Here is a 72,089-nt window from a genome sequence, read left to right on the forward strand (position 1 = left end):
AGTCAATCATGAATGTGAAAGTGTTGCCAGTACAGGATTTTTGTAGTAACTGAATTCCTGATTATATCGTTTAAATGTTTTATTGCATTCATGTTGAGCAGTCGGGGTGGCCAAATCATTTGCTTGAATTGTCCACAATGTTTTTCAACTGAACTGTGAACAATTGTGGCCTTGTGACATGGCACATTATCACCTGCAAAAATTTCATTGTTGTTTGGAAAAATGCGGTTCATTAACGACTACAAATGGTCTCCAAGTCACTGAAAATAACCATTTCATTTCAATGAATTGTTCAGGCCATATTAATATGAGCATTCAGTGAAACAGTTTCTGCAATTAGTTCTTTTGTAGTGTTCCAACATATTTCTCCTGATATTTCAATTATAAATCCTACAGTCATTGTCATGGAGTGTCTTCCATTGTCTTCTGAGTTCACTGTTGTGTTGTTCCTTTAAGTGCCAGTATCGTAATATGAGGAAGTCTTCAAAAATTGCAATAACCATAATTAAAAATAGAACATTCAGTTCATGTGGACGATGGAGGTCAATAAATCTTATGAATTAATTTCTGAGTCAGTCAAATTATGACAAGTTTTTCATTCACAAGAGAAATTACAATGACAGCATATAGGAGATATGAGCAGAATCCAAGTACTGGAATTGTCTAATTTGAAACCCTCATATTGATTGCTTGTACTTCTTGCTAGTTGTTTTTCGCTGCTTCCTTAAGCTGACACTCCCAGAAAGATGTAATGGTGGACAGTTTTTGAGTGTTCATAGTTAAAACAGTGGTTAGCAGAGGTGCAATACTGAGCCATTGCTGATTCATTCAGGTGAAGAAGAAAATATCAGCTGCCTAAGTTCATTTTGCTGTTTTTGTACAGTTTGTGTGGTTTGGCCAATGTATAATATTTATCAAAATGACACAGATCCTTGCTTTTCACTGTAGATTCTCTCTGACCTTCCCAGAGAAGTTTCTGATGTCAGAAAGGTCACCCGTATCGAACTTAACACCTTGATCCTTACTATTTTTAAGAAATGGCTTCTCACACTGGGAAAAAAAAACACTGTATAACTGACAACATCCCTATTTGCTTCTTCTTCCTTGACTCTTGATTACTACTGAGGCATGACTTGCACAGTTTTCTTAATGAGATATGGAGAAACTTCATGCTCATGGTAAACAGTCTTTTAGTCTTCTAGCTCATTTGGAGACTGTCAGCTTCAATCGCAATATGCAACCCGTGAATCTTGGGTCCTAATGACCAATTTTGTATGTAAGGGTTGGTGCTGGATTCTACAGAGAAACAAAATCTAGCTGAACAGTTGTAGACTGGCACACAAGTCCTCTCAAATCCAAATCTATGGGGAATGGTAGACAGTGCAGGCAAATAAACATGGTACGAGAGACCTGTTTCTTAGTGTCATCTGAATGCAAAGCATATGTGGCATTACAAGCCCTTGTAAATATGTGACTAAAGACAATGACACACCAGCTGAGCAAACAATGCTAATTTACCTTTGATGAAGATCTGTAAGCTCCCAGAATGCCTTAGATAAAAAAATACCACAATAATCATTGAAATACTAGTGACTCAAAATAATTTCACAGATATTGCGATACAAGTAAACGGTAAGTGTGGAGGGAAATCCTTATAAGTAAGAATTTTTTGCGAGTTTAAATATGTTATGCACATTTGAATATGATTTTATGGTTAATCATTGCTCTCTTGGATGTAGCCAGCTGACAAGATTAGATCTGAGTAAGGCTTTACAACTTACCTTATTTAGGGGATAAAGGTTGGTCATGGACATTAGCATCAATGGATGTAACACATCCATTCTGAGGATGGAAAGAGGTCAACCAAAGAATCATGTGAGTCCAGATCATCACATTAACCACAAAATTAGCTTACTTGTTCTACACTGTGATAATATGGTAGTGACAGAATACCAGTATTCAATTGGGTATAATCATTGTCAGATTTTTTTTGTCTACTTCATGCTTCTAGGTTTCAACAACACCAAAGTATTGGAGGAATTATGTTGACTAGCAGAGAAGCACCTTGTCCAGTGCCTGCATCTGGAATCAATATGATACCATATAGGAAGCCTTCAATTGAATAGAAGACAAAATGGAAAATAGGAGAGTAATTCATCACTCATTTATCTACAAAACTATAGCTAGTTACTGAGCATTATATGCTTCTTCTATTGGATTAGAGAAATGTTGACACATCATGATTGAAGTCTCTTTTATGATCTTAAATCTAAAATTATCTGTGTTAAGTAATATCAGTAGCCTAGAAATCGCCTTTCACAAATATCTGTTGACTCAATGAACAGGTAATATTTAGAAATTTTGCTAATAACACACAGGAAAGAATTTGTATTTAAATAGATTGTCAATGAAATTCATCAACAGACACCACCAGCAGTTGCCTTTGAAAAATTTAATGTGCGCAGCTCAAGTATCTCCTCTAAAGCAGAAATAAACATTTGTCTGCCTCCATAGCTAATTTTGCAGTACATTTGATATGTGTTGAACTGGTGGCTACTACCTCAGTGGGAGTACTGGAACAGTGTGGACCCAGCTTTGTAATGGCTGCTGGGGTTCTGCTTGAGTTAGAAGTAGTAGCTCCAAGGTCTGGGAAGGTTTCAAAGGCTAGGAGAATGGTATGCTGATCCCATGCCCTCTATATGGTAACTCAGTGACACCTTAGGTAGGGGATGACTTGGCAATTAGTTGGTACTCAATGACCTGACACAGCCAGTAGATGTAGCTTTAGCTTTCGAGAGAAATATTTCCAAGGCATATTAAGAACATGTAGAAATTATCAGAAATAGCTGCTCCTAATCATTCTGGAGTTTCTCATCATCAAAGTCTCGTATGTAGGTTAGCAATAATATGTGCAGAGAATGTGTGCATTCCTTATGCTCCATGCAAGTCTTCACTAAGTTTCAGTTGCATGACAGCTCCTCAAATGGTGTAACTATCACCCAGTAAGATGTTGTTGTAGTGACATGGATGCTATTGCTGTATAATGATCCAAACTGCTTGCCAAAATGTGGTAAGTTGAAATTACACTGTGAATAAAATTACTTTTCACCTCTTTTCAGAAAAAAAAGATTTTTAAGGCTGGATTTGTGCCACTGGGAACTAAATAAGGATTGAAACTTCAAACATGCTTTATTAAAACGAGGAAGTCAGTATAATATATACAGGGACTTGGATTTTGACGTGATTTTAGTGGGCTGACACAGTAGAACGCCTGAGATTGTAGGATTTTATGAGCTCTAGTGAGCTATGTTGCTAGTATGATATGACACATGTGTTGTATCAGCTGCCAATAGAGTAGAACTGGTGGTCTGTGGGTGATAATGTGTGGCAGTTGGTGCAATGAACAGTTGCATTTGGGTAAATGGTTGACACTCAGTGAACGATTGACAGATGTGAGCCATTGAACATTAGTTCTCTTATGGGTGTATAGCTGTTTATAAGTTGGTCTAGGCTACTTAGTCAGGCTTACTGATAATTCAAGAAGGTTATTTTTAAATGTTCTGAACTTCAAAGGATAGTCAGAGTGTCTTCTCCAAAGGAGAAGTATGACAAGGAAAAATCAAAAGTAGCATAGGATGCAGTGTACTGCAACTATGCAGGAGCAGAGTAGAAGAAGCTGTCCTGAAGTAACTGGAACAGAGCAGAGTGAGGGCTCATCAGAATTACTAATGGACAGCAAAGTCAAAATATGAATCAGAACAGGAATCAGACTGAGAAAGCAGACACAGGGTATGAAGATCTATTACAGTTTCATGATAATAACAGTTAAATATCTGATTATTTCCCATGACAAGTTGAATAAAAGTTGAGCTTGTGCATAACCTATTTATTAAAAATTATTGGCTAGCACCATGCTATTCAAACTTGATATTGTCACGGCTGCAAACAGCATAAGTCTTTCTCCTTGTGCTCAGACTCTCTTCAAGTACACACTGCCTGATGTCATGTACACAAGCTATAGAAGTTGCATTCACTATATAATAACAGTGTAACACACATCTGTGACCACATTTTTAACTACTTAATACATCTAAGTGGAGACTGTGAGTCATGTCATCGCAATAACACCCAAAACTTTGAAACAAATAATACGAACAACAAAATTTTTAAAAAGGCAGCCTCTTTCTAGTGTGCAAATAATGATGGAAAAAAAACAAAGTAAATTTTTTTAGAGCTATTCACAGGCACAGGAAACAAAATGTTGTGTACAGTAACAATAATAATAATAATAATAATAAAATAATAATAATAATAATGAAATGGTGAAGGTGTTCAGCTACTAAACTATCATAACAAAAACATTAGTTAAAAGCTAAAACCTGTTTTAAAATATTTACCCTTTTACTATGAAAGGCGTACATCAGCTGGTTAGTATTAGCTGCCTATGAGTAGCTTCATTGTGTGGCCTTCCCTGGATATGAATTCCAACAAACAAACGTTTAATGATCATAATAAATGAAAATGTACCTAAAATCAATTTTAAACAAAAATATAGATCAGTTCTAGAGAATAGTAAAAGTATTTACCCTGTTCCTTTGCATTTGTGTATTTGTAACTGTGAGTATTAACTCATTATGTGCCACTTTTCAGCATTCATAATAATTATACAATGGATAGGAATTCCACCTCAAATAAATACATTTGGCACAAAAAGGTTCACCTTGATAAAGAAAAAGCCTTAAGAAGAGTATGAATTCCAATCATAAAGCACTCATCATGGAAATAACATGTGGAAAAGATAGGCTGATACTGTAAAGATGACACATTGAGATGAAGACAGGTACTACAAAAAGACACTTACACATTTGCTTTTGACCAAAGCCTTCATCAGAAACGGAAAATCACACACACACATACACATTCATTCACACAAGCAAGCAAAATTCATGCACGTATGACCGCCATCTAGAGTATGTCGGTTTCAGCTGCTCAAGGTGGCTGTCATATGTGAATGAGGTGTACTCACTTGGGTGAATGAATGTGTGTGCATGTTTCATTTCCTGATGGAGGCTTTCAGTGAAAGCTAACATGCCTTAAGTATTCACTTGAGTTACATTCTATCCCTAACTTTGTTTTTAGCATCAGTGTCTCCCTTGGTTAATATACTTTTCATTGACTTGGTACTAGTAATATTTTCTGCTTCTTGATTCTTTACATTTTCGTTTATTTCGTCCAACTGGCCATTCATTTTCTCTAAAACTTGCAATATTAAATTCTGGTGATCCATTTTGATTTCAGAGCTATTCACTAATCTTCTCTGAAGATTTACAGTCATTGATGACTTAATTAACGCAATATCCATTTGATTTATTCATTTTGACACTCTTGCTAAACCAAGTTCAAGTTTCAAAAACATACCTCTATACCAGACAGCTCAATTTTTATTGTTTATACTTATCTTGTGGAGTACTGCTGCTTGAAACTAGTGCACCAATTTTGCTGCTGCTGTGTAGTCGATGCTGCCTCTTGTTGTGTTTTCCAGTTGCCTTCCAAGGGCTGTTGCTGCTCAGTGGCACCTCATGGTTGTTATACTGGTGGTTCACCATTGCCAACACAGCTGCAGCACCCAATATCCTTGTAGATCTTCAATGTCCTTTAGCATTCAAACATAATCTTGAATTACTCTTCTGCTGTAACTTCATTCAGTGCCTTAAGTTATAACTTTCATTTTGCCTGTGTTTTTGTCACACAGAAGTTCTTGTACAGTTGTTATGATAATAATAGTTAAATATTTGAATAGCTTTTTATAGTCTAAATAAGAATTTAAATAGCACAGAACAGATTATTAAAACAAATTAACTAGTACAGCTCATATACCAGATTACTTTAATGAATTCTTTATAAATGTAGCAAAGTCTGATGTAGATGGAACAGATTATCACAACAAAGTAAATCCCTTTGGCTCAGGTGAAAACTCAGAAAAATTTACAAAATTCTTAAAAGTTTCTGTGGAGGATGTAGAAAATACTATTCTAACATTAAAAAGCAAAAAATCTGCAGGTTGGGATGGAATACCCATCAAAGTTATTAAAGTGGTGCACAACAGAATTGGAAACCCGCCAGCTCAAATAATAAGTCAATATTTTGAAGAGTGCTGTTTCCCGGAGGTAATAAAATATGCTGAAGTCAAACCACTCTTCAAGAAGGGATCAAAAGAGATCGTGGGAAATTATCATCCTATGTCGATTCTCGCAGTTGTATCTAAAATATTTGAAAAACTTGCTGTTGAACAAATCCAAAACTTCATAGCAAAATATTCTGTTACTCTAAACAACCAATTTGGTTTTCAGTGGGGGAAAACACCACAGATGCAGTAAACAGTTTCATTGAGAAAATAAGTACATCATTAGACAAGAGAAATAACGTGGCAGCAATTTTCTGCGACCTCACAGACGCAATTGATTCTGCAAACCATGCATTGCTTGTTACAAACTTGAAAAATATGGCATTAGCCCGACTTATCAAACTGAAAACAAGGAGATAGCATCTCTTCAAATGGCTCATTTGATTATTCTGACTGGAAAAATATAGCTCAGGGTGTTCCACAATGTTCGATATAAGGTCCAGTCACATTTGTCTTCTATGTTAATGACTTACCATTAAGTATAAGCACCCTATCAATTCTGTTTAGACGGCCGGTGTGGCCATGCGGTTCTAGGCGCTTCAGTCTGGAACCACGTGACCGCTACGGTCGCAGGTTCGAATTCTGCCTCGGGCATGGGTGTGTGAGATGTCCCTAGGTTAGTTAGGTTTGAGTAGTTCTAAGTTCTAGGGGACTGATGACCACAGATGTTAAGTCCCATAGTGCTCAGAGCCATTTTTGAACGAATTCTGTTTGCAGATTATACTTCTGTCTTAGTTGAAGATCATGATTTGGAAAAAATTCCCTAATCTGTGATCAGAACCCTCAGTACCTTAAAAACCTGGTTTCAGGTAAACAGGTTGAATCTAAACATATCTAAGACTCACATGATGCAGATCAAAATCAAACAGTCAAAATGTGAGCAGATTAAGATTGTACACAGGAATCAACGTACAGAGGAAGCTGATTCGGTCAAATTCTTAGCTCTAAATTCAGATAAAAATTTGAACTGGCAGGCACACATTGAATACCTAGCAAACAAAATGAGCAACTTTGCTTCTGCAGTGCAACCAAACCTGTATGTGGTTTTTACGCATTTTTGCACATCCAGTTACTTAAATACGAAGCAGGTACTAACATCCTTCTACAGACACATGGTGCACAAATATCTAGAAAGATGCACATATTCCCTTCTGGAGGGAGTGGTGGTGTCAGGAATGGCATATGTGCACAAATTACAACCAACATTGCCTCAACCCATACCACAGAGCTGACCGCTTAGAATAAGTAGGAAAAGGCAAAAACAAGAAGAAAAAGAAGACGAAGAAAAACATAATTAGGAAATCATTATTCCTACAGCTGCCTCATGATCATTCATACCAATTTCTTGTGGAAATTCTCAATGATGTAAATAGTGCAGTCGATTGTGGGATGATTACAATCTCTTAGCTTGATGAACAATATGAGTGGGTGACATTTTTACTAGTAATCTCAGGTTTTCTCTCAGGCTTCAGTTATGTCTTGTGGTGAATTTACTTTTTGGTAGATGGACCCAATAATAAGTTGCAATGCCTCTGCTGTAACGATCCAAGATGGTGAAACTAGCCCACTTCTGCTAGCAGCCATTAAAACGAAATAGACAATCATTGTATAGTTGTAAAGCTGCCATCTAGGGCATATTCAGATGTACCTGAATTATCTGAATAGAGTTGACTGGCACTCTGCACGAAAGTATCTGAATGATCTGACTAATTTAAATTGGTGCCATGTTCAAATCTATCTGAATGACCTGAATTGTGTAAAGCCAGTCAGTAGTAGCTCAGAGTTTCCATATTGCTCATGCTCAAAAATATCCAATCATTTTGACATGTGTGATCGAAACAATCACTCAGAACTACTATCTTGTTCTTTTAATGTCATGCCCAAAAGTATCTCAATGCGCTTACAAACAAAAGAGCCAATCAGTAACGAATGCATATGATTGTCAAAAGCTAAGTGTGGCAGGTGAAGGTGTAGAGAGCAGCAGGATGTTTCACCAGTGCACACACACACACACACACACACACACACCTGCATAGCATCTGCAAGTCATTGTGCGTATGCAGCCAAAACATGCACTCTCTCACAAAGTAATCCAGGCCTTATGTGTTTTATCAAGAGTCAGACTTTTATGAAAGCTTTGTTTCCTTTTTTCATATGATTTTTGCAATTAGGTGAATCGGTATTCAGTTACTTGTAATTCTGATTTTGGAGAAATTTTCTACTGTAGGTCATGACATGTAATATCCCAGCAGATATGAGAAGCAACAAACCAAAACGTATAAAGTCCGTTGATTCAAATTTTTCAGGAAAAGCGAAAAACTGATATATACTAAACTATTCAATGGAACATAATGCTGATTTCACAGTTAATTCCGTTTTGGGATATCGAATTCGATTCCACATTAATTTTAAAAGCTTGTTTATATTTAATCCATACAAAAGATACAATTGCAGGCTTTCGTTTCTACTGTAATGACTTTCGGTGGCTTTCAGTTTTGATAATAGTTCTACCATATGCTTTCTTTTAGTTTCATACTTTGTAATCTTACGATCAACCCCCCCTGCTTTCTATCTGTTAGTCATCTCCCAGATGCAATTCCTTTTGCAATGTTATTTAATCTTGTTTGTCCAGTACCGAGGCGTTTCCAAAAAAATAAAATTGCAGCACGTACAATAGTTTTCTCACTCCCTGATTTCACCTGCCGTTTACAAAAATCCTTGTTAGCGTGTGATAGTTAGGCTACTTACTTAACTTTCTGAAATAATAATGTTCTTTGTTTAGATTAGCTTGTAGGAACATTAACTGCAAGTATTCCAAAGTCTGTTCGATCATTTCCTGTTTATTATCTGCAGAGATACTCTGCATTAAGAAGAAAAATTAAAATGAAAAATAGGGTAAATCTTTGATATTTCACTGTAACAGCTGCTGGTTTTACTTTGGCATTCTCTCCATGAATACGCCAATGCTTAGGAATGCTTATGTCCAGAAGATACTAACTTCTGGAGGTTCATGTTTTTATTTGGCGTAGCCAACACATTTATTTTGGTTCTACATAGAATGTTTACTGGGATAGAACAACAATTGCAACGACCCTCTCTATGTTGGCAGGGAGTATCGAAATTCATTAAATGAGGATCATTATCACGATTTCTAGGACAAAAAGAATAAGAAAATACTATTTATCATGGCATTATTTACTGATGGATGTTATCGAAACAAATTCCATTTTTCTAGTAAAAAGGAATAAACAGAAGATTTACCTGATTTCAGTTTCCGCTTCTATTGTCATTTCTTCTTCATTCTTTTTCTTGTTCCACGATCTTTATACTCCTCCCCTAGAGTCGCACTTTCCTCTTCTAAATCCGCAGGATGCAGTACACACGAAACACAAAAGAATACTGCTGCTGTGCAGTATTAACAATAATGATTTTGCTAAAACAGTGTCAAACAATACCAGAAGGCAACAATGCTGACTAAAACTTTGAACAGTCAGGCACAAGTCACAAGCATTGACAAAAGTGAAACTCAACAGTAGTGTCAAAGTAAATGAAACAAAAGCAAACTGAAATGTAAATGGTGGACATTATACATCCTGTTTCATTCAATCATGTGGACAATATATGATTTCTTTTCACTGCTCATTTTCAAGATACTTTTTTAGTGTTACAATATACAGATAGACGCAATCTCATTGGTGGGTCATGGGCCGGCCGGTGTGGCCGAGCCGTTCTAGGCGCTTCAGTCTGAAACCGCGCGATCGCTACGGTTCGAATCCTGCCTCGGGCTTGGATCTGAGTGATGTCCTTAGGTTAGTTAAGTTTAAGTAGTTCTAGGGGACTGATGACCTCAGATGTTAAGTTCCATAGTGCTCAGAGCCATTTGAACCATTTTGGTGGGTCATGTACATCTACATCTACGTGATTACTCTGCTATTCACAATAAAGGGCTTGGCATAGGGTTCAGTGAACCACCTTCAAGCTGTCTCTCTAACGTTACACTCTCGAACGACGCGCAGGAAAACCGAGCACTTAAATTTTTCTTTGCGAGCCCTGATTTCTTTTATTGCACCGTGATGATAATTTATCCCTACGTAGGTGGGTGCCAACAGAGTGTTTTCGCTATATGAGGAGAGAACTAGTGATTGAAATTTCATTAGAAGTTGCCGTCGCAACGAAAAACGCCTTTGTTTTAATGATTGCCACTCTAATTCAGGAATAATGTCTGTGGTATTATCTCCCTTATTTCGCGATAATGCGAAACGAGCTCCCCTTCTTTGAACTTTTTCCTTCGATGTTATCCGTCAGTCGCATCTGATGCCGATCTCACACCACACAGCAATACTCTAGAATAGGGAGGACAAGCATGGTATAAGGAGTCTCTTGAGTAGACCTGTTGCATCTTCTAAGTGGTCTGTCAATAAATCGCAGACTTTGGTTTGTTCTACCCACAACATTATCTATATCATCGTTCCAATTTAGGTTATTTGTAATTGTAATCCTTGAGTATTTAATTGAATTTATAGCCTTCAGAGTTGTGTGACTTGTCTCGTAATCGAAATTAAACTGATTACTGTTAGTTCTCATGTGAATAATTTCACACTTTTCTTTATTCAGGGTCAATTGCCACTTTTCACACCATACAGATATCTTATTTAAATCATTTTGCAATTCGGTTTCGTCATCTGATGACTTCAAAAGACGATAAATGACAGCATCATCTGCAAATAATCTAAGACGGCTACTCAGTTAGTCCCCTATGTCGTTAATATAGACCAGGAACAATAGAGGGCCTGTAACACTTCCTTCGGGAACGCCGGATATTACTTGGGCGTTTTACTCAATGACTTTCTGTCTGTTACTACGAACTGTGACCTTTCTGACAGGAAATCATGAATCCAGTCGCACAACTGAGGCGATATTCCATAGACACGCAGTTTGGTTAGAAGACGCTGGTGAGTAACGGTGTCGAAAGCCTTCTGGAAATCTGATAATGTGGAATCAATTTGACATCCCCTGTCGATAGCACTCATTACTTCATGAGTATAAAAAGCTAGCTGTCTTTCACAAGAACGATATTTTTTGAATCCGTGTTAACTATGTGACAATAAAGTGTTTTCTTCGACATAGGCATACTTCATGTTGTTCGAACACAGTATATGTTCCAAATCCCTGCTGCAAATCGACGTTAGTATTACGGGCTTGTAATTCAGCGGGTAACTCCTGCTTCCCTTTTTCGGTATTGGTATGACTTGAGCAATTTTCCAGTCTTTAGGTACGGATCTTTCTGTGAGTGAGAGGGTTGTATATAAACCCTAAATATGGAGCTATTGTATCAGCATACTCTCTAAGGAACCTGACTGGTATACAATCTGGATCGGACGCTTTGACTTTATTAAGTGATTAAAGCTGCTTTGCTACACCGAGGATATCTACTTCTATATTTCTCATATTGGCAGTTATTCTTGATTGGAATTCATGAATATTTACTTCGTCTTCTTTGGTGAAGGAATTTCAGAAAACTGAATTTAATAACTCTGCTTTGGTGGCACAGTCATCAGGGACTTCACCGTTGTTATCGCGCAGTGAAGGTATTGATTGCGTGTTGCCACTGGTGTGCCAGAGTCTCTTTGGGTTTTCTGCCAGATTCCGAGACGGAATTTCGTTGTGGAAATTATTAAAAGCATCGCGCATTGAAGTACACGCTACATTTCGAACTTCTGCAAAACTTTGCCAATTTTTGGAATTTTGCGTTCTATTAAATTTGGCATGCTTTTTCCGTTGCTTCTGCAGCAGCCATTTGACCCGTTTTGTGCACCATGAGGGATCAGTAGCATCACTTATTAATTTATGTGGTATATATCTCTCAACTGTCATCGACATTATCTCTCTGAAATCATTCCACATGTGCTCTACGCTTACATAATCAGATCGGAAGGAGTGAAGACTGTTTCTTAAAAAGGCGTTAAGATCATTTTTATCAGCTTTTTTCAAAATAGATATACCTTGCGTTTGTATTTGATGGCTGTAAATGTTACGATATTCAGCCTAGCAGCAACTGCGTTGTGGTCGCTAATCCCTGTATTCGTCACGATACTCCCTATTTGTCCAGGATTATTTGTAGCTAATAGGTCAAGTATGCTTTCGCAACCATTTACGCTTGGAGTGGGCTCATGAACTAATTGTTCAAAATAATTTTCTGAGAAAGCATTCAGTACAATTCCGGATGACGTTTTATGGCTGCCGCCAGCCTTAAAAGTATAATTTTTCCAGCATATCGAGGTAGATTGAAGTCATCATCAACTATAAATACGACGGGGAGTTGGAAAAAAAGTTTCCTCTGTCGACTGTGGTCAGAGTTGTGTGTGAAAGGGAAAAAAAGCGAGTGAGACATTAAAGATAAGACATATCTTTATTTTTCTACATAATTTCCAATACATTGAAACATTTGTCATACCGCTTTATAAGCTTCAAAAATCCTTCCAGGAAAAAATCAGGGCGTTGCATACGGAAGAAACGTTGAACGGCTTGTTTGACGTCAGCATTGCTGCCAAAGCGCATTCCGCCGAGAGTCTTCTTCGAAGCAGGAAACAGATGGAAGTCACTTGGTGCGCGATCGGGACGGGAAGCCTAACACACACATCACTGTGGTTAGAACCACTCGGAAGTTACGTCAAAATGACGTATACGCAAACGCGTTGCACACTTGTCGACTGATTGAGATCCGTGGTCGAATCGAGTTAGGTGAAATTTTTCGAACCACACTGGAATGTTTCTTAACACGTCGGTACGTGTCTGCTGAATGATGTTGAAACGAGTGTGATCCGCTGATATATGACCGTAATGTGAAAGAGATGTGGCTGTTATCGCATGTACACTGTAGCGGAGAACTGGAAATATATTTATAAATTACGTACAAGTAAATAAATCGTACGCATTGTCACCTTATCGGAATTTACCTGTTTCTTGACCACGCTGTGATTGATCTGCCTATTCCGTCGAGGACCAAATAGGTGGCATAAAAGCTGTGCGTCACGTTTACACCTTAACAATAAATGCAGTATTTCCGTAACACATTCCATAAACCATCGTGTATAACCGTAGAGAGAAGCTAAACATTGCCATTGCTTACTAGAAACAGCATTTGTTGTCGATTACGCAGTTCAGCTGTTACTTGCGTTAAAAAATAGATATGTTTACTACATTATGCCTCACGGGAAGTGAATGCCTTTTGCACTCATCTTAGTTAATTATTAAACAACTTTTCAGAAAAAGCAGCCTTTGTTATACATTTAAGTGGTGGTTGCTTGGCTACATACCTTACAGGACAGCTTCTAATCTTGTTTATTAGTAATGGTTTCTATGGTCATAGAAATGAATCTTGATGATGGAAAAACGGCTTTAAAGGATCATGCAAGAAACCTCCAATGGCAACACAAAATTATTTAAAAAAGTTCTTCCTGTGTTCATTCTACCACAGTCAAATTAGTAAGAATACTTGTGTGTTGTGCTTGAATAATGAAATGCGGTGTCCTCACACAAAAACTGCATATCGATTTAAGAAGAATGGGTAAATGACGTGACTTCACAAGCTAAAAGGCAGTTTGCTACGGAGTTCACAGCTTTCTCAGCAGGAAGAAAGAAGAGTAAATGACAAGCTGTGTTACAAAGTGTATTATCTTAAACCTTTCACATTATTTCCACTTTCCTGGCAATTTAACTTTTACAGCACGGTGCCCGTACGCCATACGGGCGCGGCCACCCTGACGTTGGCGACAGCGCCCGTATACCGTAGCCCTTATTTGGCTCTGTAAGCGCGTTTAGCGCGTCTCCGAAGCAGTTTCGTCAACTAATGTGAAGGTATTTCATTCTTCTTCCGCAAGAGGCAAGCACTTATCGGCCATCTCATCCTGGGAGCGGCTGTGAGCACTGCAAAGACGAAGTTACGTGCAGTTCATTCACAGGTGTTTACGATCGTGAAAATATCGCAGAGTGATTTGACGGAGGCAGAGATCTTAGATATTCTTTATGGGTATGCAGGATGTGAAATTGACGATTCTGACAACGAGGATTCGTACTCTCCAGACGAAAGTACTAGTGATGATTCAGGTAAGTATATGTGTCAGTTGTTCATAAAGTGAAGAGTTCATTGCCGCATTTTGTATTGTGACTAGTGTTCATTACTTCACTTGCATTTAGTACCTTTTAGTACCAATATTAGCATTATTTTCTTTCTATGCAGACAATGGTACAGACCATCAGTCACCATCTGCGGTACCTGGTCGTGTGTGGCTCACTGAGCACAAAGAGCAAGATTGATCGGAACTAGACGTTCAGCCAGCACTGCGGGATCTCCAGGAAGTAGTCGGCGTAGCATCGCATTTTTAAGATGCCGCTGAGGAGCTTCGATATTTTAGTTATTTCTTTGATGACGACCTTATTCGGCTCATCAAAAGTGAAACGAATCTGTACGCTGGAAACGTTATTACGACAATGAAACGCAAAGGTAGCCTGAAAATAAACTCTGTTTGGCATAAGTGGTCTGCAGTAAAATTGCAAGAGATTTACTGGTCTCTCAGTATTATTTTGCATATGTGCTTCGCCAAATTGCCGAAAATCAGTGATTATTGGTCAACAGACCCGTTTCCGCATACAGGATTTGCGAGTAAATTGTTGAGACGCGATCGATTTTGCGCTACATTGTCGATGTTACACTTGAATGACAATGCTACGTTCACTAGCAGAGGCGAAGAAAAGCACGACCCACTTCACAAAGTGAGGCCTTTGTTTGATTTCTTTGTGAATAAAAGCAAATTTAGTTTTCGTCCAGGCATGAATCTGACAATAGATGAGGCAAGTGTCCCTTTCGTGGTAGAAAAATCTTCAGAGCATACATGAAAAACAAACCCAACAAATATGGAATAAAATTGTATGCTCTCTGCGATTCATCAACCGGTTATATGCTAAACTGTGATGCATGTACAGGTTCTGCAGGCAGTGTTGACAATAGTATTCAAAAATGGTTCAAATGGCTCTGAGCACTATGAGACTTAACATCTATGGTCATCAGTCCCCTAGAACTTATAACTACTTAAACCTAACTAACCTATGGAAAGCACACAACACCCAGTCATCACGAGGCAGTGAAAATCCCTGACCCCGCCGGGAATCGAACCCGGGAACCTGGGCATGAGAGACAATAGTATCCAGGGACTTGTAAAAGGGTTGCGTTCACAGTACTTTGGCAAAGGACATTGCATTTATATGGATAGGTACTACACCTGTCCATCTCTTTTGGACATGTTGTGGGAAAATAAAGCTCTTGGAGTGGGAACTGTAATGAAAAACAGGAAAGGTTTGCGACGAATATTCAGAACACTAAAACTAAAAAAAAAATTTGTTTTTCAAACGAAATTCCATCTCTTGTCAGTGAAGTGGAAGTCAGAAAGAGATGTTGTTTATCTTTCCACAAAGCATAAGTCTACCAGCACTAGTATTCAAGTGAGGGCCAAAGGTGGAATAGCAGAAATTGTAAAGTAAGACGTTATTATTGATTACAATAAGAATAAAGCTGGGTTGACAGAGCAGATCAGTTCTCCAGCTATTATCCGTTTGCCCGATAACTTTAAAGTGGTGGTAAAAGCTGTTTTTCCACTTGTTTATCATGTCAACTGTCAACAGTTTTATTTTATGTAAAGAGAACACTAGGAAGAATGTATCCCTAGTAGACGTTATTCATAGAGTGGGGAAGAAATTAGCTGAGAAGGGCGGAAATATTTTTCACCAACCAGCCGCTTCATCCTCACAAATTGAGAGGACATTTGCAAGGCACTTTCCGGAGAAGGTCCCACCCACTGCAAACAAGGTGAATACTACTAGGAATTGCAAATTATGTTCAGACAGGGGTAAGAAAGAGACGGGTAAGCGCATCAGGAAGGAAAACAGATGGTGGTGCAAGGCCTGTGGCATTGGCCTTTGCTCCCACAGTGTTTCCAGGATTTTCACACAAAGGCTAACTACATCTGAACTATTAAAATACTCTAGTTTACAGGTACCTGCAGTTAGACAGCACGGTGATATTTTGTTTTAAATTTAGATACAGTAATAATGGCATTACTCAAGAGAGAGATCACGTAAAACTTTTTTATGCACGACATTTTTATGTTTTCTTTTTTTAATTGTAACACCCATTTGTATTTTATATTGTAAAATACACTCACATTCATGTAAAGCTCTTACTTTTTCCTTTTAAATGATGCAATAACAATATTCCTATCATTTTTCTGTTATTTGTAATTTAATTTCAAACATCCATTAAATATGCCAGTTCACAGCCAAGTGCCGGGTTTAAAGAGGGCAGTGTTGAAAGTGTTAAATATGCACACTTCACAGCTGAATGAAATATTTCATTTTGTATATGAATCCAGTTCATGTAGACTTTCTTCTCATATGGCTGTGACTGTTCAGTTTTTGAAAATTTTACTAACAATTAACAAACGACAGAACACTATGAAGCTTTTCATAAAGCATTCTTACTGTGAGAGCATATAAAAATTTGTTCTGCAGCCTTCCAGTATCATGGTACCTCTACGATTTGCACCACATAATGCAAAGTCACTGTAGATTTGATTCAGATGTTCAAATGGTGTGAAGTGTAAGGTATTTATTGTGCTACTCAGTTTTGATTAAGAGACGGTCTCCAGAAAACACTTGTTTTACTACTGCTTTGCATCTGGTATCCTCTAAATAATGATAAAATAGGATACACTACCGTCTAGCAAGATGACCAGATTTAAAAAGACTGCAGTAACAGCTATGTTACATTAACTGTGGTTAGGAAGACAGGCTACTGTTTACCTTTCAGATAACAGTGAAAGGAAATAGTTTCTGCTGTCATCTGCTAAGTAAGTAGCAGTGTGACTTACTATTGAGATAAAGCCGTGCTTTATTTAAACTTGTTGTTGATGCTGTGATACATACAGGTTCTGCATTTTGAAAATTCCAGTAACACTTCAAATTAAATAAATGAGACGTTAGTAACAAATGCATGTAGTGTTGCAAACTTCTTAAATAGGTACAGTACTTTGTTTCTGTTACTGACAGGTTGAGGTTATCAGGTTTAGATAATAGTGCAATTGACCATCTGAGACCTCTCCCGGCAAATAACTTCAGTAAAATGGAAATGACACCCACTTGTCCGTAAAAAGTAGCATCCATTACAAAATGCTTAAAGTATTCTAGTGAAGTTATTAAAAGAGTGTTCATGTGAGTTGAGATGTGCCTCAAGTTACTTGTGTAATCAATCTCTTATCAGTGAAACATTTTCAGACTGGCTAAAATATATTTAAGTTAAGCCTCTTTACAAGATGGGGATTAAAGAGATACTGTCAAATTTTGGTCATTTTTACTTTTGCTGGCTTCTCCAAAAATGTTTGAAAAGGTTGTGTCTAAGAATCTTCTTAAGCACCCAACTGCAAACAACATATCCAAGTCACAGTTTGGGTTCCTTATGCTTACTGATATAGGGAAGAGTATTTACACATACTGTGGGACTAATTCATAAGATAACAAATTAGATGCTACTGGCATTTTCTGTGATCTGTCAAACGCCTTTGACTATGAATCACAGCTTTCTCTCAAGAGAATTATAATATTGTGATGTCACTGGCAGTTCTGCAAAATGGTTCGAGACTGACCTAACTAGCAGGAAACAAAGACTGTCATTGCAAATACATGCAGACTAAGCACATTGTCTTCATCTGAATGGAAAGAAATTACATGTGATGCTCCTCAAGGTACCATCTTGAATCTGTTGTTTATTCCTGTCTACAGTAAAGACCTCTTGTCTGTTAAACTGCCAGATGCTAAGTTTGTTTTTTTGGCATATGACACAAACAATGCAATAAATAGCAAGTCAAGTACAGGTTTAGAAATGGCTACTAATCAAATTTTCGCTGTCATTAAACTTTTAAAAGGCCCACTATGTGCAGATAAGAACCTGTAAAATATTTGTTCCCAACATGTGTATAATGTATGAAGACATGCAAGTAGAAGCGGTTGACAGTGTTAAATGTATGGTGTTACAACTCAATAATAAATTCAGTTTGGAAGGGGTGTGCCACAAAATTGCTGAAGCAATTCACAAGTTTGTATTTGCGATGTGAATGATGTCAGATGCAAGAGATATAAATACAAGAAACTTTCATACTTTGTTTGCTTTTATATTTTGAGGTACCTCGTCAGACTGAGCAAAAACATTTAGACTGCAGAAGCATGTAATAATATTAGATCAGATTTACTTTCATTCCAATTGATCCGTAGTGAGGAGGCGCTCCACGAAGTAGAACATTTCAGAAAAACAATAATACATGACAAATATTTACAACTGAAACAAATAAGCTGAGGTACCTTCACAGGTCCCAAGTGGAATTATCGTCATATTTTTTTAATGAACACTATATGAAAGAATCATTTTACAAACACTCATTTACTAAGGTCGCATTAATGCACTGAATTTAAAAAATGTTTTTTTTATTTATAAGGTAATAAACGTATTATAGAACTACTACAATACTTATTTACAATGAACACTTTACTGCACTGAAATGGTGCAGAAGTTAGATTGTACTTATATACAGGGTGGTCGGAAATTCCCGTTACAAACTTCTAGGACATGTAGAAGGTAGTGAGTACAGAACATTTTGAATAGGAACCCATGTCCGGAATCGTATCGTTTCCGTTCTACGACAGTTTCAATTCAGATGTGTACCTCGTCAACGTCTGCTTAGGGCAAGAGAAACGTTTCAAAGCTCCCTGTCCTGGTATGCAAGAGGGTAGACACGATGACGTGTTCTACGTGAAACGATCCCCAGATGTCACTTAATGTGCGCTTTGCTGTGACAGCAAGTCAATACCTGTGCGTCACTGATAGAGGAACATGGTGCAGTACGCGTATGCGGAATACACAGACATGCTCCTTGTGTAAGGCGAAGCTGGATGTAACGGAAGACCTGCAAGTCAGCTGTATCACGAACGTTTTCCGCAGTGTCACACGGCATCGCATAAACTGTTTGCCCATGTTACACAACGGCTACGAGAAACGGGTACCTTTCCCGTGAAGAGGCAGGACTGTGGTGTTCCACGGCGACGCCGCACTCCCGAATTTGAAGAAGGTGTGCTGCGTTGCATTGAAGATAGCCCGTCAACGAGGCCACGGACAATTGCGCGTGCAATGGCTGTTAGTCACAGTACCATCTAGGGCGTCCTGCATGAGCAACAATTACATCCGTACCACTTACAAAGAGTACACGCTTTGGGTTCAGCAGACTTTCCACAACACGTTGCCTTCGGCACATGGTTCCTGCACCGTTGCATGGACGCGCCCGTGTTTCCACGTTGAGTTCTCTTCACAGATGAATGTAGGTTCACAAGGGATTGTGTTCTGAATGCTCGAAAAAGCGATGTCTGGGCGGACGAAAACCCACATGCCATGCATGCTCAGATATTTCAAGACAGGTTTGGAATTAACGTGTGGGCAGGTATTCTGGACGGTAATGTCATTGGACCATACGTCCTTCCATCCAAGCTCACTGGTCCTGCATACTTAGTCTTCTTTTGACACGTAATGGACCCGTACTTGGAAGCTGAGCCATTGAATGTCTGTCAGGAATGTCCGCCAGGAAATGTGGTTTCAGCATGAAGGAGCACCACCTCACTTTTCACTGGCTGTCCGGAGACATCTTAACAGACGATATGGTGAAAGGTGGGTAGACCGTGGTGGTCCAAACGCGTGGCCACCACGATCGCCTGATTTAACCCCTATGGAGTACTTCTTGTGGAGTCAAACGAAGAGCCTAATTTATGAGACACCTGTAGAGACAGAGGAAGATCTGCTAGCACGAGTTCTGGCCGCTGCACAAGACATTGAAGAGACACCAGGTGGGATGGAGAGAGTGTATCAGAACATGCTTCAGAGGTACAATGTGTGTAAGAACGTTGATGGTTGCGACATAGAGCCGCTGTTGTAATGCATGGCTACAATGCGGCTGGAGCCGTAGATGCTGGGTTCTTGTTGTCGACTAATGTAAACCATTGGTGTAAGTTGTAATACAAATGCGTAAGTAATAACGGAACGAGTCAGTATTCGTTTCAAATAGATTGTAACAATTGTACTGGGTCACGCCCAAGTACATTCCTAACGTGGGTGTGGATGAGATAATCATCTGCATTGAAACTGTTGTAGAATGGAAACGATATGTTTCCAGACATGGGTTCCTATTCATAATGGGTTCGTATTCAAAATCTTATGTACTCAGTAGCCTCTACATGTCCCATAAGTCATCAGTGGAGTACAAGAAGTTGGCCACCAATAAATCGTTTAGGCTTCTCTTAAACTGAAATTCATCGGTTAAGCTTTTTATGGCTCCTGGCAAGTTGCTGAAAAATGTGTGTTCCTGAAAAATGGACACCATTTTGTACAAGAGTAAGTGACTTTAAATCCTTGTGAAGATTATTCTTATTTCTGATATTGATTCCATTAACTGAGCTGTTGGTTTAAAAAAGTGATATATTTTTAATGACAAGTTTCATTAAGGAAAAAATATTTTGGGAAGCAGTAGTTAGTATCCCTAGTTCCCTAAACAAGCTTCCGCAGGATGGTCTTGCGTTCACACCACATATAATTCTTATTGCACTCTTTTGTGCATGGAAAACTTTAGCTTGGCTTTATGAATTACCACAAAAAATAATTCCATGTGACGTTAGGAATGAAAGCAAGCATTGTATGCCAGCTTTTTCATTTTTATGTCCCCTGTGTTTGACACCATTCACACTGCAAATAGAGATTTGTTAAGATGCTTCAGCAGTTCTGTGGTATGCTCCTCCCAGTTCAATTTATTTTCAAGCTGTAATACCAAGAATTTAACACTGTCCATATCTATCTGCTTGTCATCGTATGTTAGGCATATACTTGTGGGACACACTTTACAAGCTCTAAACTGAATATAGTGTAATGTTTCAAAGTTTAGTGACGAGGAATTGACTAGGAATCAGTGATTAATGTCCACAAATATCTTATTAGCCGATCTTTCTAAGACTTCACTTGATGTCTGTATCATTGGCAAACAAACAAACTTGACATCTGGTAATGTTAGTGATGAAAGATCATTGATATACACAAGGAAAAGTAAAGGCCCTGAGATGGAACATTGTGGGACTCCACATGTAATTTGTTCACAGTTGGATGATGCCTGATAGCTTAATACATCTCTCTTTCATAATAACACCCTTTGTTTCCTGCCAGAGTTAAGATTTGTACCATTTTGCATCATTTCCTGTAACACCAAAATATTCTAATTTACTTAAAAGGATACTGTAATTTACACAGTCAAATGCCTTTGACATATCACAGTATATTAGTTTCCTCACTTGTGGTGTAAATTCCAGATAATCATGTAGAAACATGATCAAGGAAGTGGGTATTCTAACCAATGCTTCTCAGTATTTTTATCGCTTAAAGAAATTTGTTGCAAATAATGTGTGTGTATCTCCAAACAATAGCTCAGCACATAGTAAAATACTAGGAACAATAAGACCTGAATTGCTGACCTTGGTCCAAACAGGGGTCCAGTTTACAGGAACACTCATTTTCAATAATTTGCCAGCAACTTTTCAAAACTTTGTTTCAGAAACAGCACAGTTTAAACAGTTTGAAAGATTTTTAGGCAGGCAGCTCCTACTCTATAGATGAGTATCTTAACAGGGACTATTAGACCAGCTTAAGTAAAATTGTCTTAAATTTGGTTTTACAGCAGTTGGTCACAACAGTCTAGATTAGGTGTTTTGTGTATGATGAACTTATTAAAAGTGCATAACTGTTTCAATCTGAGTGTATTAATTCTGTAAATATCGCAGTTCCAGTTTACTGTAATGTATGCACATACCTTGACAGTCTCCTGATGAATGACCAGGGAAGTGTTATATTCATATGTTCTTTGTTTTTTATGTTATCCTTTGACATATTCCACATCCATAAGAACTGTCCCATTTTTGGGTCTATAGAATAAGAACTGAATCTAATGTAGTGAAATCCATCCGAGAATGTTAAACATGGCTACAGTTATCAGCATAGATGTGTAGCCATATCAGTTGCTAAGATGAGTACTTAAAGATACCACTTGTATTTATTGTGGGTTTATTATGTTGCTCGTAGCTGTGTACACCCAATTCAGTTGATAAGTAACTCCTATGGCTATAATTTAGACATAAAATATTGTCAGCGTAGAACAATTGTCATATCGATTAGCTCAGTGAATGCTACTTTTATGTCAGGTCTTTCTTTCCTCTGTTGAATCTTCGAATTATGTGTAATGAACTGGCAAGAACTACAGACAGTGTCATAATAGACCGCCAAGCATTTTAAATGGATGTTGAATCATTTGAACTTGAAGATGACACTGACGAGTAAAAAACTTTTGTTGAATTTGTATACCATTACTTTAATATTTTCATTCCCCTCAAAAGATTAGTAATACGGATCACAGTAAGGACTGTACACAAAATTCCTGTTGCACAGGAACAATATCCCTTGTCTCTTATCTTGCATACCACATGCAATACTTTGATTTGGCTGTCTGAAGGATCTCTACAAATGAGAGGGAATGTCTACTTCAGGTGCATTGTTTGGGTGCAGGTCTTTCATCACCACATGGAATTAGTCTCTTAGTCCATCTCCCACCTAGTCTTCATCTGTCTCCTATAATATATTCAAATTAATTTCTCTCACTATAGTAATCAGGTGAAGTAAGAGCTCATACTCCAACTCTACTGTTTTGCATGAAATTTATATACAATCTAATGCACCTTAGCATGAAGGTAAGTTAAACACTTTCCATTCTTCCTGCTACAATGAAAATATTCAGAAAGATGATGTACAATCGGAATGCCTTGACACAATGTGTATGTTTTTGGAAAATGGTGCATAAACGAAGGTAGTTACTTACCAGTGCTTTGTGCATTTAATAAAGCATTTTCTGCTCTGGTCATATAACACTAAGGGTTTTAGTTAGTCTATTACACTTACTGGTACCTGTTACACAAACTGGATTCACGACCAAGGCACTTGCAGTGAGGTATCCAGTGGCACCCTTTATACTTTTGGGGAACCCTGCCTCCTTTTCACTAGTTTGTAAATGACTTTTCTTAATCTTCCTTAATGTGGCTACTATTTGGAGTAACAGATCTGTTCTTCCATGGTATTCCCAGAAATGACAGGGTGAAGTTGAAATAAGGTTGTGATACGTAAGGAATATAAGTCACATATGGTACATATGTGGATCGCAAGTGTTTTGTAACAGAAGCCTCTCTACGAAATTTAATAAATCTAAAAGGAAAACTTAGCAGCACAGGGCAAAATTACATGACATCAAGGCTGAGAGGTTCCTTCATTGCATGTGAAACATACCTTGAAGAATATGCTTTGCTCGTGCTAAACTAAATCAGTTAAAAGGTTCAAGGTTTTTACTGAGGCATCACCATTATGTACTACTACTACTGAATGCAGGCTGTTTTGTCAGCTTTGGTGAATAATTGTCAGTAAAAACCTTACTAATTTATATGAAGCTGGTATCTGTATAGATATCACTGGTGATCTTGCAGCTCTCGAAGAATGAAATTATAATGAAATCCAGACCTTTAGCTGATTATAGGCATTGATAATTAGTTATCTGCTGTACACAATTTCTGATCTGTTATTGCCTCATTTCCCATGAAATGATAATATCTTATAGCCACAAATCAGGTCACCAAGCTATGAGATTATTATAGAGAAACAAAAAAAGATTCAATCTATTTTATAGGGCATTTACATATGATTACACCTTACCAGTATCAACATTAGAAATATAACATGAACATAAATCCATCTTCTGCACAGAAAATAATAAGCTCAAATGGTTAATTCAAAATTTAACTTACTTGACACGGAATAGCTTTCAAAAATTGAAATAGTCATCAGTGAAGCACTAAACATTTTTAAGTGTTGACACATGGATTGCAATCCAACGTAATGCGTTACAAATACTCAGTTCAAGAATGGAAAACATTTTTCGAACCACAGTTTTACTTGACTTGGCTCATACTGGAAGGAAATCCTAGGTTTACCACCTGACAGTGGATCAATACTGTGTCTATGGCAATATCCTCCACAATCACCAACTGAGGAACTGTTTACAGTTTGTAGAGAAAATTTGAAAACGGTTTCTCATATCAATCAGGAAACTCATTTCTAAAGCAGCTACTTTAACAGTCTCAAAGATAGCTGAAAGACTCTCTCTGACTCTCTCTTTGCTTCTTAAGCCAATCAACACACACACACATTCTAATTAAAGTTTGTAAAGAAAATACGAATTCAGGTGCACAATGGAATGACATCATATAGCTAGTAAGTGGGCTCTAGACACATTTATTGATAATTTCACTGGGTAGAACAAATACTACATTTTACCCACTGAAAAAAATTTATGGTCACACATCTTGGACCTTGTGATGTACAAATAAAACATTGTTTGACGAGGCTAGATTGCAGAATCAGGTTGATGAGTGGCACAAGGAATCAAGCAATCACATGATTTATTACAGACATGGTACAAATGCCAGTGGAGGAGTGAAACCATTACATTTTTATATCAGAGCTGTTAGCAAAATGATCTTTTGAAAAAGTACAAGGATAGTTGTTTGTTATTTGCAACATACAAAACAACAACAACATATGATATGCCTTTATTTTTTTATAGTTGTAAACGAGCTATTTGGTTTTGTTTTACATTCAGGTTGAAAACCGGAGATCCAGTCATGAAATGCTAGCCATTTTTAAGGATCGGAATAATGATTGGAAACCCATTTACAGGGTTACTGATTTTTCATAGTCAGAGATAAATGGAAATGATTGTATGGCATTATTGGCCGAGAGGCCCCATTCAGGGAGTTTGGCCGCCAATGCAATTGAACAAGCATTTCCTCAGACAAAAGTTTACTTGTGCCTTTTCTGTCAGAAACAGGCTTGAGGAAGATGGCTGAATATATACCAAATGACATGAAGAGACTCCTGACCATGTGGCAAGAAATTTGAAAATCATCAACAGAGAATTAACAGATGATACAGAAGAGATAATGAGGCTTCTCAGAGAAACAAAAATGCATCACCATGTGTTTGACAGCAGTGGCTATCAGTTCATGAAAAGAGGGTGGAAGCTTATGAGGACAAGGGCAATTTTGACACCATTGACATTACAAATGGGGCTGAAGCCATGAGCAAGATTTTAAACGTTTTTTCCTAAAATGGAATACAGACAGGACCTTGAAGAGGGTTACTAAGGATATAAGAGATAGATTTCTTCCGAGCCTAATTAGAATGTACTGTCTGCAGAATACTGCCATCAAATCATAACAGAGATGTTCCATTGTTTTTGCATTGAAAAAATCAAGTTTGTGAAACATGTCATGCAGTGATATCCATCAGCAAAAGTTGAGTTAACTGCAAGATTAGTGAATGTGAGGTTGGACGGTTTGTCTTGTATGGAGAGTACAATGTTCAGAGACTGTAAATATGTTGTAAGCTTTGCTCTACCAAACTGCATGGGTGAAAATTTTCAGATATATAAATACGCATGCAAGCATTTCTGTACAATCTTTATTTCTTCTCCAGAATGGGGTTTTGATAAAATACCAAAAATCTGCAGGAATAGGCCACAAATCTGTCTTCATGATATGTGCGGGTTTGACTTCAGAACTGTCTCTGCAGTAATTTCACGTGAAGACAGTAGCAATGAGGATACAGTTGAGGAAACAAATATAGAGCATCACAATGATACCTTAACCATTTCTTTGCAGCAATTTGAAGTGAGGGAGTTTTGTAAACAAGTTTTTAATCTCACATACAACTATACCAACAGTGAAACATTATGCAAATTATTGAATCACTCAGGAACTGTGTGCAAGATTTGCAGTTAGCAAACCCTGAAGCTTGTGGTATCCCCACAGCTGTGCCATCTAATTCCCAACAATAATATTAAGTAGGTTTGCCGTTAATTTTACAGGGCCTGGCATAAAGACCGCTCTCATTGTAATGTTCATGTATTTGTGCCTTAATAAATAATTAACTACCAAAGAATAGATCACGTGGAGGTCATAGCATTCCATTTGAAGGTCAAACAATAAGATCTATCTAAAATACAAATAAGGGAGATCTTTATGCCAAGTTCTGTAAGTAAACTTTATCGCACATGTGACTTTTTAAGTAGCAGTAGTGAAAAATACTTCTCTGTGGAAAGTCAATAAGGTAGTTGTTTGACCCTGATTTGTATTTCCTTTACCCAAGTAACGATGTATACTTCTCATTACAAGAGATTCTAGGATTGCTGAGAAACTGTTCAAAAATTACAATCAAGTTGCAAACATTTATGTCCAACAACAAATGACAAATTGATACACAAGTGAAACACTAAATGCATTGTTTTCCTTCAGCAACACTATCAATCTTCCAAGTTATCCCTGTAATAGAACAGCCTTGATGCAATCTGGTGTGAATTTTCCCATGGATTGACTGCCCAGAAATCCATCATAACTGAAGCTAACAAATAAATTAACAACATAAAGACCAGGTAACAGTCATGTAACATGATACACATGAAGTTTGCAAGGCACAATTCCAAAATTGAATACTCTTCTTTTGGTGCCTGATGACATTGCTCACCAGCTGCAATGCTCAGAACTATCTTATAACTGAATCTAATAAACATTACTGGTATTCCAGTAACAGCATCTGCTTCTGTGTGTCGTATCTGCAGTAACTCTGTAAAGTTATTAAGAACATTAGAACCACGAAGGCAGATATCTAATATGCATGTAACTGATACACATTACGCTTGCAATGCGATTAAAAGAGCTGAATTCTTACCTAATTTGGTCCCCAATGACTTGGCTGACCAGATACTATATCAAGGAAACTCTATACTCTTCTGCCGGAGTTATTGGGCCATCTCACATGTTAATTAACAGAGCAGTCTTTATATTTTCCTCTGCTTCATGTGAATCACTAGACATGTATTGAAGCAAGTGCATTCTTACTTGGAAAATAAATGCAACATCTTACCTACATCAGTTATATGACGTTTTAATGGCGCTTTAAGATACATCTATTTTCTTTTTTACGCCTTTTCAAATCTCAAAATTGTGCCATACTTGAATGCCCTAACTTTAAAGTTAAAATCTTTCACTTCATATTTTAAAAATTCGTTCTACACTATCATCTTGTCTAGTTCCTGAGAAAAATCTTATCTGATGAACAATGAAAAATCCAGGATGGACTGTAACAATATTATGAAAAGGGTAGTTGTTGCTACTCACCAAATAGTGAAGATGCTGGGTTGCACAAAAGCACACCAGAAAGACTGTTGGAACATTATCTTTTGGGCAACAAGGCCCTTTTCAAAAGTGTATGTGTGCACGCACAAACACACAAGTGTAGCAATTACGCTTTTTATAATTTTTTATCTACCGCTACTTTGAAATTCAAATGTGCAACAAAGTTTAAAATCAGACTAACATTAAGACCTCATAGCACTCCATCTTGAGGATCAGAAATCACAGAGCTTATTTGTATTTTACATACACAAAGAGCTATGTAAAATACAAATAAACTGTCATTTCTTACCCTTCAAATGGAAAGTTACAATGTGTTTAAGACAGATCATGTATCGTTTCTGGCATCTTTCTTCTCTATTGTTTGGAACTTGATGGCACTGCTAATAGGAGACCAACAACTTCAGGGTTTACTAATTGCAAATCTTGCACACAGTTGCTGAGTGATTTTTTAATGTTTCACTGTTGCTACAGTTGTATGTACACAGCTCCCTTGTTGCAAACTGCTGCAAAAGAATATTTGGGGTTTCAACGAGACCAACTATAATTGCCTTCATACGAAATTACTGAAGAGCCACTTCTGAAGCAAACGTCATACATTGCATCGAGACAGATTAATGGGCTATTCTTGTAACTTTCTGGCATTTTATCCAAATTCCATTCTGGGTAAAAAATAAATATTGCACAGAACTGCTTGGATGGGTATTTATATCTCAGACAATCTTCCCATGTGCAATCTGGTATATCAAAGTTCACGAAATAATTACAATTTTTGGGCATTGCACTCTCCACATAAAATAAACTGTCCGATCTCCTACTCACTGATCTTTCACAAGCTCATTTCCTTTTTATGCAGAAACAGTGGAAGATCTTTATTATATAATTTCACAACAGAATTCTGCAGACGGCACCTTCTTATTAGGCTTGCAAGATGCTGATTTATTATTACCTTAGTAACGCCCATTAAAGTGCTGTCTGCATTGAGTATTAGGAAAAAATGTTTTACGACCGTGTTCATGGCTTCAACTCCATTTGTAGCGTCATTGGTTGCAAATCTAGTCTTGCCCTCATACGCATTCACTCATATTCCATATACTGATAGCCATTACTGTTTAAAGTATGGCCAGGCACGCTTGTTTCTCTGCGAAACCTCATGCGTTCGCAACTCTTCTACACGATTCTAAATTCTCTCTGTTGGTGATTCTGAAATTTCTTGCCGTATATCGAGAAATGTCTTCATGTCGTTTGGTGTAGATTATCTTCATTTTTAAACATCTTCCCCAATCAGTAACCCAATAGAGGGGATTCCAATGCTTGTTCCAGTCCTTGAAAATGTCTAGCGTTCATGAATGGATCTTGCATTTTCAACCTGAATAATAGAATAAAAAAGCGACAACCATATAGCCCACATTACTCTTCACAGCTATAAAAAATAAATGAATATCATATGTTTCGTATGTTGCATCTAACAAACAACAATCCCCATACTTTTTCAACAGATCTCTCTGCTAACACCTCTGGTAGCAAAAAGTAATGGTTTCCCTTCTCCATTGGCACCTGTACAATGTCTATAGTAAATCATGCGATTACTCAATTCCTTGTGCCACTCATCAACCTGATTCTGCAGTCAAGTCCCGTCAAACAATACTTTATTTGTACCATACAGGGTCTGATAAATGTGACTGTAAATCATTTTCTCCGTGGTATGGAAGGTAGTTTTCAGTTCACCTACAGGGTGTTTCAAAAATGACCGGTATATTTGAAACGGCAATAAAAACTAAACGAGCAGCGATAGAAATACACCGTTTGTTGCAATATGCTTGGGACAACAGTACATTTTCAGGCGGACAAATTTTCGAAATTACAGTAGTTCCAATTTTCAACAACAGATGGCGCTGCGGTCAGGGAAACTCTATAGTACGATATGTTCCACATATCCACTATGCGTAGCAATAATACGGCGTAGTCTCTGAATGAAATTACCCGAAACCTTTGACAAAGTGTCTGGCGGAATGGCTTCACATGCAGATGAGATGTACTGCTTCAGCTGTTCAATTGTTTCTGGATTCTGGCGGTACACCTGGTCTTTCAAGTGTCCCCACAGAAAGAAGTCACAGGGGTTCATGTCTGGCGAATAGGGAGGCCAATCCACGCCGCCTCCTGTATGTTTCGGATAGCCCAAAGCAATCACACGATCATCGAAATATTCATTCACGAAATTAAAGACGTCGGCCGTGCGATGTGGCCGGGCACCATCTTGCATAAACCACGAGGTGTTCGCAGTGTCGTCTAAGGCAGTTTGTACCGCCACAAATTCACGAAGAATGTCCAGATAGCGTGATGCAGTAATCGTTTCGGATCTGAAAAATGGTCCAATGATTTCTTTGGAAGAAATGGCGGCCCAGACCAGTACTTTTTGAGGATGCAGGGACGATGGGACTGCAACATGGGGCTTTTCGGTTCCCCATATGCGCCAGTTCTGTTTATTGACGAAGCCGTCCAGGTAAAAATAAGCTTCGTCAGTAAGCCAAATGCTGCCCACATGCATATCGCCGTCATCAATATTTGAAACGGCAATAAAAACTAAACGAGCAGCGATAGAAATACACCGTTTGTTGCAATATGCTTGGGACAACAGTACATTTTCAGGCGGACAAACTTTCGAAATTACAGTAGTTCCAATTTTCAACAACAAATGGCGCTGCGGTCTGGGAAACTCTATAGTACGATATTTTCCACATATCCACCATGCGTAGCAATAATATGGCGTAGTCTCTGAATGAAATTACCCGAAACCTTTGACAACGTGTCTGGCGGAATGGGTTATTCGTTAGTGAATGTCTCTTGTGCAGCAATGGTAGCGGCGCTGAGGGGTTGCCGCGTTTGAATTTTGTATGGATAGAGGTGTAAACTCTGGTGCATGAGACGATACGTGGACGTTGCCGTCATTTGGACCGCAGCTGCAACACGGCGAACGGAAACCCGGGGCCGCTGTTGGATCACCTGCTGCACTAGCTGCGCGTTGCCATCTGTGGTTGCCGTACGCGGTCGCCCTACCTTTCCAGCATGTTCATCCGTCACGTTCCCAGTCCGTTGAAATTTTTCAAACAGATCCTTTATTGTATCGCTTTTCGGTCCTTTGGTTACATTAAACCTCCGTTGAAAACTTCGTCTTGTTGCAACAACACTGTGTTCTAGGCGGTGGAATTCCATCACCAGAAAAATCCTCTGTTCTGTGGTCTACAGCACACTTGCATGTTGTGAACAGCACATGCTTACAGCAGAAAGACGACGTACAGAATGGCACACCCACAGACTGTGTTGTCTTCTATATCTTTCACATCGCTTGCAGCGCCATCTGTTGTTCAAAATTGTAACTACTGTAATTTCGAAAGTTTGTCTGCCTGAAAATGTACTGTTGTCCCAAGCATATTGCATCAAATGGTGTATTTCTATCGCTGCTCGTTTAGTTTTTATTGCCGTTTCAAATATACAGGGCATTTTTGAAACACCCTCTAGTATGTGTGTCCCAGTGAAATTGTTTTCAACAAATCTATCTAGAGCCAACTTAATGAATTAGAGATGTCGTTCCATTGAGTACTAAATGTTTTATTTCCTTTAGAAGTGAAGGATGTATGTACCCACTTGCTAATTAGCTGGGCATGGCAATGCTAAATCCTTATGTAGTCTTGCAAGAACCTGTAAGACAAAAATGTAGCAATTACTTAATTAAGAGCACTAAAAAAATTTTTTAAGTATACTGTTAACTGATCATGCAAAATTTTCTCCAAGCCAAACCCAGATTGGATACTCACTTTTGCCATGTTATCCCTCAGTTCAGTTACCGACTGCATAATGCAGTCGGGATACACCGTCGTACATTTCATGTTTAAAGTAGCTGGGCAATTGCTTTTCCATGTATCCATGATCCTCAATCTCTTCCGAGGAGTCACATGGTCTTCCCAAAGAGGGTAAAGAACTACTATAAAATTTATTTAATAGACTTTCCCTATAACAAACTTATTTTACGGAAAGTAGGTATATCTTAACACAGCACGATATCACCAAGTGCTCAGGTACACCAGACTCTTTACCTTTATAATATTTTGGCCTGGAAACACAGTGCCTGAACCGTATACACACTCACACAACAGCAAATGCAGAACCAGAAAAGGGGATTGGGTCATGTCCTTGCATTTGCTTACAGAAATATTTTGTCTTACTTGGAACAGTTGATAGTATATTTCTCACAGACAAAAACACATATAATGTTATTGTTAAATAATTAACATGTTATTGTTAATTAACTTAATTCAATAAAAGGAAACATTGAATGAAGCTCACATGTATTGTCAAATAGAAAGTTATGAACTGATGGAAGCTGATTGTCTATATATTTTACTTAGTGCTGGAGCAAAATTTTGCTGGATGTCACACCTATTGTATCTAGAAAAGAAATGGAATTATCTGCCATGTCAAATGAGGATACCATACTGCTTTTGGGCAAGTGAAGTGGTTTTTTGTGACTCCAATAAATGTGGAATTAATATTCTTTGTGAACATAGGAGATTGAAGAACAGTAAATCTATTTACTGTAAATGTGGATTTACAAAAAAATAAACTTATCTAGGAAGACAATTATGCTAGACATGCCCTGTCAATAGGTTCCATGAGCTGACTACTGTTTTACACATAAACACCCCAATTATCGAAAACCATAGAAACCATTTCAACATGAACACTGCGGTATAGCTTCATTAAAATTATTTGTTAGTTGGCATCTGTCACTTGTTACTACAGTATTGGCACAATGGCTGCTGCCAAATTGTAGACAACAAACAGAGAGGGTCACTCAGCAAGTGCTGTTCAATTTAATCTTGATGTTAAAAAAAAAAAACGTAGGTTAAGCTCAGTAGAGGCAGAGCACAGGTTGGGATTATGAAAGGATGGGAGACGTATACATGTAACTCTGCGCAGAGTTGCAAGTGGCCATTGTGAAATGGCAGGAATACGACATGCTCTTCCAACAACTGGTTTTGGAGTGACCAATGGCACAACTGTGGCAGATATGACTTTTACAGCCCTGAATTTAAACTCATTTGATAACCTCATGATGCGCAATATATCCTAGAAAATGGCTGTCAGCATTCTACAGAAGAACTGTAATCATGTTCCCTTTGTTCACAACAATTAATACATATAATGCCATGTGGCCACAGGCAGTCACAGCAGAGCCTCACACCTAATGCCATCACCTGGCCTAGCTTGATGGTGAAACATCCAACACTAAGCATGAGGCAGGAAACTAGCTGAAGCTATTCTCTAAGCGAAGTTAAGACAAAAGAATTCTGTTTCAGTGCTAAAAGCAAACTAATTTCTTCTTTTCATTAATTATGGCACCTGAAACTACCCTCACACAAGCTGCATGAACTGCCAACTTACCAACTGATGAGCAGTCCTGGTTTGCACTTAGCTACGGGTTACAAGTGACAAGTTGATTCCAAATGAGAAAAGAATGATATGAAGAAGAAATATAAGGAAATAAAAAGTGAATACAATGTCAAAAACGACAACGAGTAAGAAATAAAATTGCATTCAAACATATTAAATGAATAAAAATAATGAAGTAATTTTAATAGGATTTTGATACAAAAAAATATCAAAGAATCTGACATGACTCAAATCCACATCCTCACATGCATCAGGAGTGTTCCGTTACACTATGCCACCACTTTACATTGCACTCATATAAGATTATTTGATCCCAACGATCCTGCCTTGAACCAGATCAGCCTTTTGCAATATGTTGACGCTAAAGCTAGTTCTAGAAACATAAAGATATTGTTCAGCTAGGTAGCTATGCCTGCTGTCTTAAGATGTTGTGTAAGGCTGATCTGGTTCACGGCAGCAAATGATTGCATGGTGTTCAAACACACCAAGAAAGTCAGACAAGAAAATGGAAATGGATTGATCACCTATTGCGGCAGTCTGGAAATGGCGAATAGAGATAGTTTGGACATGACATATTGAGTACTGTGATTGGAGGAAACCAACTCCGACGGGAATTGTCAACCAACAAATAATTTTAATCAGACTATTATCGAACGCAAGTGTGCAAAAATTACTGCATGTATGGATGTGAAAATCGATAACAAATGACAAATAACTCAACAACATAGAGGAAAATAATTAATACAATTCTGCTTTGCATATCACACAAGCTATTAACAATAACAAAAGAGTCAATTCCATCAACTGTTAAAGCAACTTAGAGAGAAATGTCTAATTAAAGTATATATACTATCAATAATTCCATCAAACTAAGTTCTTCCTTCAAGTATACATATACGAAATAAAACGGCAAACCACAGAAATTAATTAATGCAGCAGTTCACTTACTTTTCATAAGATCTGAAGATGGCTCTTTAAAATGACTACTCCTCACACAGTATGAAAACCCCCACAGTTTTCAACTGATCGAGAAGTATTTTCACCTGAGAATAAAGTAAGCAGCAGCGTAAACGGAGAGTAACTACACTGAAGGTTAACTGAAAAAAAATGAACAGGGAAATTTTAGTCTTCACAAAATTCAGTTATCGCATGTGATGTTTATGACAGCAAAAGTAAGTAAGTGTTATGTTATTAACCATTGATGAGTTAACAAGGTTTGGAGTTAAATTGTTTGCTCTTTTGCTTTTATTCTATTGTTATTCACTGACCGTGATTTATGTTACTGCTGACTTCAATTAAAATTGTGATCACAAAATGTTCTTTCTCTTGTGATTATGATGATGAAAAATATTTTCCAAGTGCACATTAAGTTAAGTGACCTAGTTTTGGGGTTAATTGCTCAGTGCTTCAGTTAACCACATTACAAGCATGCCTTCCCTTATGTCAACAAAAGCTTTATTAAGCATAATATTTATGCATACTATGGACTGCAGGTTTTACATACAAAGAATAAGACAATCACCAATCATAATTATCCAGTAGAACTGATGAAAGCTGGAACTGGTTAATACGTCCATGAAAAAGTATTTGTAGAAATTACAAAAAGATTTTTCTCCTAGAATTGAAAATATCAGTTTCAGGCTGTCAAACTCATAACAAAAGTGGAAGAAAGACCTCTGACTACATTACTTCTCAATACAACATATATTAAGCTTAATCACGAAACCTGCATGCATCTTGGCACATTAATTTGCAGAAGGATGGAAATCTTCAACAAAGAGAACATGAGACGACGAACTGTTCACAAAATTCATGAAACTTCCATTACATACATGAGACACTCCCATTAAGGACCACAACTTATTCTGCACACTTATCAAATGGAAAAAAAAACAATAGCATAATTTTCATACTCGGCCACATCATAGAAGCCATAAGCTACAACTTATTGTCTTAAGTTATTGTATGATAAAGAAAATTATGCAATGACATGCAAAAATTAATAACAATCTGGGCTGGTTAACACAGAATTCCTACTAGTCATCACCAACAGAAATAAAATAGCACTTTAATTTGCCATCTATTTCTACTATTGGTGTTCCTGACAAGGTTATAGATCCAGACCTCAACATTCCTCCTCCTAAATAAGTCAACACCAGCCGGTAGGAGAACTGAGATAACATCTCCAGAAGGCATTTTGCCTCATGCCAAGTCCTATGTTGCAAGAGGAAAAACTAAGAAAAATAAATCAATGATGTAATTACACACTCCCATCAACATGTCAAGTAAAAGTCAGATTAATAGAAGAAATTAAAATAAAATCAAGCAGGGCAATATGAAAAAAGTGTAGATGTGAAAGAACACCTCTAAGAGAATTTTAACTTAGAGGGCTTCAAAGTGTCTTAAGGTTCTATACTCTATGAGGACCCATACTCACCAATGAGCATTTCTAAAGATTAAGACAGCTCCCACTATCATCAAAATTCCAGTGTGGTGCAGAGAAAATTTTGGAACCTGATGGACTTAGCTACAGATATGATACAATAATCCCAATACAGTTCCAACATTATCCACACATACTTAAGCAGCCTCCTAAACAAAAAAATGTTCAAATGTGTGTCAAATCTTACGGGACTTTGAATTCAGTACCTCAATGAAAGTCAGCTCAGTTCCAGCACAAAGAAAACAGCAGTAATGGATTTGTGCAATTATGCACTGGAACTGATACTGCAGTTAGAAAGAACTACATAAAATTCCTGGGAAATTCAGGATACAATTATGTGGAATACGGATGCCCACACTCTGGCAATACCATTGGTAGCAAATATATGTGCTTTTTATTTTCCTTTTGCACAACAGTTCCCAGGACCTGAGTCCCATTTTCATGTGTGTGTCTCTTCTAAATTATGCCATTTACTAGAGGTATATTTGTGTGAGCTGCTGCTATGTTCAGTTTCTTTTACTGTAATACATAGATGAACACAGAAACGGCGAATTTTGGAACAAAGTTAACATTAACTTCCTAAATAGCGATAATTAATTACAATATTCTACCTGAATATATTACACTGAAGGTAACTTAACAATGGAGCAATTCAGCACCTCACATCGAAAACAAAGAAAAAACTGCATAATGCACCAAAAAAAACCCTAAAAAATTGGAACCAGATCGCGGAAAGCGACATATAATAGTTATCAAAATGAAAACTGAACGGGCAGCAGGAAAAAGTTATTTTCTAAAGTTCCTAATGTCTCTACAGGGGCACACTTTTGCCAAGCCAATTCTAACATAAAATTATTATTACCTCCTCCAACGAATTACAATAGCCTGAAATCAGGCCATCCTCTGAAATCTTTCAGAGTGTCGTGGAAGATGGTTTCATACACCCGACACATTTCGTTCGCTAGATAGCACGCAATCAAGCGTGATACACGGTCAGTATAGAAGCGAAATTAATGAAGTGTGAAGAACACAGCAGACGCTTTGCGCGCTAACTCGATTCGACCACAGATCTCGATCAATCGACAAGTGTGCAAAGCGTTTGCGTATACTTCATTTTAACGTCACTTCCGAGTGGTTCTGGACCACTATGATGTGTGTGTTAGGCTTCCCGATACGGACTGTAAGGCGGATGGTGTAGGCGCTCCCAACCAAGAGTTGCAACATGGTTTGGCGTGCTGTCGCCGTGTGTGGTCTCGCATTGTCATCCAACAGCAGAACGCCAGATCTGAGAAGGCCAGGCCGCTTTTTCCGAATAACCTCTTTCAATTCCGACAGAGTGGCACAGTACTGCGCAGCATTGACGGTTGTATCCTCCAGAAAGTCCATCGGCAAATCTCCTTTGGCGCCCCAGAAAACGGTGAGTAGCCCTTTACCTGCAAATGGAGTACTTTTGAAGTTCTATCGGACAGGTGATGACGGATGTTTCCACTCTATGGAAGCGGCCTTCGATTAGGGTGCGTAGTAGTGGACCAGCGTTTCATCCCCCGTCACAATCCGAAACCGAAGATCATTGCCATCTGCTTGATCGCAGTCGACCTCTACCCAATGGTGTATCAGTGTCTTGCACGAGCGCATTCAACTGCCATGTTGTCTTTCGCCCATATCACACAATTATGCCCACAGTCGAAAGTGGAAACTTATTTTCCAACTGCCTCTTCTATATGAGTAGGCTACCTATCTGAAATGAGACTCAAGTTTTCTTTGAACTGTTCAGCAACTATATCTTTTGAGCCGGGGAGTCTCGGTAAAACGATCCAATAAATAGTTCAGTCCGATTGTCAAGTATAGCCTCTACTCGTATTATTTCGCAGGAACCATCTACTTTAGTTCCGTTACAAAGTAAACTACTTCCGGCCAATAAACACTCCACCACCAACAATATATAATCTATCCTTCCTGAACACTGTTAGATCATTTGAAAAAATTTCGACTGAACTTATTTCCGGCTTTAGCCAGCTTTCTGTGCCCATAACTACGATATCTGATCAAAAGTATCCGGACTCCCCCAAAGACATACGCTTTTCACATTAGTTGCAATGTGCTGCCACCTACTGCCAGGTACTCTATTTCAGCGACCTAAGTAGTCGTTAGACATAGTGAGAGAGCAGAAAGAGGCACTCCGCGAAACTCACAGACTTCGAATGTGGTCAGATTATTGGGTGTCACTTGTGTCATACGTCTGCATGCGAGATTTCCACGCTCCTAAACATCCCTAGGTCTACTGTTTCCGATGTGACAGTGAAGGGGAAACGTGAAGCGTCATGTAGGGCACAAAAGCATACAGACCAACCTCATCTGTTGACTGACAGAGACCGCCGACAGTACAAATGGTTCAAATGGCTCTAAGCACTATGGCACTTAACGTCTGAGGTTATCAGTCCCCCAGACTTAGAACTACTTAAACCTAACTAAACTAAGGACACACTCATGCCTGAGGCAGGATTCGGACCTGCGACCGTAGCAGCAGCGCGATTCCGCACTGAAGCGCCTAGAACTGCTCAGTCACAATGGCCAGCCCCAGGACAGGTGAAGAGGGTCGTAATGTGTAATAGGCAGACAGCTATCCAGACCATCACACAGAAATTCCAAACTGCATCAGGATCCACTGCAAGTACTATGACAGTTAGGCAGCAGGTGAGAATACTAGGATTTAATGGCCACGCTGCTGCTCATAAGCCACACGTCATGCTGGTAAATACCAAACGACGCCTCGTTTGGTGTAAGGAGCATAAACATTGGACGATTGAAAAACGTTCTGTGGAGTGGCGAATCACGGTACACAGTGTGGCAATCCGATGGCAGTATGTGGGTATGGCGAATGCCCACAGTGACTGTTATCTACCAGCGTGTGCAGTGCCAATAGTAAAATTTGAATGTGGTAGTGTTATGGTGTGGTCGTGTTTTTCATAGAGGAGGATGCTCTCCTTGTTGTTTTGCGTGGCACTATCACAACACAGGCCTGCATTGATGTTTTAAGCACCTTCTGGCTTCCCACTGTTGAAGAGCAATTTGGGGATGGCGATTGCATCTTACAACAAGATCGAGCATTTGTTCGTAATTCACGGCCTGTGGCGGAGTGGTTACATGACAATAACATCCCTTTAATGCACTGGCCTGCACAGAGTCCTGACCTGAATCCTACAGATCACCTTTGGGATGTTTTGGAACACAGACTTCGTGCTAGGCCTCACCGACCAACATTGGTACCACTCTTCAGTGCAGCACTCCATAAAGAATGGGCTGTCGTTTCCCAAGAAACCTTCCAGCACCTGATTGAACTTATGACTGCAAGAGTGGAAGCTGTCATCAAGGCTAAGGGTGAGACAACACCACATTGAATCCCAACATTATCGACAGAGGGCGCTACAAGTCCTTTTCCGCCAGGTGTCTGGATACTTTTGATCACATAGTGTATTAAGTTTTACAGTTTTCTGTAATTCTGCCTTAAATGCATCATGTTTGAGGAGTACGCAGGAAATGTTGGAAGCTCAAGAGGAAGAAATTGCTCAGTAATTCGCCTTGCAGTTTCATTCTTTTTTTAATGTTTAGGGTAATTATCCTTTCTGTCATCATTATTTTAAAATTTGTAATCTATCAAAGAATTAAAGCAAATATGAAAAATAAATCCTGAAGCTTTGTCTTTTTCTAGTAAATATTGCTCTTAAAGATACTGTATATGCTTGACATTATTCCATTCTGTAGGTGATTTAGTTTGATATGGAAACAGAAGTAACAAACTTCAAATTACCATGATTACTTTAGTAGAGCATGTTGTACAGTGTTGTATACGTGGATGAGATGCTTTGAATTGTAGTGCATAAGATTAAAAGATGGTAAGATCGTTTTGCCAAAAATGGTAATCTGAATTAATGAGCTACTAGAGCGATCGTAGTATTTGGAAGTTTCTGTCTTCTGTTTCATCCTGAAGATGTATCAATTACATATGTGCTAGTAACACTTTAAATAATGCTACAAATGGCTGGTTTTATGGGTCTGATGTTTTTTTAACTGACTGGCCCTCAAAGTATTAATCATCTTACCCTTAAGAATTCTATTGAATCACTCCACAACTGGAGCTTTCAAAATAGGAATAGATGAGTAGTGATTAATCTTACGTTCCTGCGTTAGCTCCTTGAAATGAGTGCTGTAAACTCACTCACCTAAGCTATGTAAGTTGATTTGTAAATTATTCGGAATCCCACTACTTCTGCAGTATATTCCTCTAAGTAGAGACCAATTACTGTTGATAGCTATTTATAGCTCAAATTATATTTGAAATATACAATTAGGTCACATAAATCAGACTAATGAAGGCTGTCAATTCATTTCAAGGAAACTGCTCTCATTACACAAATTTTGTGTGCTGGGTGATGTAGTTATCCACCTATTTCAGATTTCCGATTGTATTGAAGGGAGCAACAAAGGCACGATCTTATTTCAGATACAAAGGTGTGAACTTTTTGTACTGAGACATCAGCAACAAAAATGTTCTATGAATTATTACAGAGTAGAATAACCAAACAAACAAGTAAGAATATTCTGTATATAAATTTGGTTATAAAAACATTATAACATGATGATGTTCTTTTCTTTGCTGAATAACACAGTCCTTTATGCTCATTAGTGCCAAATGGGAATTCTTTCAAATGGCAATTACATCTCCGTTAACCAAACAACTTCACATTTAACTGAGCAGTCACTGGCTCATATTTGCCAAGACACATTTTCAGTATTAGTGCATGAAGTGAGGGCCATCTGCTGCCCTAAGTATTATACACATCACATTCCACCAACAAAGCCTTAACTCCAGTTTCTCCAAACCTTTTGTGAACACACATGACTCTTGTGGTATAACCGAGTGTAATCTGTTCACAGCTGCCTCCAATGACTCATCAGCCAACCCAATAATGTAGTGGTGGTGGTTTCCAATTAACCATTTTGCTGAAGTTATATCTAGCTCATACTATGGTGTTGTGCAATGTAGGATGACATTGCCAGAAGCATTCACACTATTATGACCACTATAGAACATCAAAAAGCAAATTTCTTTGTGGTAAACTAATTTTCTGTGGTGCAGAATGCTTGGCAATCAAAGAAAATGGTGTACATATATCTGGAAAAGAAAACATAGGAACGAACTATCTCACACAACTAAAAATCCCCCTCTGAAACTTGAGAGCCTGAGAGGTGTGTCTCATACCTAGAGTAAGATATCGGCCTTCTGCAGTGTGCGCACGACTGTGGTAAAGAGAGATTGATTGGTCTCCCATTTCTCTTCTTGTGTGCAACAGATGAATGTTGCTGGAAGTGGGTGACTAATTTTGTTGTTAAGATGGAATTACAGAAACTAGCTGCAAAGCGGACATTGATTGAAATTAATGGGGGAAGTTTAAAACTGATGCTGAACTAAGATTCAAACCCAGGTCTTCTACTTACTAGGCGCATGCTATTACCACAAATGTATCCTAACAGAGGGATCATTGCAACTACACAGACTATCCTAGAATGCCTCCTGTCAAATCAAAATTCTCAACTTACTCACACAATACTAATGTACAATACTTCAATGTGAATTCTGCTCCATTTTTACTCTGATTGACATTGAAGTGAGTTGTGTGGTGTAATCTACCTCCCCTCCCACACATCACCATAAAATTTCTCTGCCTCTGCAAAAGTTTTGAAAGCTTTAAGAGGTGTAATACATACAAAAGAAAAACCTTTTACTTTCCTTCATTTTCTATTGTTGTTGGCTGCAGTTCTCGCATCTAGGGGAACACGCCTGAGGCTGAAATATTAATTTTGAGGGTTCCAGTTGAGCTGAATTATTGATAAAATTGTTTCTGTTGCTACAACTTCCTTTTATTTTCTCTCATTCTTCCATATCACCCTGACTTTACAATCTTCATTTTCGTGAAACAAACAATTACAGTGATATTGACAAAATTGAAAAACAAGTGTGTTTCCATCAGAGGCATTCCCACTACTATTAACTCATTCGGCAAAACTAACTTGACAAAAGAAGAAGCATCACCAAGTTACATCATTATTTTGTAAATGGGTCCTGAAATATTCTGAAAGAAGTGTAATTTCAACTGTACGTACAGAGAACTAACAGATTAACTTCTTGTTATATATTTTGGCCTGAAATATAACACCTTGTATACAAATTTATATGAAATTCCTTTTGTGAAACAGCTGACCAAATTTTAACCTATTAAAGATTCGGAAATACTTTTTTTTGGTATCGCCTATTTCTGTAAAGAAAGGTGATGTTAAAAGAGGGTGTCCCATTACATTATCCCCCTCACAAAATTTGGAAACAGTGTGTTTACCATATTTTGTAACAGACTACAAGGTTTGCCAAAAGGTGTACAAAACGATGCCAAAGATAGAAATAGATGTATAAAGGTATCTGATACATAACATATTACAGAAAAAAAAGAAAAATACCTATTATTCAAATCAGCATCTATACATAAATCAATTCATAAAACAGATGTAGCTGACAGATGCTCGAGTACATCACCCAGCAACTATGACCTCTTTTAAGTCAATTGATCCAGCAGGATACAGCCATACAGCAGTGTGGCGAGTGGATCCACCCACATTGTTCAATTTCCTCCTTAGAGTTCTCATCATGCGCTCCAAAAGATAAGCAACTTCCTGTCTAGCATCCACATAAAATACTGAAACACTGTTTTTTTGTACTAAATATGCTGTTCAATACCTATTTCACATCACACCAGATATGCTCTCCCTATTAATTTTTCTATGTCAGTTATATAGGGTTTATGTGAAGTGTGATTAAAAAGTGTTCACATATGAAACATTAATAATCAGTGTTCAAAACAATACAAAGGAAATGAACCAACAGGGTGATACACACAGATATACTAAGATATTATTCCTGATTTTTACAGTACAAATTATGAACATTGTACTATTTCAAAACTGCAAAGGATCTACTCATATAATCTCACTGTATAGTGAGGGCTTTCCTCGTAAATATGGTTCTGTGAGAGATATTGTGAAGCCTCTTTCTACCTCTAGTGTTGTGGCCGTGTATTTCTTTATTAGGTCTTTTGTTACTGTTTACTGCCATAATGATTCTCTTAAATATATACAGGCTATGAACTGTTAGTATTTTAAATTCTTTAAACAAATTTCTATAGAATTCCCAGGCACATTTCTTTCCCATACTCCTACATCCTTTCCTCTGTAAGATAAGTACTCTTTTCTTATTACCATTACTGCTGGATCCCTATGGCTTAGATGAGATTCAAATAGTGCAAAAGTATATTTCCCTCACAGCAGTAATGTTACAAAAAGGTGTCAGTTTTCTGAAGACATATATGGCAGTAGATAGGGTATCCAAATAACATTTAAATGACCAAAATGGCTCTCAGCACTATGGGACTTAACATCTAAGGTCATCAGTCCCCTAGAGCTCAGAACTACTTAAACCTAACTAACCTAAGGACATCACACACGTCCATGCCCTAGGCAGGATTTGAACCTGCGGCTGAAGCAGTTGCGTGGTTCCAGACTGAAGTGCTGCCACAGCCGGCATTTAAATGATCAGACCAATTTAACTCTGCATCAAGTCTCAGGCTAAGAAACTTGGTCAAGTATTCTTTTTTAATGTAATCATTGACCATTAAAATTTACATGAGTTTTTTGCCTCCCAAGATGAAATTCAATAGTGACTGATTTATTTGTATTTAATTTTAGTGTTTTTACTTTAAAATACTGCAGCATTATGCCTGGTGCAATATTAGGTTCCATTTCAAGTTGTGAATAGCTAGAATTATGGCATATTAATATGGTATCATCCGCACATAAGATAACTGTAGCAGAGTTTGTTATAGACTGAATAACATTAACACAAATAATAAAAAGAAGTGGTCCCAATATAGACACCTGTGGGATGCCGAAATTAATGTTTGTGCTGTCTGATTTGTATGCACCCTCATTAATACTAATAGAAACAAATTGCTTCCTATTTTTCAAACAGGATGTCTTCAGATTATGGGCTGTGCCTTGAATGCCATAGTTCCACAGTCTGTCCAGCAATATGATCATATCAACACAGTCAAATTATTTTTGTAAGTCTAGATAGATGCCACATACATGTTGTTTACTGTCTATTGCTTGGGTGACTTTTTTGATTAAGCTGGATGCTGCTGTAGTGGTGGGTGCCACTTGACAAACAAATACTGCCCCTTAGAAATTACCTCTTTGGTTATGATGATCTTCCCGATTGTTTTGTGCATTACTTTCTCAAATATTTTGAATATCATTGGAACAACAGATATGGATCAATAGTTTTCTACTAGACTCTTGTTTCCTTTTTTAAAAATAGGCACAACTCGAGCAATTTTCAACTTATCTCAATATAAAGCATCTTCCATTAGAGAGTTGATAATTGCTGGTGAAGACATACATTTGTTAAGAGTGTCCAGATGAAGACCATCATATCCTGCTGCATGGGAATTCTTGAAGCTACTCACTGTTTTAATTCTTTCGTCTTCACTTGTTGGTGTCAAGAATATACTTGCTGACACTGGTGTTCCTTTGTATTTGTATTTGTGATTTTTAAGCTGATTGTTTATGCTGGAGTCAGCAGAGGCAAAATAATTGTTAAACAGATCTGCTACCTTATTCTGATCAGCTTCTGTTGTACCACTTATCAGCAAGTGATATTCTGTTGTATGTTTCCCTGAGTTACCTGTTTATCTATTTCTCAATTTACTAGCGACCATGACGTTTTGAAAATATTATTTGAGTTTTGAATGACACTGTTTTTCGGAATTTAGGAGGTCTGCATTGTATTTCTGATACGTTTTGAACTCTTCATTTAATTTTTTATTGTTCAAGTCAATTAACGTAGCATACTCACACCATCTTAGTTTTCTCTAGCCTCAGTGACTGAACGTGATATCGAGTTCTGGGTCACAGTAGGGACTGAATTCTCTTTTTTATTAATGCACTGGCTTGGTTGAGAACGTAGTATAACTCGCTTCAGAATTTACCATAACCGTAATGTGTTGTCAGAATATTGTTCCAATCTATATTACTTAACATGTCAATCAAATAAGTTATATTTTGGTCTGTATTCATCCTCTTTTTCCTTTATTGATATCTACTTCCTTATTCTCTTCAGTGATGACTTCTCTCTTCTTGTCATTAATGTTTTCTTTCATCCTTTCTTGATGTCTTTTAGGTAAAATGTTATTTTTATGTTATCTTTGTTGTTAAAGAACATTTTTTCCTTATGAGTTGTCCTCTTGCAGTGAAGGAAAACCTTGGAAGGTTTCATTTTTGAATTCCAAACTTCATTTTTGTTTTTGAAGTGGCACTCCTCTTCTTTGTGAAAATTTTCTTCCATAGAAAACAATGTTCTTTCTTCATATATTATTTGAATTCTCTTGCTGTGCACATCCACCAAAATCGTTAAAATTAGATAATATCTTTTATTTTTGTTGAAATGAACACAAAAGGCTTACTATCCTCTGGATAATTGTTCGTCTTCTCTTACGAGCCATCCTGTTACATTTTCTCTGCTCTATTCACTCACCACTGACTTATGAATCTCATGTTAAAGAAAACTATATGAATTTGTCTAGCAAAATAGACCGTATCTTGAATTTGAGCATGGTGTCTGATGTCTTTCTGGACTGGAGATGATTTAATGCAAATATTATATTCTATAGAGCACCTATGTTATTCACCATGTCCTTAGTTTTATGATGTTTTAAACAATAAAATTCTTGACACAACTGCTGCATTCTTGAAGTGTCTATATTTCATATTGCTTTAACTTTACTGTACGTAGCCTTCTCACTTTCACAACACAACATATGTGAAATTACCGTTTTGTCTATTGAGCCCGTTGTAACTTTCCTGTCCCTAGCATTCTTTCATTCCTATTTAAATGTTAGATTTATTATTGAATGGAAATGTCAGTTAAGTAACACTAAATCATAATTGTTTTCTTAAAATAACTTTTTTCTGATTTTAATAACTAATAACCTGAAACTACAAGGTGTACAACTTTGCTTCTGCTGTTTGCTGAGAGTTGGCGACAACAGCAAGGCCATGTCCTACGTGAGTGACAGAAGTGATTGACAGCTTTAGGTGACAAAACACAACCACACGTGTAGTTACAGAAGCGTCCTACATGAGCGACATCTGTGTTGCTGCCTGTCTCTCGCTGCAACTGCCGATGTTTTAATTCAAACATGTTTTAATCTTGTTGTTGCAGCACACGCGACAGTCAGCAACAGCCACGTGTCTTCTCGGCAAAGCAGTGGAGCGGAAGCGATGGCAGCTATGAGTTACTTAACATGCGATTTTAAGAAAATTATTCAGTGAAAAAATTTGATTCTTCGGCAACCTACAGGTTGATTTCTTCAAACGATAAATGTCAATGTATTTTCGTTATTCGCCATAGTTACTGTGCTGCACGAAATTTGGTAGAGGAAGGAGGGGAATTACATATATGTGGATAATCCCATGCAGGGTGATTTACGCAGTTTGAATGGCGCAAGCTGTTCCCAGTTGGTGCTACACCCTGCCGGTAGGAGTAACAACTACTATATGGCTTACACCAGCCATTTTTCAGTGGCATTGTTGGAGCAGTAAAGTATTGTTTATTTTTGGCGTGTATCATGTAATTTTGGTCAGCTGTATTTTGCAGGTTAAGTGCTGCTATAAGTTGCTTTAATATACTTCTTGCATATCAACTACTAACCCTAGATGAAACCTTTAATTTAATTGTAGATTTGTCCCGCTATTTGAATTAGGTGCTGAGTTATGCTTAGATTAGTCATCAAACTTACAGTGGGGTAATGCCATGCAGCTATTGAAGTGCATGGTATTCCCCCTTGCAGGTTATATTTTCAAAACTAACGAGTTTTTTTTTCTTTTTTTAATTTCAGGTAGGTAGATATTATAAAAGAAAAACCCAGAAAGCAAAATGGATGCAAGAGGAACTTTGTAAGGCTCTTGATACCATCAAATCTGGAAGAAAAATAAAAGAAGTGTCAAGAACTTTCAGGATTCATGAAGCCACTCTGCAAATGAGAATGAACATTTAAATACCGAGGGTCCAAAACTTGGGAGAAACCCAACATTTTCGACAGAACAGAAAAATGAGATTAGGGATCATATTATAGGAATGGCCAAGCTGTTCTATGGCATTACATGCATCCAGCTGGAAAGATTGCATTTGAGTATGCAGAGGCTAACAACATTGCAAACAATTTTGATAAGTCATATAAGTTAGCTGGAAAGGATTGACTAGCTCTATTTTTAAAAAGAAACCCAAGTATTAGCATGAGAAAACCTGAAGCAACTAGCATTAACAGAATACAGACATTTAATGAAGAAGAGATTAATGCATATTTTAAAAACTTAGAACATGTCTTTGAAAAATATAAATTTAAAGAGGGGTGAGTGTTCAAAGCTGATGAAACGGTCATAAATACTGTACAAAAACCCGAGAGAATTTTGGCTCCTAAAAGTGTTAAGCAAATAGGTGGGCCACGTCTTGGGAAAAGTGGAAAAACGTGACTGTGATACGTTGTTCCAGTGCTGCTGGTACCTACATCCCCCCTATGTTTATCCCCAGGAAGAGGATGTGAAATCTCTTAAGTAAAGGTTGGCCAGTTGGAGCAATATATGGTTGTTCCATCAATGGCTGGTCCAATGAGTCATTATTTTTCGAATGGATCCAACATTTTCAGAACAATGTAAAATCAATTATTGTTGACCCTGTGTTGCTGATTTTAGATAATCACAGCAGGCACATTTCACTTGATATTTTTTTAATTTTTTAAAAAACTTTCTATTGTCATGGTAAACATACCTCCACACACTTCACACAAGCTTCAACCACTAGATGTTATATTCTTTTCTTCTTTGAAATCAGCCTTCAATCGTGAATGTGACATGTATATGAAGTCACATGTGTATCAAAAAAATTACACCATATGAGTTAGCAGAACTTTTTAATAAGGCATATATAAAGGTCGCTACTATGGACAAAGGGCAGTCAGGGTTTAAGGTAAGTGGGATTTGCCCTTTCAATACAAACAAATTTCAGCATGACGATTTACAACAATGTGAGATCTTCAGAGATGTTTTCCTTGATCTTCAGCAGAAGATGTTCCACTTCTAGTAGGCCTAGAAGAGGTCACAACAACATCAACTAAAAGTGCATGGGTCAAGCAAGTTAGTGTATTTGATGTATCTCCTGTTTCAAAACAAAAACTAGTTCTTCCTAAGATGAAACAAGCCATGGGAAATCCTATAGGAATGTCAGTGATCGTTACAGCAGCTCAAGAGAAGAACAAACTGATAACGGAGTTATCAATAGAGAAACAAAAAGAAGCCATGAAAAAGAAAGCTAAAGGAAATAAGAAAAGAAATCTGAAGGGTAAAGCAGATAAGAACAGAAATCTGCAGCTCAAAAAAGTCTCGAAGAAGAAACAGACATTATATAAGAAGACACACCGCCTAGAAAGTGAAAGTAGCAGCGGGGATGACCTAAATCTGCACTTGCAGAACATTTGTGATGAAATGGATGATATTGATCCATTGGCGATTTCAGAGGATGTCTGTTTAGTTTTTAGAGAGTTTGGGAAAGATGGAGAACTATGGTACCGATGTATTACTTGTAGCAGATGGAGTCATGAAGAGTATAGTGGCTGGAACACTCCAAAAGGTTACAAGTACGATCTTTGATGTATGAGAAAATGAACTCTTTTCACATCAATAAAAATGTAAAAAACGAAAATTATAAGAGATGTTTGTAGAATTACATTCTTTCGTTCTTAAATATACTGTTTACTATTTGTAGTAACTAATAAGCAAATAAAAATAGCAAGTATTGTACATTTTTATGGTTTGTTTGTTTCACATGTTATTACCCAATACTTTGCGTGTTACTAGCCTAAGGGGTGGGGAATACCACGCATTTGCACATTTTTTTATTTTAATGTTCAAAATTAAGGTACTGTTTATAACTATTTACAGACGACTGTAATATGTGGAGAAATGTCCATTGTATGGTATGTACTTATTTTCGTAGGTTTTAATGATGTAACGAATGGTTCACACAGTTTTTCCTTAGGTGTGTGTATTTCCCCCATTCTCCCCTACATGGCTGCACGAAATTTTTAAGAATTTGCTGAGGTAAAGTCACACTGTGTAGACTTTCCATATAGTTCATTTAAGACCATACAATATTGCGTATGAAATGTAACCAATATATATCAATTGTTTTTAAAGTTGAGACCGGAATGATATCTCTCTTCATTCTTGAGATATTGGTTGTTATATCTGCAGACGGGGCGCTCGCGCCGCGTCCGAACCTTTCCTGCGCTTCAGGTAGTAAAAAATTGTCGTATCTCATAAAAGATTCAAGATATAGAAACGACGAATTTTGGAAATTACAGTACTCAAAAAGGACTAGTGGTCGTAAAAATCGTCGTATCTCATAAAAGATTCAAGATATCGAAACGACGAATTTTGGAAATGACAGCAATCAGAATGGACTACTTTCTCATATGATTAACACTCGAAACGTTTTTGTAAACGCGTGAGCAGAGCGAAAACAAGACTCCCTATAACTTACACATGAGGTTTTGTCTCCATTTTCATAGCCAAACAAAGGGAGAGGAACAGGTAAACAGGACATCAAAGTGACCAGCATGAGGTCTAGTTTGGCATGAAAATATTTAACTGCTTGAAAGTAATTAGGGTAATAAACGAAAACTTATTTAATAAGTTGAGGAAAAATTGAAATATTTCATGAAAAGCTGCTCCCACGCTATATAAATGGAGTGTCAAGTATTTCATCTGTTCAAGATCTAGCTTTTTTGCACCTAAAAACATATATTTGTGCGGTATTTAAATGTCAAAAAGGCTTCCTTCGAATCATGTACGTTAGGAAGGCAAGCAATGAGTCATTAAGATCATGCTTTCGGAATAAAACTTAGAACTGAAAAATGAAAGAAATCAGTCAAATATTTTATGAAATGATTTGTGTAAAAGAAATAAGTAAATCAGAGAAACATTCTACGTACCTTTGACTGATGCTCGAAACCATGAACAGAAAATGAGGTGCACTAAACATTTCCCTAATGTTTTATTTCACACTTTTAGACAAATCATTACACAAAATTGTAAGGTTTACTTTTACAGACTAATTAGAGTAATTTAAAGGCTTGGCCTTAACATTGACTGTTGATGAATTACGTTCGAAACATCAAATATCTGTAAAATTTCATGGTTCATTGTAATTTATTAGGAATTAAATGTGTGTGATATACTGGGATAGGTGTGAAGATAAAGCTCTTTGGCAAGACCTTAAAATATGTTTAGCGATGCAGGGTAAGCAGTATACATAAAACTTAGTGTAGAGAATTGTAACTGAGTCAGTACAAATATAAGAATGGGGGGGGGGGGGGGGAAATCGAACAGAGGACCGTTCCCTAACACGTTATCACCAACTTACGCACTAACCCTACACCATACCTAGCTATTGGTCAGTATTATCAATCTGTGTACTTATACTTGTATTTAGGATAGTTAGTCATGTAGTAGTCATTCCTCCGCATTTATTGGACGGTTAAAAGTTCTTGATCAAGTAAAAAACATTCGTATTTAATTTATTGATGAGATAGTCGAATGCTCCTCTGCTCATTCACACGTAATCGAAGAATTTGTCTGGTGATCTTTGCAGTTAAAGATATTTATAAAATTTTCCATGGAAATTCCTCCCTTTGTAAGTTTCATGCACGGCATTCCTTTTCGCTTCATTTTCTTAAGTAAACGTAATTCTGTAGCCTTACTCTCCCACTACAGAATTCTACAGTTTAGGGACACCGTTTTATAGAAAAAGCTGATTGGTTCTAAGCAGCCATCTTGTATCGCGACATGGTCGCTCGCATGCAGGACACCCAAGCTTTTCACCAGATGCTGCTGCTTTTCGTTGGAGTGTCGCATATCAAGAAGTCGCTCGCTTCTGTCGCTCACATAGAACACGGCCTAAGTAGCGGTCGAAAGAAACAGATTGCAGACAAAGAAACAGATTGCAGACGTCATGCAGTTAGCTTGGACCTTGGTCAACACAACCTCATTCAAACATTAGTCGATTTGTGCCTGCATCATAGAGTTATTCTTGATTGAAAATGTCAGTTTATGAGCCTAATTCTCGTCATTTGCGGGAGGTGTTACTGTTTTGTTTCAATATGAAGAAAACAGCAGCTGAGCCCCAACGAATGGTTTCAACTACGTATAGTAAGGACGCTGTTAGTGAAAGAACGTGTCGTGAGTGGTTTCAACGCTTCAAGAACGGTGATTTAACGTCATACACTAGCATAGTGGTGGAAGAGAGAATGTTTTAAAGATGCAGAATTGGAGACATTGCTGAGTGAAGACTCGCATCAGACTCAAGAAGAATTGGCATGATTAGTGGGACTGACACAGCAAGCCATTTCAAACCGTCTCAAGGCTATGGGCATGATTCAGAAAGAAGGAACTTGGGTCCCGGTGAACGGCGTTTGTGTTTGTGAACTGTTGCTTCGGAGGCCAAAACGGAAGAGATTTCTGAATCGCATTGTGACTGGGGACGGAAAATGGGTTAATTATTACAACCCTAAACGCAAAGTATCAGGGGGATATCCCGACCATGCTTCCACGTCAACAGGCAAACCGAATATTCAAGGTTCCAAGATCATGCTCTGCATTTGGTGGGACCAGCTCTGCGTTGTGTACTATGAGGTGTTAAAACCAAGTGAAACAATCACAGGTGCTCGTTATCGAACGCAATTAATGCATTTGAGCAGAGCATTAAAAGACAAATGGTCGCAATACAGTGAGAGGCACGATAAAGTGATTTTGCAGTATGGCAACACTCGACCCCAAGTTGAAAAATAGGTGGAAACGTACTTGGAAACGTTAAATGGGAAGTACTACCCAACCCGTATTCTCCTGACACTGCTCCCTCTGACTATCACCTGTTTAAATCAATGGCGCATGGCCTTGCTGACCAACACCTCCGATCTCATGAAGAAGTCACAAATTGGATCGATTCGTGGATCGCTTCAAAAGATGTACAATTTTTACGACATTGGATTCGTACACTGCCTGAAAGATAGGAGAAAGTGGTGACCAGCGATGGAAAGAACTTTGAATGATACATGTTTAGCCAATTCGTTTAATTAAAGACTCAAATGTTGGGAAAAAACGGCAGAAGCAAAGTTCTACACCATGTAATTTAAAAAAATTTATACACATAAGCAAAATGCTCTGTGTGTGTGTGTGTGTGTGTGTGTGTGTGTGTGTGTGTGTGGGTGTGCGTGTAGAAATCAGTAATAATGTAATAAAAAAAGTGTGACATTTTCTTTTCACTTTTTGTATCAAATTTTAATTTTTTTGTGAATATTGGAGTTTACCAGCAATTAGTATTTAGAGTAAAGAGATGTGTTTTTACTAACAAAATATGGAGTAATGTTGGTTAATAAACATTTTGACTGGATGATAAATAAATTAAATGAAAGAAGAACATACTGCCTGTGAGTATGAAACTAGTAACACTGGAGTTATGAGACTTACATGCTAAGCACGCAGTTATTGCTGATGGATTTAATACAGTTCAATTTTTTACCAATTGTTGGCAATTTTCTTCTATTCGAAAATGATTTTCTTGAGTTTTTGAGAATTTCTTTAGGAAACTGATGACTGGGTACTGATCATCAAATCCTAAAAGTGAGAAGCAAATTGAAGAGAACCATTCCATAAAGTCACTTCATAATTGTTATACAGATAAATTGTGTACAGAGTGTAGTGTCTCTTTGTATGGCACACTTGTCATTACAGCAACTAATTGCAAGTTAGTGTTAAGGAAGAGAAGCAAGTAATGGATTTCCTTGTTGTTAAATATGCTCATAGAACAGTAGTCTTGCTGACAGCGAAGTTTTGCTTTTGATGGAGGCTTTATCTTCCTAACATGGTGGTAACATTCATTTTAAATTGCATCTCTTGTAGGCATAAGCACAAATGCCTTCCCTATACTAATAATTTCAGCTCATCCACTTGTGTCCTGATGCCATTCATATTACATTGGAGTATGGGAACCAGATGGTTAATAATTTTTGTATGTTCCCATCTTATCTTGCTGCTGGTATTTCAGACACATGGCAATTGATGTTCCCAAGCAGAGATTGGTTGTTTCTCTCCAACAAGCTACACATTCCCTTGTTTCTCTGGTGGGTCAAATTTAGACTCATTACACAAAACAAGCATGGAAACCTGTGATGATTTCTTGATTTTCTCTTCCATGTTTTTATTTATGAATATAGCATTTATCTTTTAGTGGTCACAATAGTGGTGGTTAGCAATTTGACATTCTGCTGTAATTTGTGGCAATCTTTCTTGTGGTGTAGCCTCCTTTTTTTGTACCATCAGTACTCTATGTGGCTGACCTGCTTGTTACTAGAGTGGAAGTTATGATTCATCTGAAGCTATACTTGAAGGTTTTAAGCTTCTGAATTGCCTATGATCACAGAGTTCTGGAGCTTGTACACTGGAATAGTTGACGCAGTTGTCTTGATGTCGAATCCTTCTTCTTTCCTTTTAAAGTTGTTTTGCGTATTTTTAATTTCTATTGTCTCTCTCCCTACATCACAGCATAGCTATGGTTGCACCTTGATAAACCTATTGTACTAGAGAAAGCTGTTTAGCTGTTGCCAGTCTCCAGTGACAAGTTCACGTGGAACTTACTGCTAAATAAAGTAAACATAGCTGACTTTTTGGGAGTACAAGTCCGAGAACACAAATTGGCTAAGTCCATGGCCTCAAGCAGCAGTTGGATGACATCAGAACCCAACTGTTGTGCAGTTATATATAAACAGTTTGGCTTTCTGAGCTTGTTGGTGTTTGAAACTACTGACTGTATCTTTATAGTTTCTGATGATGTCTCCAATATTGAGAGGCAAAATGTTAGGTGCACGAACACACCTTAGAATATGGCCTAATGCCCATATGCCTGCAGTATATAAGAAATTCTACATCTACATCTACACCTACCTACATATTCCACAAGCCACAGTATGGTGGAGGATACCATGTGCTACTACTAGTCATTTCCTTTCCTGTTCCACTTGCAAGTAGAGTGAGGGAAAAACAGCTGTCCATGTTCTTCCCTATGAGGTATAATCCCTCTACTTTCATCTTCATTAACCTGATTCAGTATGTACGTTAGTAGCAGCAGAATCATTCCAGTTAACATCGAATGTTGGTTCTTTAAATTTTCTCAATAGCGTTAAAGAATGTGACATTTCAGTCAGTGATTCTAATTTAAGGTCTCAAAGCATCTCATTAATATTTGTGTGTTGTTCAAATCTAATGGTAAGAAACCTAGCAGCTTACCTTTGAAATGCTTCAACATCTTCCTTTAATACGACCTGGTGTAGATCCCAAACACCCGAGAAGTACCCACCAATTGGTTGCACTACTGTCTTGCATGCAGTCTCCTTTACAGAAGAACCACACTCTTAAAAAATTCTCCCAGTAAACTGAAGTCAACCATTTGCCTTTCCTACTACAATCCTTACATGCTCATTCGCTTTCATACTGGTTTGCAGTGTTATGACTAGATATTTAATCAATGTGACAGTGTCAAGAAGCACACTACTAATACTGTACTCTAACATTATTGGTTTTTGTTTTTCCTACTCATCTGCATTAACTTCCATTCTTCAACATTTAGAACTAGGTGCCATTCATCACATCAACTTGAAATTTTGTCTAAGTCATCTTGTATCCTCCTACAGTCACTCTAAGGTGACACGTCCCATCAGAAGCAAACAGCTGCAGATTTCTGCTTGCCTTGTCCAACAAATCACTTATTTGTATATAAAATAACAGCAGTCCTATCACACTTCCCTGGTGCCACACCTGACGATATGCATGTCTTGAACACATGCTGTTGAGGATAACATACTGGGTCCTGCTGTTTAAGAAGTTTTCAAGGCACTCACATACCTGGGAATCTCGTACCTTCACCAACAGTCAGCAGAATGGCATCACGTCAGATGCTTTACAGAAATCTAGGAATATGGAATTCACCTGTTGCTCTTCACCTATGGGTCACAGGATTCGATGTGAGAAAAGAGAAAGCTGTGTTTCACATGAGTGATACTTTCTAAAACTATGTTGATTTGTGGACAGAAGCTTTCCCCTCCCATGGAAATTCATTACGTTCAAACTGAGAATATGTTTAAGGATTCTGCAGCAGATGAATGTTAATGATATTGGTATCTAATATTGTGAGTCTGTTCTGTTCACCTTCTTATATACAGGAGCCACCTGCACTTTTTTCCAGTCACTTGGGACTTTGTGCTGGGTAAGAGGTTAACAATAAATGCAAGCTAACTAAAGAGTCAATGCTGTAGAGTACTCTTTGTTGAACCAGTACTCTTTGTTGAACCAAACTGGGATTCCATCAGGACCTGCAACATATTTGCTTTCAACTCTTTCAGTTATTTCTGTACACCATAGGTGCTCATTACTATATCCTCTCTATCTCATGGGTCTGATGACCTCACTATTGGGTCCCCTTCCACGCATCTGCCCCCACCACCAACGTCATGGGATGATCAAATGAGTGTGTTTCTGTGATTCTCCTGCGTGAATGATTTTTAAATGTGCAATTTAAAACTTCAACTTTACTTCTGCTGTCTTCTGCAGCCACACCATTCTGGTCAATGACTGACTGGATTGAAGGCTTAGGTCCCCTTAATAATATTATGTAGAACCAGAATTTTCTTTGGCTGCTCGGCTAGCTCTATTGGTAATGTATGATGGTCTTAGTTGTTGTAAGCTTTGCGTATCAGTCTTTTTACAGACGATCAAGTTTGTATTAACATTTACCTGTCATCATTTGCGTGTATTGTTTTGAATTGAGAGTGCAACAACGTTTTCTTCCTCAGCAATTTCCGAATTTCATTGTTAAACCATGGTGGATCTTTTCCATCTTTACTCCACTTACATGGGACAGAGTATGATATACAATCCATTAAAACTTTCCTCATAATTCCTCTACATCCATTGTACTGGAACTAAATTATGCCAATTCATTGTCTAGGTGGGATGTTAACAATCCGCTATTTCTAGCAGAAATACTCTTATAGCCTTCTTGTCTGATTTATCAACCTTAGTAACCAAAATCATTATCATGACATCATAATTACTAATCCCCATCTCTATCTGCCTCATCATTATTCTTAATCTCATCACAAGGGACCACACCTTTACTCGAGTTAAGGAAATTGTGACTTTTCGCTACAACTTGACTTCCTTAAACTTTGCTGCATTCAGTAATCTGTGTAGCTATGGCTATTTCAGTAGGTAGTGGCCTCAGAACCAGTTTAAGGCCAAGCAACACAAAAAAAATGGTTCAAAATGGCTCTAAGCACTATGGGACTTGACATCTGAGGTCATCAGTCCCCTAGACTTAGAACTACTTAAACCTAACTAACCTAGGGACACCACACACAACCATGCCCGAGGCAGGATTTGAACCTGCATCTGTAGCAGGCATGAGGTTCTGGACTGAAGCATCAAGAACCACTCGGCCACAGCAACCGGCTAAGCAACACAAACTGTTGCTTCGGTGACAAGCTGAGAGGGACAATAGAGGCACTACAGCTGTAAGATTTCTACATGGGACATATCACAATTAGTTGCAGCTGCTTAGGGAACCTACTTGAGAGGAGCACCAGGGTCACGCAAGTGGAAGATTTTATACATTGCATATCAAAATTATTAATGAAACCTGTCACAGGTGAAAGTGTGTAAGAAACGGTATTCCATTTGAGTCTGTAGAAATATTCTCGGCACTGCGTGGTTATGCAGGAGCAGTTGAATTTAGCATAACTAAACTGCTAATTGTTGTTGTTTATAGGTCCCCTAACTCTGACTTCAGAGCATTTCTACTTAAGCCTCAGAGGGTTCTGGTTTCACTTTATAGGAAGTATCAAAATTTGGATATATGTGGTGAGTTCAGTACTAATTTTGTGTGTGATTGTGCAAGAAAAAAGGATGTTGGAAGATCTCTTAAATTCATATGATCTGATGCAGTGTGTTTTTTCCAAACAGGGTGCAAAGGAACAGTAGCACAGCCATAGACAAAACTTTTAAAAACTTAGTTTCGCCAGGAAATCATATAACTCTCTTGAAAAATGCCTTTCTGAGCCTGACGTTTGAAATACTTCTCTGTGAATCTGACAAGCTGGAGATTGAGTCAGTAATTAAATCGCTGAAGACTATGGACTCTCAAGGATATGATGGAGTACCTAGCAGAATATTTAAGTACTGTACTGCATGTGTTAGCCTTGTACTTAGCCATACTTGTAACTTTTTTTTTTTTTGGATGGTCAGTTTTGTGAACGATTAAAGTACTCAGTAGTACAGTCCCTTTGTAAAAATGGAGAAAAGGATAATATGGACAATTTTAGACCTATATCTATGCCATCAGTGTTTGCTAAACCTATGGAAAATGCTGTATATGTAATGATAATTGTTCATTTTATTTCATATAATTTGCCATCAAATGTACAGTTCACTTTTAGAAATGGTTTAACAACTGAAAATGCCATTTTCTCTTTTCTCTGTGAGGTACTAGATTGGTTAAACAGAAGGTTTTGATTGCTAGGCATATTTTTTGATATAACTAAGGCGTTTGATTCTGTTGATCACAAAATATTTGTCCAGAAGTTGGACCATTATGGTATTCGGGGAGTAGCTCAAAATTGGTTCACCTCTTATGTTAACAACAGACAGCAAGAAATCACTATCCACAGTGATGAGAATGGCTGTGATGTGGGGTCTGAATGGGGTACAGTCAAATAGGGGCTGCCCCAGGGATCAGTGCTGGGGCCTATCCTGTTCCTTATGTATATAAATGATATGCCCTGTAGTATTACAGGTGATCCTAAAATATTTTTGTTTGCTGATGACACTAGCTTGGCAGTAAAGAAGAATGTTGTGTGCAACACTGGCACTGTTTCGAATAGTGCAATTCATGGTACAAGTCCATGGCTTCCAGAAAATAAATTAATGCTAATTCACAGTAAGCCTCAGTTTTTACATTTTTTAACACACAATTCAACAAAACCAGACTTTTTAATTTCACAGAATGGGCATATGATTAGTGAATCTGAACAGTTCAAATTTCTTGGTGTTCAGATAGATAGTAAACTGTCATGGAAAGCTCACATTCAGAATGTTGTTCAAAGACTTAATGCTGCCATTTTTACTACTCGAACAGTATCTGAAGTAAGTGATAGTTAGACACAAAAAGTGGTCTATTTTAGTTATTTTCATTCGCTTATGACATATGGTGTTACATTTTGGGGTAACTCTCCACATTCTCAAAGCGTATTTTTGGCTCAGAAACGAGTGAGAGGTTTGGGGAATAAGTGGTGTAAGTTCATGAACCTCTTGTCATCCCCTGTTCACTAGTCGGGGGACCAGCTTATGCCCAAGAATTAGACTCTATCACTCAGTTAATACCAGACAGAAATCAAATCCGCATTGGGACCGCAATTCCTTGACTGTTGTGTAGAAAGGTGTACAGTATACTGTTGCACCCATTTTCAATAAGCTACAACATAAATTCAAAAATCTTAGGAACAATCCATGTGATTTCAAATGAAAACTGAAGAGTTTCCACATGTGACACTTCTGATATTCTGGTGAGGAACTGATTCCTGTAGTACATTGTTCACTATGTTTTCATAAACTTATGGCATATCTTTTTTGGGTCCATAAACATTTTATTTTATCTGTTGTAACTTTTATGTTGTAAATTCATGCACTGACACGTTCCAAGACCTTGGAGATTTACTCCTCCATTTGGTCCTACAGAACTATATGTGTAAAAATAAATAAATAAATTGTGAATGGAGGGCAGTAGGGATGCTAAATGTGTGAAAGTTCTTGAATTCATCCTGTGCACAATTCCCAAGTTGGTTTGCTGGTTTTACGATTGTAGTTATTCATTTTCGTGTTGACTATGACTGTGAATCTTTCTTCTAAGGCTGCCTGAATTGTAGCCTCACTGCTGCTACATGTGTTTGTGAATATTTTTTCCATGCTAGTACAGAGCAACAGAAAGAGATTAGCGTATAGCATGCAGCATACAGTCTCACTTCTACATTACTGCTTACTGACTACCCATTTCACATGCCAAGCATGCATTATCAAGTATCCTAGAAGAATCCAATGTCTAAGCTTATTGACAATGTACAGATCCTACAGTAAGTCTACTTAGATAACTGACTTAGTAAAATAGTTACAAATAACAATGAAGCAACCACATCACCACAGAGATTGTGTAAGGAGACATTAGAAAGAGCTAGATGGTGTAGACAAAGAATGTACAATTATAGTTGTTATAACATGTATATTATGATCAAATAGCAACTAAGACAATAAAGTAAATCAGCTAATTAGCAAAAAAGAGATTACTGTCCACTTCTGTATTGTTGAAAGGTACTCCTTGTCTTGCACTGATGTAAGAATAGTGACCTCCACTTGCAGGTGACTTCCCATACATGCTTATTTGCATACAGCATGCGCAGACACTCAGAGACAGACTGACTGCACGTCCCTCATGTTCCACCATTTTGAGCTACTCCTGTGGCATTTTATTTGTGACTCATGTTTGTGCATTGAACCTGAAGGACTACTTATTATTTTTCACTACAGTGGGGTCAGAAAGATGGATTAAAACAGTTTATTTTGCAGTCATCCAGTTCCTTGAGTAGTGACTCAGGTTTTGTCTTTTTGCAAGCAAAAATTCCCAGCTTTTCTAACACATCAAGTAATTTATCTTTTCCTACTCTGTGCAGAACTTTTATACTGTGTTGTCTACTCACACTATCAAGGCTTAGGTTTCAGAGACTGGTAATTTATGATAATTTTGGTAATAGTATACTTCTGGTACTCCTTGTACTACATTTTAAAGTTACTTCCGGTTTGTCCAATGTATAACACGTATAATGAAATTTTCACTCTGCAGCAGAGTGTATGCTGATATGAAACATTATGGCAGATTAAAACTGTATGCCTGAAGGAGACTCGAACTCGGGTCCTTTGCCTTCTGTGGGCAAGTGCTCTACCATCTAAGCTTTCCAGCCATGACCCATGTCCCATCCTCACAGCTTTACTTCCACCAGTACCTTGTCTCCTACCTTTTTTACCTTTTTAACTTTCAACATGTTCCCTATTATACACTATACACACCTGTTGGTTGAAATGGGTAATCAATTCTTCTTTTCATAACATTCTGTAAGCCAGTGCCTAATATATCTGTTGTGAAGAAGAACCTTTGCATTCATGTTCCTAAAGAGTTTTGCTACCTTATTATGTACTTTACATTTACAGGACCACTTTAAATATTTGTCTTTTACTCCATTTTCTCTTTGCTTTTAGAGTTGTGCTGCAGTCAATCTGTCACACAGTTTACATATTTTCATCTGTTTGCAGTTGTTAGTGACCACCACCTGTTTAAGTATCTGAAATACCTTATGACATATCAAATTCGAAATTATGTTGACATCTTTCTCATGATCGGTTACCAATTTTCATATCAGTGATGGTTGGACTTCTTGTAATGGTCAAATCTAAAACATTTTTAATATTTTCAGTTTCATATTCTGCTTTGAAGCACATTTTTGGAAATAGTCCTAATTTTTGCGTCTTTCATTGGAAACTTGGTGATTGGATAGTGCCTGTAATTCCCATGTTCACGAAGGATCACCAGACATAATTGTATACTTATATCACTGATATAAGTGTGTTGTAGATTTGTGTTTTATGCTCCATTAAAATCAAAATAAATTCCACAGGCAGAGATCTTATGAAATTCAGCACACACTGTTCATTCTTGAGATCCAAAATGTCATGGACAAAGGTGCTCAGGTTGTTTCCACATTCTTTGATGCCAGGAAGACATAAGATACAGTCCCAATTTGCTACTTACCAGTTAGTGAAAAAATAAGCTTCCTGAGTGTCAGACTAAATTTGTGACTGTATTTAAGCATTCCTTGCTGAAAGTACTCAACTCACCGTTTTAAAGAAATAACATTGACAAATGTAAATGTAGTTTCAGGAGCACCCCAATAGGGTATGGCAGGGCCAGTACTGTTCTAATAAACTGACCATTAATTATCTAGTTGACACTGCTGATGGCTCCATGACATCATTGACGGATGACAGTGTTGTCTGTTGGATGGCTGCAACCCATGGTGAGTGTAACAAAATGGAGGAAGACCTGCAGCTGGTAGAGGGACTGGTTGCTGAACCCGGAAATAAGTAAGTATAACATATTGCCCATGAATACATGAAGAGATCCACTACTGTTTGATTATGTGGTTGGTAACAAATCACAGGAAATTATAACTACTATAAAATACCTAGGAGTAACCATATAGAGAACCTCAAGTGGAATGACCACATAAAACAAACTGTAGGAAAACAGAGGTCCGGATAAGATTCATTAGCTGAATCTTAAGGAAATGTAATACAGTATAAACTCAATAGCATGAACTGGTTATCATAAAAAATGTTGCCCCCAACAGAAATACATTGTTTTTATGGGAGGTTTTATTGGTTAATAGCAATTCTGGTTAAGATAATTTACAAACAATTTTTAAGTACCTAGTGTAATTAAATTTAATTGTAAGACTAATTTCTGATGTTACAGTATTTGTAATTGTTAATTTTTTTCTGGATTGAATGTAAGGAATTAAACTACAAAGCTAACTACCCATTGTTGTCTTGTTTATAACATTTTGTAGTTGGCAGCTACGATTATCACCTCAACAATCACTGTGTACAGTACATTTAAATAAACTCATTAATGTGTGAATAAACATTTACAAAAGTATTTAGTGCCAGGTGTTCTTTTTTCATAAACAAATGGAGTTAGAATACAGAATAAAAATCAGAAAATAGTAACACGTGCAACATTGCAAAGAGGAAACAGGGAGCTCTAACTGTACTGGTAAAATCTGAGATTCTAGGTGAAGTGAACTGTGATACACAGAAAACAGAAATTGCAGAGCAGTTTGGAATTTCCCAATCTACTTTATTTACGATAATTCATAATTGAGAAAAATTGATTAATGAAGCTCCATCAGGTTCCTGAAACAAATCTAAATGATTTATGTGGCCCTTTGTACAAGGACATCAAGACGTTAGTGCTAGTATGGTTCAATCATATGCATGCACCAAACATATCTTTAAGTGGCCCTGTGATGTAATCAAAAGAAAATAAGATTGCCAAAATATATTCATCATACTTCAGTAGTTCTGCTGGTTGGTTGTATTGGTTCCTAAACAGACATTCAGTTTCATCTGTACAAGTTTTTGGTGAAGCAGATAAAGTTGATGAAGAAAGTGAGAACAGCTGATTGCATGAATTTGGTTGAGTGAGGAGAAGCTATGCCTCATGTGATATGTTCAATATGGATGAAATTGGACTTTTCTACAAACGTTTTTCAAATCACACACTCGATATAAAATCTACATCTACATCTACATCCATATCGATACTCCGCAAGCAACCTGACGGTGTGTGACGGACGGTACTTTGAGTACCTCTATCAGTTCTCCCTTCCATTCCAGTTTCGTATTGTTTGTGGAAAGAAATATTGTCGGTATGCCTCTGTGTGGGCTCTTATCTCTCTGATTATATCCTCATGGTCTCTTCGTGAGATATACATAGGAGGGAGCAATATACTGCTTGACTCCTCGGTGAAGATATGGTCTCAAAACTTCAACAGAAGCCCGTACCAAGCTACTGAGCATCTCTCTTACAGAGTCTTCCACTGGAGTTCATCTATCATCTCCGTAATGCTTTCATGATTACTAAATGATACTGTAATGAAGCGTGATCCTATGTTAAGTGCTAAGTTTTATGGTGGATCACTCAGCAAACAACATTTAACTGTTGCCCCTGGATGTAATGTGGATGGCAATGAGAAGTTTTATCCCTGGAATATCAATAATTCTGAGAAACCATATTGTTTTAAAACGTAAATATGGATATTTTACCTTACATCTTTCACCATAAGAAAGCTTGGATCAACAGTACATCATATCACAAGAGGCTTCTTCATCTCAACAGTCAAATGGTTTCTGAAAGCAGATGTGTTCTTCTTATACTGGACAGATATACTGCCCATAATGTACAGGATCTGAACCTAACCAACATAAAGGTTCAGTTTTCTCCACCAGATGCAACAAGGCACAAGTCAGCCCATGGACCAAGGCATCATTTCTCTCAGGAAGAGAGGTTATCACATGAGATTTGTAAGAGCTGCAGTTTGTGCTGTAATTTGCTTGATGCAGTAACAGCAATCACAGCAACCTGAAACTCTACTTCAGCACATCATATACAGAAAGGCTCTAACAGAGCATGGAGACATAGCAAAACTAAAGATATCCTTAAGTTAGATGATGCTATTTCACCTGATGAATGGACAGTTCTGCAAGATGTTGTGAATCCAGGGATTAGTTTTGGGAAATTCGTTAGTGCACACAACATTGTTGCTGTATGCATTTCAGTGGAATCTGATGTGCCAAATGCTGTGACTGAGGTGCAACAAGGATCATCAGATGGAAGTGGGGAAGAGGAGAATACAGATACCATCCCACCCACCCATCAGGAGATGTGTACACTCTTGGACAGTTTGGAATGATTTGCTTCAACATCTGACATCACTGCTGGGTTTATGGACACTATAGTTACAATTGGTTGTGAAATTACAAGATATTTTTGTTCCTGTTGACATCAGTGAACCATGCTTGAATTTTTTTCAAGAAGATACTGTAATTTTTGAGTGGTTGTACTTTTACAATCACTTAATGGTGTTACATGTCTACAGTAATATAATGTGACTGATAATATAGTGTATTACACACTACTGTACTACAGTATATGCATACATATTAAAATCTGTGTTTTTCACTTAATACAACTTTTGAAACAAACCCTTCATTTTTTGATCCTTCGAAATTCATGATAATGAGCTTATACTATACTTCCATGAAAGAAGTGCCATACATTTTACTTGTCTGGCAGATTTTTGAGTACTGCTCATCAGTCTAGGATCTTAATAGGTTAGATGAATAGAAGAGAATAGAAATTCACATGGAGAGTAGTTTGCTCTATCTTAAGTAGTTTTTATCATCTTAGTTTGTTTAATTGGTGCAAGAGTGTTACAGAGATGCTCGACAAAGTACAGTGGCAAATGCTACAAGCCAGGCATTGTGAATCACAGAGAGGTTTACTGTTGAATTTCTGACAGTGTGCACTCCAAGAAAAACAGGAAAACATATTTTTTCCTTTGATATTTGTATTGCAGAGTTATTACACCAAGACAATTATATAACTTACAGCTTGTATAGAAACATAACTACAAAAATTGTGTAGAAATGAGAGGAAATAGAGAGGTACCAAAAGTACCCACTGCTACACACCATAATGTGGTTTATGAAGTATAGATGTAAATGTAGATAATCTATATTTCTGTATGTGATGAGTTTATGAGTACTAGTCCTAACATTCATCATGACACTCTCGAAATTGCTAGAATGATGGGGTTTGATGAATTGCTTGCCCTTGCTGCTGCAAGATCTGATTGAACATTTGCTGCTATTGTTGGTTCTTCTGTAGCTGCCACTTCAACAGTTCTTTTCTTTTCTTTTTTTCTTTTTTTTTGTCTCACTTGTTCTGCCTGCTATTATAGGATCAGTTGAAGTTCTTGCTTTTTGTTGTTTCAGGAGTGTGATTGCAGAATTCATTATGGGCTTTGATTTTGCCAACTGAAAGAGGCACACACTTATTTAACTGTTGTAACATTTTTGTTTTTTACTGTTGTATAGTAGAGATCCCTGAGGAATGCATACAGATGGAAGAAATGACAAGGCTAGAGCAGAACTGCAATCATAGTCTAAACTATGATCTAGTGTAGGAACATTTGAAGCAAAATCACACAATAACACAAGTTGTAAAACCAAACTTACAAGTAAGTAACAGAAGTGAAGTCCAAGAGACAACAAGTCCATAGCAATGATCTGATAGCTGCTGCAGTGACAAGGCATACATAAATTCTCAGTGAACACTGGTTGCCGACTGTAGAGGTACTTGCTTCATGCACATACCACAACCATGGCTGCTGCCTCCAAGTTGTGATCAGTGTACCATTTGAGGTGGTGTCTGAAGTCTCACATGTGTAGCATCTTTGGGGCATATGAATAGTTATGAGCTTCATATTACAGTCTGATGGAGATACTAAAGATACAGCAGGCCTTATTTCACAGAAACCTAAGACAGATCAGGCAGTGAATTCCCCACACTTTTTGTACCAGTCCTAGTATTTTTTGACAATTTTGAATATTATATTAAGTTAAACCAAAAAGCAATATGCGTGGGTGGGTATTTGCAAAAATTTACCCATAGAAGTAGGGGGACAAGACAAAAATTTTCTTTTTTGTATAAAAATGTTGGCCAGTATCAAGACATGTTATGCTAAAAAAAATAAATGTATAGATGACACACCCACACCCACAAAAACACACACACATACACACACAAACACACATGCACACACACACACACACACACACACACACACACACACACACACACACACACACACACACACAATTCACTGTATACCAAATAATTTCTTGTCATTCGTTCAATATTTATTCCAGGTAGATTACTTTGATACTTAAAAGATATGCATCCTTTCAAACTGTCTTCAAAGTACACCTCTCTGTATTATTATAATTATTATGGAAGTGGCACATTTTTAATCTCATGGTCTGAAATTGTGACGTAGTGACATCCAAACAACCATAAGATATACAGCAATTGTTAAAGCTGTAGTGTTATCCAGTATGACCAGCCACATAATGCTACAGTGGGTTAAATGAGAGTTTTAGTGAAATCATGAGAATTTCAGAGAATTCAGTAGGGAATTAAAAATCTGTATTCCAGATCTGGGGGGGGGGGGGGGGGGAGAGCTAGTGCCCCTCTTTTGTGTCCTCTCCTCCATCTTTGTGGACACATATGACTTTATGGACATTATACAGAGAAGACAGATAGCATATAGCTCATGCTCAAGGACAAAATTAAGCAATAATTTGATACTTATGTGGGACATGGAACTGATGACAATTAAGTGATCCAAGGGATCTGAAATGCTTTGTAGAGACTTTAAGGCAAGTACAAATTTGTGGTCAGTAATATAAACGCACTCAGTAACTAGTTCAGAAGAGTTTCTGTCAATATGAGCAAGAGAACAACGTTTTTAAAAATTGTATCTCAAAATTAAAAATTTACAGTCACCATTGGATAAGAGACCAAAAAATGAATAATAATATTTAACACACCCTTCAGTCATACTATCACAAATGCATTAGCAATATTTCAAATAAATGGCAGCATGATCCTGTCCTGCATCCAGTGTGCATGAATAAAGTGCTGGCCCAACAAAAGCAGCTCCATACTAAAATAAGTCACATATTTAAGGCACGTATGTATTGAAATTAGCATTGCACTATCTAAGCAACATTTATCAGCAATTGACACCCTTCCTTACCTCACCAATATTACATTATTAGGAAATGAATACTGTATCTCCAGAGCTGTGAAGAGATTGGGGCTTCTTTATTTATTGATATGTAAACCATACAATTTGGATGGTCTTATTTAAAGAAGCAAGCGTTCTTAACAGTCACGAGCAAGTTTCACTTGGCTCTTTATTTGGCAAACTACATACACTATGTGATCAAAAGTATCCAGACACCTGGCTGAAAATGATTTTCAAGTTCGTGGTGCCCTCTGTCAATAATGCTGGAATTCAATACGGTGTTGGCCCACCTTTAGCCTTGCTGACAGCTTACATTCTCACAGGTATACATGCAGTCAGGTGCTGAAGGGTTTCTTGTGGAATGGCAGCCCCTTCTTCATGGAGTGCTGCACTGAGGAGAGGTATCGATGTGGCTCAGAGAGGCCTTGCACAAAGTCAGCATTCCAATACATCCCAAAGGTGTTCTATAGGATTCAGGTCAGGACTCCGTTCAGGCCAGTCCATTACAGGGATGTTATTGTCATATAACCACTCTGCCACAGGCCACGCATTAAGAACAGGTGCTCAATTGTGTTGAAAGATTCAGCCGCCATCCCCACATTGCTCTTCAACAGTGGGAAGCAAGAAGGTATCTAAAACGTCAATGTAGGCCTGTGCTGTGATAGTGCATTGCAAAACAACAAGGGGTGCAAGCCCCCTCCATCAAAAACATGGCCACACCGTAACACCATCACCTCTGAATTTTACTGTTGACACTTCACACACTGGCAGGTGACATTCATCAGGCATTCACCATACCCAAATCCTGCCATCGGATCACCACATTGTGTACCATGATTTGTCAGTCCACACAACGTTTTTCCACTGTTCCATCGTCCAATGTTTACACTCCTTACATCAAGCGAGGTGTCATTTGGCATTTACCTGTGTGATGTGTGGCTTATGAGTAGCCGCTCGACCATGAAATCCAAATTTTCTCACCACCCTTGTAACTGTCATAGTACTTGCAGTGCATCCTGATGCAGTTTGGAACTCCTGTTTGATGGTCTGGATAGAAGCCTGATTATTACACATTACGGCCCTCTTCAACTGTCAGCAGCCTCTGCCAGTCAACAGACAAGGTAGGACTGTATGCCTTTGTGCTGTATGTGTCCCTTCACGTTTCCACTACAATATCAGATAGAAGGTTGAGGGTTAATTTTGGGGAGGAGACAAAACTGCAAGGTCATCGGTCTCATCAGATTAGGGAAGGATGCGGAAGGAAGTTGGCCATGCCCTTTCAAAGGAATCATCCTGTCATTTGCCTGAAGCGATTTAGGGAAATCATGGAAAACCTAAATCAGAATGGTCAGATGTGTAATTGAACCATCATCCTCTCATATGTGAGTCCAGTGTGTTAACGACTGTGCCACCTTGCTTGGTATATCACATTGGAAACACTGGACCTAGGAATGTTAAGGAGTGTGGAAATCTCATGAAGATATGTATGACACAAGTGACACCCAATCACCTAAGCACGAACAAAGTCCGTGAGTTCTGCAGAGCACCCCATTCTGCTCTCTCATGATGTGTAATGACTACCTGGCAGTGGGTGGCAGCACACCACACCTGTGTAAGTTTTTGGGAGTGTCTGGATACTTTTGATCACATAATGTGTGTGGAAAGCCCTTGGCAGTATAAGGAGGTGCACATCGATATGGAACATGCACAGCTCTTTCACACCAGTGCACACAATTCCATACAACAAACTGAGGCACTTAGGGCAAGATAATGGTAAGCCATATTAAGTTAATTCTGCAGGACAGTCATTTGAATGTTCATAAAGTTCATAAATCAGGTAATGGACTTAACAGGTGTATTTCTTATATTGTAAGATTCTACATATGTTACAGTGTTCTTCTCACATGAAATAAAACATTTTTAACTACTGCACGCTATGAAAAACAATATTAAGTATAAGGAACAGATACAGTTCTCTGGCTTGTGATAGTGTATCACAAAAGAGTCAGTGCCAAAATTTGGCTTTACCAATTGGTATTAAGTGTATTATGAAATACGGCCATCAGTTAATGTTGATTGAATAACCTGTTCTGTGGCTTTGTATTGAGTAAGGGATAAATAATATCTGTGATGCACTACAGGTATATAGGGAAGCAGGTCCATGATAATAGACAATTTCTCATGCTGCATAAGAATAGGCCGACAATAATCTGGTCATAATCTGTGAAATCTATATTGGACATCTATGCTTCTCAACATTAATGTCATGGAAGTCTCTTTGAACAGTGTGTTTCAGGAAAACTGAATCAGGATCTGAGACCAAAAATTTGAATACAGTAGCTTCTGATTAGTTACTATAATATACTGTCTATTTTTTGCTGTATTTCTTAATGTTATGTGCTGATGAGGAATTTTGCTGAACTCTAGATAATCATCTTGTGTTATAACTGTCATGGATAATTTCTTTTCTGCTCTGTTTTTCTTGGCAATATCACACCACTCAGTGGGAGAGAAAACTTGGCTTGCATGTCTTCTTCAGTATTACTCAATGGTCGCAAAATTTCTATATCACAGGAGTTGTGTGTGACCAGGAATCAAAACCTGTTTTTAGTTTCTTTGCATATGTCTTTACATAGTAGTGATGATGACATGCGCATAAGAGTCCAATTCTCCTTTTGTCCAGCACAGTTGCCTGAATAGTATATTACACTCCTGGAAATGGAAAAAAGAACACATCGACACCGGTGTGTCAGACCCACCATACTTGCTCTGGACACTGCGAGAGGGCTGTACAAGCAATGATCACACGCACGGCACAGCGGACACACCAGGAACCGCGGTGTTGGCTGTCGAATGGCGCTAGCTGCGCAGCATTTGTGCACCGCCGCCGTCAGTGTCAGCCAGTTTGCCGTGGCATACGGAGCTCCATCGCTGTCTTTAACACTGGTAGCATGCCGCGACAGCGTGGACATGAACCGTATGTGCAGTTGACGGACTTTGAACGAGGGCGTATAGTGGGCATGCGGGAGGCCGGGTGGACGTACCGCCGAATTGCTCAACATGTGGGGCTTGAGGTCTCCACAGTACATCGATGTTGTCGCCAGTGGTCGGCGGAAGGTGCACGTGCCCGTCGACCTGGGACCGGACCGCAGCGATGCACGGATGCACGCCAAGACCATAGGATCCTACGCAGTGCCGTAGGGGACCGCACCGCCACTTCCCAGCAAATTAGGGACACTGTTGCTCCTGGGATATTGGCGAGGACCATTCCCAACCATCTCCATGAAGCTGGGCTACGGTCCTGCACACCGTTAGGCCGTCTTCCGCTCACGCCCCAACATCGTGCAGCCCGCCTCCAATGGTGTCGCGACAGGCGTGAATGGAGGGACGAATGGAGACGTGTCGTCTTCAGCGATGAGAGTCGCTTCTGCCTTGGTGCCAATGATGGTCGTATGCATGTTTGGCGCCGTGCAGGTGAGCGCCACAATCAGGACTGCATACGACCGAGGCACACAGGGCCAACACCCGGCATCATGGTATGGGGAGCAATCTCCTACACTGGCCGTACACCACTGGTGATCGTCGAGGGGACACTGAATAGTGCACGGTACATCCAAACCGTCATCGAACCCATCGTTCTACCATTCCTAGACCGGCAAGGGAACTTGCTGTTCCAACAGGACAATGCACGTCTGCATGTATCCCGTGCCACCCAACGTGCTCTAGAATGTGTAAGTCAACTACCCTGGCCAGCAAGATCTCCGGATCTGTCCCCCATTGAGCATGTTTGGGACTGGATGAAGCGTCGTCTCACGCGGTCTGCACATCCAGCACGAACGCTGGTCCAACTGAGGCGCCAGGTGGAAATGGCATGGCAAGCCGTTCCACAGGACTACATCCAGCATCTCTACGATCGTCTCCATGGGAGAATAGCAGCCTGCATTGCTGCGAAAGGTGGATATACACTGTACTAGTGCCGACATTGTGCATGCTCTGTTGCCTGTGTCTATGTGCCTGTGGTTCTGTCAGTGTGATCATGTGATGTATCTGACCCCAGGAATGTGTCAATAAAGTTTCCCCTTCCTGGGACAATGAATTCACGGTGTTCTTATTTCAATTTCCAGGAGTGTATTTTGGAAGCACTGTTGTTTGGCCATAGAAATTTAAATATATAGCTCCATATCGTATCACTGCTGGTTCTTGCAACACGCTCAGTCCACATGTACATGAGTCCAGTGCCTGCTTCACAGTCATATTTATACATGTTGTACACCTGTAGTTTTCATTTGTAAAGAGCACTCTGATAAACCAGTTGAGATGATCACAATATTGAATCAGTTTCTACTTAGCCTCTCTAATAATGGCTGTTTTTATCCCTCACAGTAGGGTACAAAGTGATTCCAGTATAAAGTACTGATTGTCATCTCCCAATCAAGATAGACCTTTTTGGGATTCTCATAATTGCTTTAGTGACCGTGGTAAGTCAGAATGCTTTGAACGTGCTTGTGAACTCCTTCTGTCACTTCTGGTGGATGTTTCTGATGCTTTTTATGGTGCCACCTCTGGTCTGTCTTTACATAATGGCATCCGTCCATCCTTGAGGGATGATGGTATAGCATGCTTGGTTCAGAGTCTGCAGCGTCTGCTGTGGCTAAAAAGTCCCACTCAAGAGTGGCAGTCCCTACTGCAGTTTGGGCATGTGAAATTTGAGGGACTTTGAACAGAAGCCGCTCTGTCTCTTCGTTTTGTTCTCTTCCCGATTTGTTCCTGTGTGCATTCGTCCTCTGAGAGCTTGACGCCATTGCGCACAGTTACTCGCCACTTGACATGGTCATCTGCAATGCTTTCCCAGTGACTTGGATTGATTCTGGTCTTGGTCAGGTCTCTCTTGCAGACATCCTTGAAACGAAGATGCGGTCGTCCCACTTGCCTCACACCCTCCTAAAGTTCTCCGCACAGCAGTTGTTTCAGTATCCGTTCAGGATCCATGCACCTGACATGTCCCAGCCATCTTAGACGTCGATGACTCAGGAGTGCAAAGATGCTGGTTGTGCTTGCATGATGAAAGACTTCGGTGTTGGGTACTCTATCTCCCCAGGAGATCTGAAGGATCTTCCGGAGACAGCAAAGATGGAAGCTGTTGAGTCGAGATTCTTGCCTAGAAAGAGTTGTCCATGTCTCACAGCTATAGAGAAGGGTGCTTATAACACAAGCGTTGTAGACTTTTAATTTAGTTTTTGTGGTAAGCAGTCCGTTGTTCCATATTCTGTTTTTCAATCTAGCCATCACGGACGATGCCTTTGCGATTCTGTTAGTAATTTCAGTGTCCATGGACAAGTTGCTACATATTGTGGATTCCAAGTAGGTAAAGTTATCAAATACCTGGAGAGGATTGCCATCAATGCTGATGGATGGAAAGTTGGTAGTGCTCTGCGCCATGATCTTAGTCTTTTGAAGGTCGATGAGTAGACCAAATTTTTCAAAGGCATTTGATAATTTGTTGATTATATACTGCAGCTCATCCTCTGTGTTCGATACTAGAGCTGCATCGTACACATATAACAACTCACGGATATGAACTGTATTTACTTTGGTCTTGGCCTTGAGGCGAGCGATGTTGAAAAGATTTCCATCAGGTGTTGTATGTAGATACACTCCCTCCTCACAGAATTCAAAGGCAAATCTGAGCAGAAGGGAGAAGAAAATCCCAAATAATATAGGAGCTAACACACACCCCTGTTTCACACCGCTATTAACAGGGGATGCTTCTGCTGTTTTACCGTTTAAGCAGATTGTTGCTTGTGTTTTCTGCTGGAAAGAGACAATTATCTGTAGTTGTTTAGGTGCGCATCCAATC

The 72,089-nt window shown here is 38.3% G+C and overlaps 2 protein-coding genes across 2 annotated transcripts; both read left to right on the forward strand.

The window, feature by feature from the left end:
• Nucleotides 1–14,674: 14,674 nt before the first annotated feature.
• Nucleotides 14,675–15,079, forward strand: LOC126471184 (piggyBac transposable element-derived protein 4-like). The gene has a single exon (XM_050099291.1). The coding sequence runs from the start codon at nucleotides 14,675–14,677 to the stop codon at nucleotides 15,077–15,079; it is 405 nt and encodes a 134-aa protein (XP_049955248.1).
• On the forward strand, nucleotides 15,076–16,271 carry LOC126471185 (piggyBac transposable element-derived protein 4-like). The gene is made up of 3 exons (XM_050099292.1): nucleotides 15,076–15,190; nucleotides 15,405–15,717; nucleotides 15,863–16,271. The coding sequence occupies exons 1-3, from the start codon at nucleotides 15,076–15,078 to the stop codon at nucleotides 16,269–16,271; spliced, it is 837 nt and encodes a 278-aa protein (XP_049955249.1).
• The last annotated feature ends 55,818 nt before the right edge of the window (nucleotides 16,272–72,089 follow it).

The sequence above is a fragment of the Schistocerca serialis genome, chromosome 3 (genome assembly GCF_023864345.2).
Source record: "Schistocerca serialis cubense isolate TAMUIC-IGC-003099 chromosome 3, iqSchSeri2.2, whole genome shotgun sequence".
NCBI classification, from domain to species: Eukaryota; Metazoa; Arthropoda; class Insecta; order Orthoptera; family Acrididae; genus Schistocerca; species Schistocerca serialis.

Coding starts and splice junctions, on each gene's coding strand:
- LOC126471185 (XM_050099292.1), top strand. CDS start 15,076: ATGAAAAACAAACCCAACAAATATGGAATAAAATTGTATGCTCTCTGC. Junction 15,191..15,404: donor TGCAGGCAGTGTTGACAATA/GTATTCAAAAAT, acceptor GACTTGTAAAAG/GGTTGCGTTCACAGTACTTT. Junction 15,718..15,862: donor GGAATAGCAGAAATTGTAAA/GTAAGACGTTAT, acceptor AACTGTCAACAG/TTTTATTTTATGTAAAGAGA.
- LOC126471184 (XM_050099291.1), top strand. CDS start 14,675: ATGAAACGCAAAGGTAGCCTGAAAATAAACTCTGTTTGGCATAAGTGG.